The sequence below is a fragment of the Protomyctophum parallelum genome, assembly GCF_964188405.1.
Source record: "Protomyctophum parallelum genome assembly, chromosome: 14".
Taxonomy (NCBI): Eukaryota; Metazoa; Chordata; class Actinopteri; order Myctophiformes; family Myctophidae; genus Protomyctophum; species Protomyctophum parallelum.
In genome coordinates this window covers 24,193,168-24,265,256 of record NC_139709.1, presented here as the reverse complement: position 1 = coordinate 24,265,256, position 72,089 = coordinate 24,193,168, and the positions used below count along the sequence as shown (strand labels likewise).

Below are 72,089 nucleotides of genomic sequence, written 5' to 3'. Positions count from 1 at the left end.
CATTGCAATTTACACAGTACAATCTGAGTAGGCCTATGTGAAATGGGGCTGCTACTATTTATTTATTTTATTTCCTAATATATTCATTATTTAAAAAAGGAAAAAAATAAAATAATTAAAACATTTATTATTTTGTTAAATTATTTATTTATTATTATTTGTATAATCAACTAAATAGATTTGTTCTATTAATTGTTGCACGTCTCATGCATAACTGTGAATTCAATAGCATACATAACCCAAACGTGCACTGCTGCAGTATGAGGAAATCTCTTGCTGGTGAAATCTGTGCTTTTGAGTGTGAATCTACGTCAGTGTGTTGATGTATAAACACATTAAATCAATACATTTGTACACCCGTGTTTTATCTCTAGCATATCTGTTGACCATTGAGACTTTGTAAATACTCTCTACAATGTTTGCATTTGCATCTGCACACACACACACACACACACACACACACACACACACACACACACACACAATGCATGCACACTCGCACACGCACTATGCAATGCAATCAACTTTCAGCTCGCTAAGAGCTATCCAATTGTAACTTTGGTGTACAAATGTAACCAACTGGACCTGTTAAAATTAACACAGTGTAAAGGGTCATTCACACTGAACAATATAACTATACAAATATATTTTAAAAAGTCAATGGCAGAGTTCACACCAACTATAACGAATACATTGTTGAACTACATAGTTATAGTTACCGTTAAGTTCTCAAGTGTGAAAGGCCCTTAAGACGAGGACGTATGGGGACATTTTCTCCTATTGGCACCAACCAACCCAACTCAACTCAAAGTGTCTATAATCTGTTCTTTAGTTTTCCAAAAATGCCCAATGAAAAATGACACAAAAGATTTGTAGCTTAACTAAACTAAGATAAACTACTCCACTTCTAATAAAGGCATCATCCGATTAGGGTGAGGAAGAAGGAAAATACCATCAAAAATACTGATCTTTATCTCAACATTTTCTCATGCATTACAGTAGAAATGTCTTATGACCAGGGGCTGTTTTCGTGGCTGATTCGTGAACGTCAATCTAACAATGTTTAACTGGTTTTAGGTTATCCGAGTGGAATTCAACTCAACATACTTGACCAAGAGTAACCCCACCCACCATGCCCTTCAGTAGCCTCTCTTGTCCAGACACTGCGGAGTGCGTACGCTCTCCAGTAACCTCTCTAAAGAGCAGACACTACATGGCTCTGGATGGACACATCTAAGCATCATAGTCACACTACATGGCTATGGATGGACACATCTACTGTAAGCATCATAGTCACACTACATGGCTATGGATGGACACATCTAAGCATCATAGTCATTTAGGGTGCTAATTGCCCCAGTGGTGAATGGTGATAGGTGTAACTGATACTGTAGAAGTGACGATTTTAAGAGATTACCACTGCGTCCACGTGCGTGTTCTGTATACGTGTGGATTTGTGTTGATCTGCATGTGTTTGTCTACAGTATCCCAGACACTGTATATTCGTGTCCCAGATGCTAGAGAAAAGTTATGTGCATTTGTGCACATTGCGTGTAGAGCTGGTCTGGCCTATGTTTCCTTTTTGCCTTTATCGGTCCGTGAACTATAACATTAATAGTTTGACACCCCTGGTTTAAGTCACACCTTCTGTTGCTACAACACTAACATTACAAACAGTATAGGGTCATGGTCCAGTACAATTAAGCAATTAAGGTCTATCAAAATCTTGCTTTTATACTTTTATTTCATCATCATAGATTTCATCATCATAGATTTCATCATCATAGATTTTTGCAACTCCCTTTTCTCTGTCTGGAGCAAATTGTTGTGTCATTTGCAAAGGATTCATTCCCAAGAAGATATTTCGGTTGAATGAAATTCAATAATTCACTTACTGAAAAGTTTGAAGAAGCTGAGCTCTCAATTATTATTATTACTAGAATTCGACCGGCCTTTGGCCGGTCTCATTCTAGCGCCGAGCCACGCCATCCAGGTGGCCAGTGTTCTGTACCGTACCGTACTGTATTGTTCCATACTGTACTGTACTGTACCGTAATGTCCTATCACAGACTTACTGTACTGTACTGCACCATACTGTATTGTACCATACGGTACTGTACTGTACAATACTGTACCATACTTTTCCGTACTGTACCATACTTTTACGTACTGTATCATACTGTGCTGTACTGTACCATACTGTACTATGCTGTACTGTACAATACTATACCGCTCTGTACTGTACTGTGCCATACTGTGCTGTACTGTACAATACTATACTGCTGCGCCCTGTGTATGTGTGTGTGTGTGTGTGTGTGTGTGTATGTGTGTGCACAGTGGAATGGGGTGTGGCCTAAAATATGATGCATCACTGTGACATGTTGAGCAATAACATGGTTTTTCATACAAATGCAAACTGTACAGTAATTATGACAGTTGCATGGATGCAAAGTAGTGCGTGATGTCTGGACAGGCATGCCGGTGGTGTTGTGCATGGTGAGATGTGGGCAAACGGTGTGGTGTGGTAGGAGAAAGCGGACAAAGGCGGCCGGATAAACGGGGTGCGTGGGTTTTAATTAGGGTGGCAGGATTATTATTATTATTACCCTTATTATTATTATTTGGATTGGCTTAAGTCAAGAGATTGATTGCTTGATTGATTGATTGAGACGGTTCCTCTTTCCTCATTGGACTGAAATACTAGCCATTATTAGCAACCGTCTGTGCATTTAATTATTTTCAATAACTGTCTGATCAGCTTGCTGATGCACTTTGGTTACATGCTCCAAGTATTTTTATGTTATTGTCAATTTGGACACATGTGAGGGTACTGATTTTCCAGTGTTCCCAGTTCACCCCTCCTCAAACAAAATTGACACAAGGCATTAAACAAAACATATTTGATCATAGTCCAATTCCCCCCACTGCCGTGTGCATTTTCATACGCAAAAAAACATTGTCATTACATGCAACACACTCTATAGAAAGATGTAGAGTGTAGTAGCTCCCGTTGCACCCCAAGGTTTTACTAACGTTCAGAAGATGCCAGTACAGCGACAACTAGTCCATTATTTGTTGTGCCCATGCCCATTTATGAGCTGAATGAGTTTGCTGAATCAAAGGCAAACAGTGTCTTATCTAGCTAACTGTTCAGGTGCTGTTGACCAAGGACACAGAAGTTGATGCGTGCAAACACACATACATCTCTCACAGCATCGGACTACACTAACTCAAGCCATTCTTTGCCGTTCACTATACCTCTGATAAATGCACACCTCATCACGCATTGTGCACATTAAGGAAATCAGACTATTCCCCAGACAAGAAATAAAATAAATGCTTATCTGTGTTATGCTTACCCTGAAGATGTCCAGGGTCATCAGGATAAGATAACTTGCTAAACACAGTGTATTGCCATAAAGCTGCACTATGCAAGATTTTTACATATTCTTTTAGTTTTATGAAGAATATAAGGGATAGAACATTGATCAGCCCATCAAACATACAGTCAAATTTTGACTATGTTTGATGGGCTTATCTTATCAATGTTCTATCCATAGAGTTTGTTTGTGTCTACAGTAATAAGCCAACAGGCCCAACACTATCATCACTGAACGTGGTTCCAAGTCACAGAGTTCATGCCCTTTTGAAAAGACTTGGCCGTGCACCCTGTGTAGCTTTTGGTCTGCAGTGGTCAGGTCTGTCTGCATGTGTGCATCTGTGTATATTGATCAATTCAATTATAATCTCAAACTTAATTATATTTCTCACTTATTTTGATGTGGGGACCCCTTGGAATCCCTCAAGGACCCCCTTCCCTAGACTGAGAACCACTTTTTAATGTACAGTAGTGCACTGTTTCCCAAACAGAGGGTCATGGACTCATGTTTGGGACCAATTTGTATGCGTCTTGAGTAAACATCCCCTTCCATTAAAAGCATGTATATTTCAAAAAATGTCCATATAATCTTTTTTAAATAGTTAAAATAGCACATCTACAAGCTCATAACGTGGTGTGAAACAACACATTGTGAACTTGAAGATCTGCTATTTTCACTAGTTTATATTCCAGACAAACATCTAATGGTCAATGGTCATGAGCTAAAATGTTTGGGAACCACTGCAGTAGTGATCCGAGTTCCCAGAAGATTTCGCAGAAGATTACAAGCGGGAGGAGCGACTGCAGTAGGGACACGTGGCCATTGATTGATGTTTTTGAAACATATACCTCTACAAAGACATGCTTGCAGATAGCATGTTGAGGTCAAGGTTGTGGTGGGCCTAAAGGAAGAACTAACAAAGTTCACGTGAACCCATTCAATGGTTAATGAAAATAACTTCACGTTTCATACTTTGTCCCCTATGACGTACGCTGTAAAATCCTGAGTGTTCATTTAATTCTTCTCAAACATTACAAATGGATAAAATGACGACACTTTGACATTTTACTGTAGGCCTGTTTGTGTGTGTGTGTGTGTGGTTAAAGCTATCTTTATAAAATAAATTGGACATGGATCTATTGCACATTGATAGTTAGCCCTTTAATTTGGAAGGCAAAGGGGAGAGGCAAATATCCCTGGCAGCCACACAGGTTGCAGAGTGCAGACAGACAGTGCAGAGCAACGCAGCAGAGAAGCATGATCACACTGAGCCTGACAGGGTGACAGGGAAGGAAGAGCTCACGTTTGCAATGTTCAAACGTCACTCGATATAACCACGCACAGAACGTTGGAAACTAACGCAAACAACGGCCGCGAGGCGCAAGGTTGTGAACTTGTGACACAAACATGTACACGTTACTAAAATAATAATCTTTCATACTAATATGGGGGAGAGAACACAACGGAGACAAGAACACAACGGCGACAGCACTTCTTTCACCTGACAATTATCACTATGTGATCATTTCTTGTTTCCCCCCATCTACACCAAATCTGGATCTACAGTAGTGCAATTTTTGGTGAATTCTCCCACCAGAATATAGCCATGCTGGCCGTTCAAGTGGTTAAACTGTAGATCTACAATTCTCTCGCTTTCAGACTGCGCTGTCACCTGCTCTGTCTTAAAGGGTGGTCATATAATGACAGAGTTTATGTTGTTTGATTCAATATTTAGATATTTAATAAACCTATACTGTAATTTCAAAGTCTACTTTCCCATAGAGCACAATGTGAACTTGGGCATGTTAGAAATGTTGAGTATGGGTCCCCAGCATTTAGAAACTGCCGGATGCTAACTTGCATATGTTGAGCAATTTTCTGAATTAACATAATATGTGACCATACCATTAACGACCTATAAGGGGGATTTGTTTTGGATCATGCTTTAAGTAGCATATGTGACGTGTCAAACTAGGGGGTTTTCATTATGCTGAATCCATTCCAAGCATTAGCTTTGCACAAAAAAACACTCCTTGGGCTAAAAACTGCCATAGTTCTCATCGCAAATGTGATGAGGTCATAGTGGCTATGGCCGTTTATAGGCCAAGGAGTGTTTTTGTGCAAAACTAAGGCTTGGAATGGATGAATCATGAAACCCCCCTAGTTTGACACGTCACATAAATTAAGTCATGATGAAATGGGTGGGGATGGGTGTTTTCAATTAATCCATCATGGTTAAAATGGATTTTGATGTTACAATGGGTTTATAACTTTATATAGGAAGGGGGCGTCAGGTTAAATTAATTCAAAATATGTAAATACTGGAACAAGCAGCTTAGAAAACGGTTTGGGGTCCTCACAAAAGCCAGAGCCGACGTTAAAATGACTGCAAATATGTGTGAAAGTGAAATATCCCTTTAAGGTCAAGAGTAACATGACTTCATCCATGACACAGCGTTGTTCCAGTCTACTGATAATATTTATACAATGTTGAAAAGCTGTCTGTTAGTACAGACAAGGTTTCTTTAGGACACAGACATGCACTCACACAGAAATAAGAAAGGTTACTAAGGGTTAAACAGAATCCCTGCCAATTGAGTTCAGCAACTAACTATAGATCAAATAAAAAGACACTTTAGCACAAAGTGCATGTTCAATGTCATAATCATGAAGAAAGTGCAAGAACAGGTGCTTGATCCAGTTGAATTTGAATTGACAAACAAGCTACTGTAGGAAGCCCTTGTGTGTGAGAGAGTTCAGAATGAGGTGTGTGTGTGTGTGTGTGTGTGTGTGTGTGTGTGTGTGTGTGTGTGTGTGTGTGTGTGTGTGTGTGTGTGTGTGTGTGTGTGTGTGTGCCATCTGTAACAGTAATTCCATCCAACACTTTGTTAGTTTGGGATGGAATATTGTGTTAATTGTTTATACTACTATGTTGATGAATTGAATACATAGGACCACAATGGAAACAAGTCCCCAGGACCTTTTTTGTGTTATCCTTTTAGCCTTATTGTCTGACTGTACAAAACACACTATTCGCACCATAACTTTAACACACCATAGGTCAATGATTCCCATGCCTGCTGGATGGATTATCCCTTCCTGAAATACATTTTAATACTGATAAACATGACCACTGCCCCCTCCAGTGGAGAGAACAACACAGTACAGCTTTATTTAACGTTCTGTAAGCCTATATTAAAGGTATTATGACATGATTTATAACATAATTTTAACAACATTAAAAGTCTTGGCCATGGTCCTTCAAACGTGTCTAAAAAGTTTGAACACTCAACTCCACTCCAGTATTTCTTGACACGAGTTTTTGTGCATGTGTAAAGTTCATCCTGAGAAGCCATGGAAAAACACATTATTTTAGCCTGTAGATGTCGGTAATTCCCCCTTTCCTGTCAACCCAAGATGCGCTTCTTTGACAACGTGGTAGGAACGTCGTCAAAAATAAAAGAGTCATCTAGGCCAGTTGGTATCCAGTGTAAGTTGGTATCCACAGCCAACAACAGAGCAGATTGATTTTTCTCTAGAAGACATTATTAGTAAGTATTACAAAGAAACAAAGTCGCGGTTGACAATGAGGAAGCGGAGAAGAGAGGGTAGGCACTAGGCAGGGAGCAGAGTGGAGGGGGCGGAGGTTTAGCCGGGATCTACGTATATCCCTGCCGTCCAACCAGATGAGACATTTTTGCATAATTATTCACAAGAGTCCAGACAGCAGAGAATACACTGAATGTTCAAACTTCGTTTTTTTTTTGTGAAATTGATGTCAAGAAAAGCCAAAAAAGCCAAAAAATCTACAAAAATGTGTTTTAAATGTCACAATCCCTTTAACCTAATAACATAATAGTCTGTACTGTCTATATGTGCCAATAAATAAGAAACAAATATTTTTACTGCCCACGTCAAATCGCAACACGTTGTGAGCTATAATTTAATTTACAGTGGTTAAAATGATTTTGTTGGCCCCCACCCTACCCCCCAATCCATATCAAGAACCCCAAATTGATTTGTATAATAGCCAACCAAACAAACTGAAAATATTTTTAGCCAGAGATGTAATAGTTTGTGTTTGTAGCGAAGGCTGACTCACGTCACTCACATCACATTCTTCACGTATATAATATGATCACTTAATTGTCATATGTTTTCTGACATCACAATCTCCATATTCGGACCTGGCTGATAGAGCTCTATAAATGGAGACTCCAGAGACATATATATAGTGCTGAGATCACGCTAATGTAGAACTCCATAATATAGATATATGACTGACTGGCAGCATCATCCTGGAGGCCAATCTTTCCGGTGATAAAATTGCCACCAACGTAATCAAAAAAGTCAATCAAAGAACAAGATTCCTTTACAGGATCTCCTCACTGGTCAACAAAAACACCTTGAAGAACTTAACAGGAGCCCTCGTACAAGATTTCTTTGACTATGCATGCACCTCTTGGTACCACAGCACCTCAAAGGTCCTTAAAACAAGGCTCCAGACCTCCCAAAACAAACACTACCAATACCCATGTACCTGTCTATATACTTCCTTAATGTAAACGAAGTCCACACCCACAACACCAGAGGGAGTGCAACAAACCATGTACAACCCAGATTCGGCACAAACAAGGGACTAAATTATTTTCGCTCCTATGCCACCAAAATGTGGAACGCCCTACCAACAGTCATTAAGAGATGTGAATCCCTTGACTCCTTCAAAACCGCTCTCAAGGGCACCTACGGGCGGCTGCAATTCGAAACTGGCCCCCGTAAAATCTGAATCCCCCCCCCCACCCCCCCTTTTTCCCCTCACTGTATATGTTTCTTTTCCCTTTTTGCTTCCTTTATGATGAATTCCTGTTCTGTTCTTTAACTATATAGAAGTGTCTATTTGTACGTCTCTAAATGTTTTGATGAATTGAACATGGTGGACCCTGTTGTAAACAAGTCTAATGCTTAATTGGGTCGTCCACTCACAGTTAACAGTCTTTGTATTGAGTTAGTGCTTGAAATGTACTGTAATTCTGCAAACTGTTAATAAATATTTCAATCAATCAATCAAAAACAAGTGACTAGCATCAGAGATGTGCCAATGCAACCAGTGGAGGGCAGCAGAACAGTCCACATGCATCTTCTATACTGCACTGCTGCAGACGAACAAGACTAGGAGGAAGCACAAGATGGTATTCATTCAGCTCAGTTAGCTACAGCAGCTATAGTTTCTAACTGATTCACTGGTCAGGGTCGGGTCCGTGGTGTTCACCCCATAATGTTTGCACGGGGAGGACTGCGTCCTGTTCAGTCACTTTTTAGCAATAATAATGGAAGATCATATGTTGTTGCGTGTTGCAGAGGACTGTCAGAGAGCTCGTTCTGTCATGCTGCAGCTGTCAGAAGAAGGTCGATTCTCAACGTGACCAACAACAAGGCATTGACGTTATAACTCTTATTGAATTAGCTGAAGGTTGTTGTTTTTACGAGAGGATTGATTGATTGATTGAAATATTTATTTTTGTAGAATTACAGTACATTTCAAGCACAAACTCAATACAAAGACTGTTAACTGTGAGTGGACGACCCAATTAAGCATTACACTTGTTTACAACAGGGTCCACATTGTTCAATTCATCAAAACATTTAGAGACATACAAATAGACACTTCTATGTAGCTAAAGAACAGAACAGGAATTCATCATATAGGAAGCAAAAAGGGAAAAGATACATATACAGTGAGGGGAAATGGGGGGGGACTGTTGAATGCAGCTGCTGGTTTAACTTAGTTTAATTTAGCTTTAGCTGTCAATAGCCGTTGACAGGCCATGGCTATTGATTGTATATGCCTGATCAGTAGTAGCATTGATTGATTATCAATTACGAGTTAGTACATTTAAAACGTATCTCCAACTATTTAAAAAATACTAGTGAAAATAAATTTATACACTCAAATAAAAAAATGGTTCCATGACCTCAAAATGGAACCATTGTTTGGGAAACGGTACATTTTGATGCTGATTGTGACATTTTTGTGTGTACAGGTGCAGGCCAGCTCTGTGCAGCCCGTGTGTGTGCCCCCTGTGCGCTGTCTATCCACGTCCTCCTCTCACTGCTTCAGGAGGAAACCTGAAGGAAACCTAATTTACACAGGCAACATCGCCAGAACTGTACGCGGTACGTATGTTTGAAGTTGAACCACTCCATTTCATACTTTGTCATGTGTCAAAATATCCAATCTACAAGCCGTCAATGTGTGATGTGACTTGTTTACTTACAGTAAACAGTACAGTACAGTACCTATAGCAATGCCAGTGCAACTGTGCAACAGGTGGTAATACTACAATGCACGTTACTTTTCCACATTCCCACCTCTTATTTTATTCCATTTCTCTTGCTGTCTCTCTGCCTGTCTGTCACTCACTCAGGGGTGAAGCTGCTATGCTATGGCAGCAGCATGGTGAGCCTGTGTCTGATGCCTCAAATCATGATCAACAACCTGGCGCACCAGAGCCTGGCTATGCAGGCTTTGCCCTGCGGCATCGTGGGAATATTCTCCATCATGCTGCCCGTCCTTCTCCACGTCGTCACCAAGGGCTACGTGGTCCGACTCTTCCACGACGCCAAAACAGACACCTACACAGCCGTCACCTACGACATCCTCCTCATGGAGAAGAAGACCGTGTTCCACCAGAAACAGGTGAAGATTGTCACCGGCATGTTCACAAGCTTTTATGCAAACAAGATGGGACTCCTCGTCAACCCGGACCTTTTCCCCCTCCCCCGAGACTACAACCACCTCATGGGCTATGATCAGCCATTCAGCTTTGACGATGATGACTTGGATAAATAAGCCAAATAAATAAAGTTAAAATCTTTTGACTGAAAACTGTAGTTAATTACCTAAATAAATGTGGACATCCAAAGAATAGGTTTATTTCTTTAAGGTTTTACTGTAATTCACTTCAATTGTTTTTCTACTACTCAGTATTTTCTGTCAGTAGTTGATGTTCAAACATTTTATCTGTGGGAAAAGGATGCACGTTTGCACATGACCTGCAGGGTCGTCACATTATTCTATAGACAGTAGGCTATATGGATAATGAGCCAAATCATTACACTATATAATATTGGCGTACTGCATGAACAAAACCATTTAGTACAGTTACTACTCAATCTACTGTAATGTTTGAAGTGAAGTTTTGGAATAAAGTGGAAGTTACTAGTTTACTGGTCCTTAACTAGAATATCAAGTCACTCTGAAACAGTTATTAAAGAAACTATTTTCAGTTCTAACAATGTTGCTATGGTAAGTTGGTTTGAGATACCTTCATACTTGTTTTCATAGTGACATGCTAATTTTATATTTGTCCACCAGGGGGAGGCATGACCTCTGGGCTTACACTCTTACTCTATAATTTCCCACTACTGTATATCAGAAAATACTTTTAAAATGCTAGCTCAGATAATTATAATGTCCCCTCTCCAAAATGTACCAATTGGAGAACATACTGTACATGACTTTTTATACCAGACAGACCTACTGTAGCAATAATAGGAAGGTAAATCGTAATGCCATCTATAATGAAGAAGAAGTTGTGAAAATAGATCTTGAGGGAGATCATATTTCTGTTTTGGGTCTCAAGATAAAATGTTTGGGATCCTGCTCTAGTGCACTCAGTAACACGCAGAGGATTTAGTTGATTAACAAATAGATAAATATCAATTATGAAATTCGGACTCAACTGGATCAAAACTGATGCTTTTACATTACTTCATTTTCAAAACCCATAGAAGATGAAACAAGCAAACATTTTGAGTGGTTAGGCTCTTATTTGTAAGAGCCAGTATGCATAAGCTTGGAATCTGATTAGATTACCCAACCCTAATAATAGCTTCCCTGAATCCAGTAATTTGAATTCAATTAAAATGAAAATTATGGATATTATTCATAATGTTTGTGAATGACCCATTCACGAACATTATGCTATTTAAAATAGCATAATGTTCATGAATGGGCCACCAAGTTTGTAGAAATAGTTTGCCGTACAGTAAGCTGCAGACGGGTCCAGGCTGCGGTTACACAGTTCTCTATGTAATTCCATGCTTTTATAAAATAACCAAAAATACAATAAATCCAGTTGAAGCTTGCATGTACTGGACTCTGTCTCAATGCAAGACAGAATAGAAATAGACAAAACTAGAAAAAGTGCCCTTCTGGGCACAGGTCTCCACCAGGAGTATACAGTAGGAAGTGTGTGTGATGTTTGGCAAAATGTTCAGGAGTAATATAAAAATGTTTTTTTGTTTTTTGCAACAATTTTCTTCATTTTGTTGAGGAAATGCAGAATTATATACTCAGAGATGCTATGAGTGATCTCATAGCATCTCTGAGGATAGAATTCTGGATGAGGAGGACATGTGCAGCATTTTGTACAAAACGGGCCACTCCTGAAAACTTTGGAAGGCAATCTTAGCCAATCAGTGTAGAATCTGAGAAATCCAACAGACTCGTCTTGATCACATGACTACAGAGATCATGTGTACCGATTTGCGTGAGATTTGGATTAAATCTGTGCGACTAACATACAATGTGTTTTCCAGAAATCAGCCTCATGGTGGCGCTATAACCGGCAGATTTTTCCATGGCCTCTAGGGAGTGCGCATACATAAATTGTATAGACGAATCCAGGAGCGGGTCTCATGGTCGCAGCTTACGTATTTCCTGTAGGCGGACTCGACATAGCTGCGGGTTTAAACCCTCACCAGGTGCACCTCTTCTACTATAGTGAACGGCAGAGTAACTGCATAGGCGGAGCTTGAACTTGACGCCTGGGGGTGCGACTGCTTGGCCAACGACACCCGCGCGCACGCTTTATTTTTTAACCTTTATTTTATTATTTTAGCGTTTTTACAATGCCCTAACCCCTAAAAATGAGTTATTTAGGTAGTACAGCAGCTCACACACATACACACATGCACTACAGCCATATAGCGAGTCATCATATCATGATAAGAGAGATGATTACAAACTACAGTCAGAAGTTAAGTTAAAAAAAAAAAAAAAAAAAACTTTTTTTTTTGCCAGGGGGTGCAGTGCACCCCCTGAACCCCCTCAAGCTCCGCCCATGAGTAACTGATATGTTAGTCTGCCTCAAACGTTACTCTTTTACCTGCTTTTTACTAAACACTAACATTACAAAGATGCCCAGAACATCGGGATGAACCTGTGTAGTTTATGGCTGCTCCAACAGTAGTGGCAACATAAAAAATAAAAAAAACTGAATGTCAAAATATCCACCGCAGTGGCTGAGCCCAGAGCTATTGAGTAATGGTTGAGACGAAGCAGTGAAAGGTCCTGAAAGATACATAACGTCAGTCTTACCCAATACCCAATCTTTCAGTGTTTTATGAACACAATTGCTGCTGTATTTTATACCTCGTACTAAGCTCTTAGGAAAAGGCCGGGCAGAGGTGAACCACTATGCACCCTGTCACAACTCACAACCTTCAACCTCAACACATTAGTCTTCAAATTTGGATTTGATGGCTCTGTTAGGTCAGAGCCAAAAACCTCTACCGTGGACTTTAAAGAGTGGTGCTAATCTTTGGTCCAAAGTAGCCTACTAACAGTCCGACACGCAATAGTCCGACACCCTACCAGAAACCCTAACGGTACACGTTAGACATGGGTGAGTCTTAACCGGCCACGTATGTGTCTTAACCGGCAGCCCATGTCGGAGCCATGGGTGAGTCTTAACCGGCCACGTACGTGTCTTAACCGGCAACACATGTCGGAGCCAACAGGGGTGAGTCTTAACCGGCCAGGTATGTCGGACTATTGGTATATGTCAGACTAACGTATGTCGTGTGACCAAGACATACACATTGTAGTGTCAGATACAATCACAACTACAAACGATTCACATTAGCATTCCAGAGCCAAAACATGTTTCATTGCCAGTCATTGGGTTAACAGCTTACACACAACATACAACACAAGCAGCAGCCAACAAGGAAGAAGGAAAAAAGGGTTCCTACCATGTTCCTAGCTCCTCGGATGAGCCCTCCTGCAGCGGCGTCTCCAGTCATCTTTGATCCTCCATACATTTGGCTAGCTCGCAGGTACTTTCCCCCCTGCTGGGAGCTCCCAGTGTCAATGGCAGTGAGTGACTAGCTGTCCTTGGCCGCTGCAGCCCAGTGGCCATGCAGGGTGGACTTCTGGAGAGCAGACTTCAGCTTTCATAGTTGTATAGGAGAACAGAGTCTACAGGGCTGAGAAGAAGCTGAGCTTGATATTGTGGGGGCGATTTGGACTTCCACACACTGGCCATGCCTTTCAAAACGTACGCTCCATGCAAGCATAAGGGTGTCCCTCTGGGCCTGCAACACCCCTGTCAGGATGTCAAACTCCTCACTGTTAGTTTGGGTGGTGGGACACCATAAGTAAGTAAGTATAAGTAAGTCAATTAGCATCAACAGTAAGCAGACAAACAAAAACATACTAACTTGTATAATGTAACCTGTCACAACAACTCACTATAAAACAGCAGCCACAGCAGACATGTACAGCCTAGTATAAAGTTAGCTTTATATTGGATAATTGACAGATATTCAACCACAGCTGTCAACAAAGTACTCAACTTTATTTGTAATTTGTATTTTCAATTGCTTCTAAACCAAATGAGATATCAACAAACTCTAAATTGTGCAGGGGGATTTTCTTTTCTTTTACATTGATATCTAATTTTTACATTTTATGTTTTTATTACTGTAATTTGTGTAATGATTACTGCCATAATGGTAAAATAAATGACAACACAGCATACAGTAGGCCTACCTGTACAGATTTAACCACATAGGATACTTCCTTTTACCACAACTGAAATAGAAACATAAATAATGCTTTAGTCCACCATGCCTGCATGTTGCCAGCCTTTACAATGAAACACAGCTTCACATATTCACTTCACAGCACAGAAAAGTGCTTTAGCCTGTCCTAGTTTTTGTTTTACCAAGTAAAATAATAAAAGTGACTTTACACTCAGCTCTATTATTATGTTATGCTCCTAAGCAGCTAACTGTAGGTAGCTAACTCCTAACTCTCACTCACCTAAACACAGAAAGAAAACGACCAATGCAGTTGTATGAAGATTAACTCTGTGTGACTCAGCAGTTTTTTCAGTGAAGTAGTACTCTACTGTAGTTCCATCAGGAATTGTTATAAGTAGTTTATTTCACTATGTTACTTCCAAATATAAGGTGTCAAACAAACACACCTGTGTGTGTGTGTGTGTGTGTGTGTGTGTGTGTGTGTGTGTGTGTGTGTGTGTGTGTGTGTGTGTGGTGGGGGGGATGGTGCAGTGAAAACAGGATTTTATAGCCTAGCTTCCTGAAGCCTGCTTTTAGAGAGTGTGTACCAATAATATGCATTCACGGTGCACATAAATGTTTTAAACAGAATATATTCATGTTGTCATTTTTACATAATGTATGCATTATTAACCCGTTTGTGACATGTCTATGAGCTTTACATGGTGTATTTTGGCTATGCAATATTATGAACCTGAATTTCAATAGAGCTATATATTATGCATAATTATGTTATTTATTTATGTATGGACCTGAATGTGGCATGTATGCACTATATAAGTGCCATATTTGTTGCATATATGTACCTGAATATGACGTATATGTTGCATATATGTCCTACTTATAGACATATATGCACATATATGGACCTGAATGTGGCAAATATGCACTATATAAGTGCCATATATGTTGCATATATGTCATGTTTATATACATATATGCACATATATGTACCTGAATATGACATATATGTTGCATATATGCACATATATGAACATATAAGTTTCATATAAGTCCTTTCCGTGTGGGTGTGTCAACTTTCTTTGGAGCACAGCAAATTGACAGGGAGTATAATTATGACAATAACAACTTTTTGTCTCCACTAGCCGAAGGCATTAGGGAGAGTATGTTAGTTTTGCACTCCGTGTGTGTGTGTGTGTGTGTGTGTGTGTGTGTGTTACCAGTAGCAGCTAATCTCCGGCACCATTAACCTGGTTGATGCTAAACTTTGCACATACTCTCCCTGGATGCCAACGATGAACCTCTGCCCCAAATTTTATAGAGTGGCCTGTTATAGCGCCACCATGAGGCAGCTTTTCACCACTTTTACCTATAACTGCACCGATCTGCGTGAAACATTGCATGAACACTCCCTAGAGGCCAAGGACAAACTGTTGACATGTAAATGTAAGACACATTTTTTGATATTACTCCTCCAGATTTTGTCCAAAAATAACAAATCGTTACACAGTATCTCTATAATCATGTGCTCAAAACGGATTTGTCCGATATTTCCTATTCCATCCTAATTGGCTAACATTGGCTTTCAAAGTTTGCTGGATTGGCCTGGGCCATAATTTTCAACTCTAGTTTTCGCCAGCTGCCGGGCGAGGCTGCACAAATAACTTTGGGGCAGGCCCGTCTAGAGTTTAAATGGACAGGTATCAGTCAAAAGGGAGACATCGAAGAGGAAGGATGGATGGGGAAGGATCAAATATGGAAAGTCAGAACAGGTTCTGACATACAATTAAACCAAATGGACCCGTAATGGGGTCCATTTACCTCTCAAGAGTTAAAGATCTAATAAGGGTCCATTTGGTTACCAATTCTCCATCATTTAGCTGAATTGAATACATAGGACCACAATGGAAAGAAGTCCCCATGCAGGACCTTTTTTGTGTTATCCTTTTAGCCTTAATGTCTGACTGTAGGCTACCACGTGCTGTTTACATTTCTGACTAATAAAGTATAAATAAAAAACACGATCGCACCATAACTTTATCACACCATAGGTCAACTCTTGTCTTGAATGATTCCCATGCCTGCTGGATGGATTATCCCTTCCTGAAATACATTTTAATATTGATAAACATGACCACTGCCTCCTCCAGTGGAGAGAACAACACATTACAGCTTTATTTAACGTTCTGTAAGCATATTAACCTAATAACATAATAGTCTGTCTATCTGTACCAATAAATAAGAAACAAATATTTTGGGGGGTTTAACTCCACTGCCCACGTCAAATCGCAACACGTTGTGCGCTAAAATTTAATTTAAAAATATTTTTAGCCAGAGATGTAATAGCTTTGTGTTTGTAGCGAACGCTGACTCACGTCACTCACATCACATTCTTCACGTATAAAGACGTATACAATATGATCACTTAATTGTCATATGTTTTCTTACATCACAATCTCCATATTCGGACCTGGCTGATAGAGCTCTATAAATGGAGACTCCAGAGAAATATATATAATGCTGAGATCACGCTAATGACTGGCAGCATCATCATCGTCACAAGTGACCAGCATCAGAGATGTGCCAATGCAACCAGTGGAGGGCAGCAGAACCGTCCACATGCATCTATTCTATACTGAGCTGCAGACGAACAAGAACAAGACTAGGAGTAGGAGGAAGCACAAGATTGAATCGATTCATTCAGCTCGATCCATCAGTTAGCTACAGCAGCTAGAGGCGAGCTATAGTTTGTAACTCTGATTCACTCCATAATGTTTGCGCTTAGCATTGTACGGGGAGGACTGCGTCCTGTTACTCAGTCACTTTTTACCAATAACAATGGAAGATCATATGTTGTTGCGTGTTGCAGAGGACTGTCAGAGAGCCACCACAGACACTCGTTCTGTCATGCTGCAGCTGTCAGAAGAAGGTCGATTCTCAACGTGACCAACAACAAGGCATTGACGTTATAACTCTTATTGAATTAGCTGAAGGTTGTTGTTTTTACGAGAGGACTGTTATTATTCTGTGCAGGCTAGTACCCAGCATATTTGAATGCAGCTGCTGGTTTAACTTAGTTTAATTTAGCTTTAGCTGTCAATAGCTGTTGACAGGCCATCGGCTATGGATTGTATATGCCTGATCAGTAGTAGCATTGATTGATTACTTTATTAAGAGTTAGTACATTTAAAACGTATCTCCAACTATTTAAAAAATATTGAAAAGAAATGTATACACTTAAATTAAAAAATGGTTCCATGACCTCAAAATGGAACCATTGTTTGGGAAACAGTACATTTTGATGCTGATTGTGACATTTGTGTGTACAGGTGCAGGCCAGCTCTGTGCAGCCTGTGTGTGTGCCCCCTGTGCGCTGTCTATCCACGTCCTCCTCTCACTGCTCCAGTGAAGGAAACTTAGTTTACACAGGCAACATCGCCAGAGCTGTACGCGGTATGTATGTTTGAAGTTGAACCACTCCATTTCATACTTGTGGCAAAATATCCAATCTACAAGCCGTCAATGTGTGATGTGACCTGTTTACTTACAGTAAACAGTACAGTACCTATAGCAATGCCAGAGCAACAGGTGGTAATACTACAATGCACATTACTTTTCCCCATTCCCACCTCTTATTTTATTCCATTTCTCTTGCTATCTCTCTGCCTGTCTGTCACTCACTCAGGGGTGAAGCTGTTCAGCTATGGCAGCAGCATGGTGAGCCTGTGTCTGATGCCTCACATCTTGATCAACACCAACCTGGCGCACCAGAGCCTGGCCATACAGGCGTTGGCCTGCGGCGTCGTGGGAATATTCACCTTCATCACGCCCGTCCTTCTCCACGTCGTCACCAAGGGCTACGTGGTCCGACTCTCCCACGACGCCGACACAGACACCTACACAGCCGTCACCTACAACATCCTCCTCATGGAGAAGAAGACCGTGTTCCACCAGAAACAGGTGAAGGTGCCGAGTGTCACCGGCATGTTCACAAGCTTTTATGCTAACAAGATGGGACTCCTCGTCAACCCGGACCTTTTCCCCCTCCCCCGAGACTACAACCACCTCATGGGCTATGATCAGCCATTCAGCTTTGACGATGATGACTTGGATAAATAAGCCAAATAAATAAAAAGTTGAAAAAACTGTGTAGTTAATTACCTAAATAAATGTGGACCAAAGAATACGTTTATTTTTGTATAAGGTTTTACTGTAATTCACTTCAATTGTTTTTCTACTACTCAGTATTTTCTGTCTGTCAGTTCCAAGATGTTCAAACATTTTATCTGTGGGAAAAGGATGCACGTTTGAACATGACCTCATGTTTTATTCTATAGAGACAGTTATGGATAATGAGCCAAATCATTACACTATATAATATTGGCGTACTGCATGAACAAAACCATTTAGTACAGTTTGGAATGAAGTGGAAGTTACCGTACTAGTTTACTGGTCCTTAACTAGAATATCAAGTCACTCTGAAACAGTTATTAAAGAAACTATTTTCAGTTCTAACAATGTTGCTATGGTTTTTGTAAGTTGGTTTGAGATACCTTCATACTTGTTTTCATAGTAACATGCTAATTTTATATTTGTCCACCAGGGGGTGGCATGACCTCTGGGCTTACACTATAATTTCCCAGCTCAGATCATTATAATGTCTCCTCTTTAAAGCGTACCAATTGGAGAACATACTGTACATGACATTTAATACCAGACAGACCTAGCAATAATAGGAAGGTAAAGTCGTAATTCCCATCAGCAGCCAGCCATGCCATCTATAATGAAGAAGTTGTGAAAATAGATCTTGAGATCTATCTTGGGTCTCAAGATAAAATGTTTTGGAACCTGCTCTAGTGCACTCAGTAACACGCAGAGGATTTAGTTGAATAACAAATAGATATTTATTATCAAATTCGGACTCAACTGGATCAAAAATGATGCTTTTAGATTACTTCATTTTCAAAACCCATAGAAGATGTAATGAAACAAGCAAACATTTTGAGTGGTTAGGCTCTTATTTGTACTAGCCAGTATGCATAATCTTGGAATCTGATTAACAGAATACCCAACCCTAATAATAGCATCCCTGAATCAAGTAATTTGAATTCAATAAAAATAAAAATTATGGATATTATTCATAATGTTTGAATGACCCATTCACGAACATTATGCTATTTAAAATAGCATAATGTTCAATGGGCCACCAAGTTTGTAGAAATAGTTTGCCGTACAGTAAGCTGCAGATGGGTCCAGGCTGCGGTTACACAGTTCTCTCTCAGTTTTATTTTATAAAAGCATGGAAATGCTTTTATAAAATAACCAAAAATACAATAAATCCAGTTGAAGCTTGCATGTACTGTACTCTGTCTCAATGCAAGACAGAATAGAAATAGACAAAACTAGAAAAAGTGCCCTTCTGTGCACAGGTCTCCACCAGGAGGATAGGAGTGTGTGTGATGTTTGGCAAAATGTTCAGGAGTAATATAAACATGTGGGGTTTTTTTGTTCATTTTGTTGAGGAAATTCAGATCCAGATCACTCATAGGATAGAATTCTGGATGAGCAGGACATGTACAGCATTTTGTACAAAACGGGCCAATCCTGAAAACTTTGGAAGGCAATCTTAGCCAATCAGTGTAGAATCTGACAAATCCAACAGACTCGTCTTGATCACATACCAAGATCATGTGTACCGATTTGCGTGAGATTTGGATGAAATATGTGCGACTACCATAAACAATGTGTTTTCCAGAAATCGGCCTCATAGTGGCGCTATAACCGGCAGATGAGGGATGCAGGGGAAATGTTTTTCCATGGACTCTAGGGAGGGCGCATACATAAGTTGTATACAGATCGATGCAGTTATAGGTAAAAACAGGAATTGCCCTGTTATAGCGCCACCGTGAGGCTGATTTGGAAATAAAAATAGTGGCATCCTCGGCCTAGTGGAAATGTGAGTGCATAATTTCACGGAAATTGCACACTGCGTTTGTGATTTGTGGCATTTTGTTCGAAACGGACCAATCATGTGAGCTTTGGAAGCCAATCTTTGCCAATCAGGATGGAAGATGGGAAATGGTGCAGATCCGTGTTGATCACATGACTATGGAGATAGTGTATACCGAATTGTGTGATGTATGGATAAAATGTGTGCGAGTAATCTACAGAAATGTGTTTTGCCTAAATCGGCCTCATGGTGGCGCTATAACAGGTCGTTGAGGAATATTTGGGGCAGAAGTTCGTCGTTGACATCCAGGGAGTGTGTGTGCAAAGTTTGGCATGGATCGGGCCAACGGTGCCGGAGATTAGCTGGTAACGGACGGACGGAAGGAAGGACGGACACACGCACGCAGACACACGGAGTGCAAAACATACTCTCTCCCCATGCCTTCGGCCTGGTGGAGACAATTACAGCCTTTTGAAGGCTCACAGCCATTCAAGCCAAGAGATACAGGTGAGACACATCCATACAGATACAGGTGAGACACATCCATACAGATAAAGAGATACAGGTGAGACACATCCATACAGATAAAGAGATACAGGTGAGACACATCCATACAGATAAAGAGATACAGGTGAGACACATCCATACAGATAAAGAGATACAGGTGAGACACATCCAATAAAGAGATACAGGTGAGACACATCCATACAGATAAAGAGATACAGGTGAGATACATCCATACAGATAAAGAGATACAGGTGAGACACATCCATACAGATAAAGAGATACAGGTGAGACACATCCATACAGATAAAGAGATACAGGTGAGACACATCCATACAGATAAAGAGATACAGGTGAGACACATCCATACAGATAAAGAGATACAGGTGAGACACATCCATACAGATAAAGAGATACAGGTGAGATACATCCAATAAAGAGATACAGGTGAGACACATCCAATAAAGAGATACAGGTGAGACACATCCATACAGATAAAGAGATACAGGTGAGACACATCCATACAGATAAAGAGATACAGGTGAGACACATCCATACAGATAAAGAGATACAGGTGAGACACATCCATACAGATAAAGCACATGACGGCACAGCCATCAGTCCCAACCTATAGCTCTATGGTCCCAACCGGCCAAACGGGGCTATGCAAAGAAGGAAAGGAAATGTGTGTCAGCTGACAGATTCCTCACACTGATAGGCAAGCTGGACTACTGAAGCCCAACGTTCCATGGAATGCATCGAAATCAATGACAGCCGAACGGACATGCAGTCCATACTGCATACTCTGTATTGCTGGCCGATTACTGCCTGGTATGGGAACTGTACTGACCTCGATTTGAGCTTCCCTCCATTCAGGACTGTAGGACATTGTGCCAGCAGGTTTATCAAAGATTCTAGCCACCCAAAACAGACTGTTATGCTAGAGAGCCAGTTGCTAGCTTGTTCAACTTGGCAAAATAAATAAATAAATAAAGTTAGGAAATGCCACCTAGGGTAACTTGTATACTGTATGTTAACGACGATGATTGATGATGCTGCCGACACACACACACACACACACACACACACACACACACACACACACACACACACACACACACACACACACACACACACACACACACACACACACACACACACACACACACACACACACACACACACACACACACTTTACTTTGAATACAGTTGACAGCCTGCATCAACATCAGTTGACAGGGACATACATCACTTCACACCAGCCTATTTTATTATGATATTTTTGCATTTCAGTGTACACGCATTGTGTTTTCAGCTGAATTATATGCAAAGAAAGGATCATGTCCACATCATGTCTTATTTTCCTTTGTCATTGTTTGTCAAGTAATACTGAACAGCTCTGAACAGCTCTTAGGAAAAGGCCGGGCAGAGGTGAACCACTATCCACCCTGTCACAACTCACAACCTTCAACATCAACACATTAGTCTTCAATTTTGGATTTGATGGCTCTGTTAGGTCAGAGCCAAAAACCTCTACCTTGGACTTTAAAGAGTGGTGCTAATCTTTGGTCCAACGTAGCCTACTAACAGTCCGACACGCAATAGTCCGACACCCTACCCCAAACCCTAACAGGACACAGAAGACATGGGTGATGGGTGAGTCTTAACCGGCCTTCCGGCGCCCCCCCGATGCTCTTAACTGAGTGTCCTGCTTGGGGTCCGGAGCGTTTACTTTCCCCACCCCACCCCCCCCCCCCCTTTCCCCTCACTGTATATGTATCTTTTCCCTTTTTGCTTCCTATATGATGAATTCCTGTTCTGTTCTTTAGCTACATAGAAATGTCTATTTGTATGTCTCTAAATGTTTTGATGAATTGAACAATGTGGACCCTGTTGTAAACAAGTGTAATGCTTAATTGGGTCGTCCACTCACAGTTAACAGTCTTTGTATTGAGTTTGTGCTTGAAATGTACTGTAAATTCTGCAAACTGTTAATAAATATTTCAATCAATCAATCAAAGTATGTGTCTTAACCGGCAGCCCATGTCGGAGCCATGGGTGAGTCTTAACCGGCCACGTACGTGTCTTAACTGGCAACACATGTCGGAGCCAACAGGGGTGAGTCTTAACCGGCCATTGTATGTCGGACTAACGTATGTTGTGTGACCAAGACATACAAATTGTAGTGTCAGATACACTCACAACTACAAACAATTCACATTAGCATTCCAGAGCCAAAACATGTTTCATTGCCAGTCATTGGGTTAACAGCTTACACACAACATACAACACAAGCAGCAGCCAACAAGGAAGAAGGAAAAAAGGGTTCCTACCATGTTCCTAGCTCCTGGCCCTCCAGCGGCGTCTCCAGTCATCTTTGACCCTCCATACATTTGGCTAGCTTGCAGGTACTTTCCCCCCTGCTGGGAGCTCCCAGTGTCAATGGCAGTGAGTGACTATAGCTGTCCTTGGCCGCTGCAGCCCAGTGGCCATGCAGGGCGGACTTCTGGAGAGCAGACTTCAGCTTTCATAGTTGTATAGGAGAACAGAGTCTACAGGGCTGAGAAGAAGCTGAGCTTGATATTGTGGGGGCGATTTGGACTTCCACACACTGGCCATGCCTTCCAGAACGTACGCTCCATGCAAGCATAAGGGTGTCCCTCTGGGCCTGCAACACCCCTGTCAGGATGTCAAACTCCTCACTGTTCCCATCTGGGGTCATCACCATGGCTATTGTACTTGCATGGCTTCTATTGTCCGGAGTGTTTGGGTGGTGGGACACCATAAGTAAGTAAGTATAAGTAAGCATTTTATTTTATTAACAGTAAGCAGACAAACAAAAACATACTAACTTGTATAATGTAACCTGTCACAACAACTCACTATAAAACAGCAGCCATAGCCTAGTATAAAGTTAGCTTCATATTGGATAGTTGACAGATATTCAACCACAGCTGTCAACAAAGTAGGCTACTCAACTTTATTTGTAATTTGTATTTTCAATTGCTTCTAAACCAAATGAGATGTCAACAAACTCTAAATTGTGCAGGGGGATTTTCTTTTCTTTTACATTGATAACAAATTTTACATTTTATGTTTTTTTACACTGTAATTTGTGTAATGATTACTGCCATAATGGTAAAATAAATGATAACACAGCATACATTACAGCATACATGTACAATACCTGTACATATTCAACCACAATTCCTTTTACCACAACTGCAATACCGGTAGATATAATGCTTTAGTCTACCATGCCTGCATGTTGCCAGCCTTTACAATGAAACACAGCTCCACATATTCACTTCACAGCACACAAAAGCGCTTTAGCCTGACTAGTTTTTGTTTTACCAAGTAAAATAATAAAAGTGACTTTACACTCAGCTCTATTGCATGTAAATGTTAATGCTAAACAGCTAACTGTAGGTAGCACTGTAGGTAACTCCTAACTCACACTCACCTAAACACAGAAAGAAAACGACCAATGCAGTTGTATGAAGATGTGACTCAGCAGTTTTTTCAGTGAAGTAGTACTCTACTGTAGTTCCATCAGGAATTGTTATAAGTAGTTAATTTCACTATGTTACTTCCAACACACAGACACACACCTGTCTGTGTGTGTGTGTGTGTGTGTGTGTGGGGGGGGGGGGGGGGTGGTGCAGTGATTTTATAGCCTAGCTTCCTGAAGCATGCTATTAGAGAGTACATGTGTACCAATAATATGCAATCACGGTGTGTCAACTTTGACAGGGAGTATAATTATGACAATAACATATTTTTGTCTCCACCAGCCGAAGGCATTAGGGAGAGTATGTTTTGCACTCCGTGTGTGTGTTACCAGTACCAGCTAATCTCTGGCACCATTAACCTGTTTGAAAGCTAAACTTTGCACATACTCTCCCTGGATGCCCCACATTTTCCAGAGTGGCCTGGTATAGCGCCACCATGAGGCAGCCTTTCACCACTTTTACCTGTAACTGCACCGATATGCGTGAAACATTACATACATGCACACTCCCTAGAGGCCAAGGACAAACATTTGACATGTAAATGTAAAACATATTTTTTTATATTACTCCTCCAGATTTTGTCCAAAAATACCACAAATCGTTACTCACAGTAGCAGTAGGCCTATCACTATAATCATGTGCTCAAAACGGATTTGTCCGATATTTCCTATTCCATCCTAATTGGCTAACATTGGCTTTCAAAGTTTGCTGGATTGGCCTGCAGGGCCTTAATTTTCAACTCTAGTTTTCGCCGGCTGCCGGGCGAGGCTGCACAAATAACTTTGGGGCAGGCCCGTCTAGAGTTTAAATGGACAGGTATCAGTCAAAAGGGAGACATCGAAGAGGAAGGATGGATGGGGAAGGATCAAATATGGAAAGTCAGAACAGGTTCTGACATATACAGTATCCATATATATTGATGACATCAGGGATCTCCATTTATCCCTGATTATCCCCATCCCTGATTATGTCACATGATGTCATGGGCACCATATATGGGGGCTTTCATTGTTTCATTCTGCACAGACCACCATTTTTAGCCTCTCAGACCCAAAACTAAAGAATATTTAGTTGTTGTTGTTGGATAAGATTATGTCCACAATTCCATTATTCGTATGATGTGGTGAGATAACAGGCAAACATTGATCAAAATAACAATTCTTCTACATTCTCTAATTGTGTAGACTTCTTGTAAATGTCATAATGCAGATGTTTAACAATAATTTAACTCTTGAGAGCGCAAAATTAAACCAAATGGAACCGTAATGGGGTCCATTTTACGCTCTCAAGAGTTAAAGATCTAATAAGGGTCCATTTGGTTACCAATTCTCCATCATTTAGCTGGGGACCACGTGGAACGTCCTCAAGGACCACTGGTGGTCCCTGGACCACTGTTTGAAAACCACTGATCTACATACTCGCAGTTTCAATACATCTTAGATTTTCTCGACTTACAATTCACTCTTATTTCTGATAACTCATCATGGGGCCATAACTCATAGCATGACCGTAACTGATAGCAATATTTTCTTAACGCCGCAGAGTTTTCAAATTTTGTCTCTGATGCCCTGTCAGAATATGAGAACTATTTTGCATCTCCAGCCTTCAAAAGGTGGTACGTAATACATTGCATGTGTGGACACTACAGCAGATCACGGAGGCAAGAGGACTTCACAGGTCAAGGTCTGATTGCACATTTATATCTAACATTATGTGTGATTTAGGGCTGGGCAATATATTGATATTATATAAATATTGTGACTAGATATTATGTGGGATTTTGGATATTGTGTTATTATCATGATAAAGCATAAGTGTCGTCTTCAGGGGTGTCGGATTGGGGGGAAAAGTGATACACACTTACTAGGGCTCCAGGGTGTGTGGGGCCTCAAAAGCCTGGATTACACATAAAAACGCTAAGGAAATGTGTGTGGGCCCACAGTGATTGAAATGTGTGTGGGCCCACAGTGATTGAAATGTGTGTGGGCCCACAGTGATTGAAATGTGTGTGGGCCCACAGTGATTGAAATGTGTGTGGGCCCACAGTGATTGAAATGTGTGTGGGCCCACAGTGATTGAAATGTGTGTGGGCCCACAGTGATTGAAATGTGTGTGGGCCCACAGTGATTGAAATGTGTGTGGGCCCACAGTGATTGCTTTTCCGACGGCCCAGAATTTGGTGCTACACCCCTGGTCGTCTTATCGTGGTTTCAATTACTTAAGCAGTGCGATGCATTATGAGCTTGTAGATATTTTATTTTCATTTTATTTTAAATGTTTCCAAGAAGAAAAGACAAAATGTATATGATTTTCCACCTCTTCCTCTATCCTCTCTCTTTTCACGAAATACAAAAAAACAATGGAGCGCGCACAAGAAATTAATTTCACCCACTGCTTACACCTGTAAAATGGGACAAACAAAACACATTCTGATTCGTAATTATTTATTTTCACAGTAACAATGTTGAGGTATTTGGTAAAAAAATAATAATACTGCCCTAGTGTGTGTAATGGTGTTTTAATTTAGTATCATGTTGTACAGTATAGTCAAGTGTCTTTATCTCTGACTCTGTCTTTTACTCTCCTCTGTCTGTCATTTGTCCGTCCCACCCAAAGACTTTACTACATTGTGAAACTAGAAAGTGGAGTTCAAAGCTTCCAGGAAAATGAACGTGTCAAACGAGTCTTCCCTCAGCATCATGGAGATCTTACACATCACCAGCACAACAGTCAACATGGTCTTTGCGGTCCCCGGCAATGGCTGCATTCTGTGGCTGGTGTTGTCCGGAGCAGCTGGCACAATGGCCTCAGAGTTCTTCACACTCAATCTGAGCGTATGCGAGATCCTCTTCAGCTTGTGTTTTGTTCTTCTTTGGATCAAGGAATTACTGTACAGCCCCTTATTGTACTTCCTCGATGGCTTTCTGTATACTGGCCGACCCACCTTCCAGAGCTGCATCTGTGTAGAGCGATTCATGGCAGTGGTGCACCCAGTGCAATTCCTCAAGTACAAACCGCTCAGGTACAGGGTGGCTTGCACTGTGTTGGCCTGGTTGGTCATCATTGGAGCTTCGCTGTTATACATGCAGTTGGGTTATTGTGAATTCTCTTTTTATGTTCATTTGGGTGAATGCCTATTTTTCATGTCAGTGATGCTGTTCTGCAGCCTTTCTGTTCTCAGGGCTCTGAGACAGCCTGTGCCAGGCGAGACGGGGATCAAGAAGGACAACAACATGAAGAGGAGGGCATTCACCATCATCTGTGTGATCATGGTGTCATTTTTGGGAACTTATTTTGTGTACGACATTGCTATTGTAATTTTTGCCAGTCAAGGCCACTTGTTATCATATAAAATGAAGTTGGTTACAGCTATACATATGTTGATTGCTGAGGTCACTGGGTTAGTCCAGCCACTGTTGTACCTCCACCAAAAGGTTGATAAACTGCCCTGCGTTAAACCTATACAAAGTACTGTAGATACATAGATAACAACAAACCATGGAATGCATACCTCCACCAGGCCAGGTGGGCTACCCAGGACTGTGTAGGAGGCAGAATGCAGGGATGAGGTATGGGTGTATATGTCTTATTAGTATAGTTTAGGTAGGTGTTAGTTATGCGATTAGGGGGTTGACCTACCGAACCCGAATGACCTGTACGTCAACCTGGTGGGTTGTGGGTCAAAACACTCGCATTACAAGTAGATGTTGTAATATTGGAGCGCAAATCTGTCAACCTATGATAGAGGCACAGAAACTATATTATTGTATTTCAAATTGTTGTAATAATGGTTGCACTGATGCAGTAACATCAAACTGTGTCTCTCTACCTCTCTGTCTCTCTATGGCCATGTGTCACATGACTCCCAAGTGCATGTCTAACTAATTTGGTGAATATTGTTACTAAAAAAGAGGCCTCTCAATCAATATATGATTCAAGCCTGTCTGTGTACAAGCATTCTTTACTAGTTCTTTACATTCTTTATTAGTCTTTAGTAGGAGCGAGAGGCTTCTCTGTGAGAGGGGCAGCTATACTGCTTTTGTATATAAAACTTTCACCCACACACATATTTCTTGTAAATAGCTTGTTACCGTGTTGCATAATACTGTATGTACACTGCCCTTGCTATATTCTTTTACATTATGTAATGCATTAAGACTATTTTTAACTATGTGTTTTAATAGGCCTAACTACTAGATGCTCCACTGTACTGGCACAGTACAGGTCCATTTCATTACATTTGTACACTCTGTGGTAAATTGTATATACAGTACACACACATAATGTTGCCTAATGTTCTGAAATGCATAATTATGCTTTATGGAATAAACTGAAATCCATTCCAGCTTGTGTGTGGTTGTTGTCCACCCTGTGACATCTTCAACTGGTAATTCCATGTTGTAGTCTATACTCAGACGTCACAGGGGAACAGAACACATGTGCTGCCTGGCATCACGCAGACCTATTACAGATATGTGTGAAGACCATCTACGTGGATCATCTTCTAATCTACAGGACAAACAAGTACAATTGAAAGTAATGAAACAAACTAATGAATCTGGAACACTATAATATTGAAGTTATTGGATGAAATTGGTGTGCCAGTGCCACCTGAAAATGTATTTCCTGTTTAGTGTTTACTAAAGAGCTGGAGAGATGGGTAGACATCATGTTACTGAACAAACGCTCTAATAAATGATATAAGAATACAGAGCTTTAACCTTTTCACTTTGTTTTAACCAAAGAAATATCACTCACAGCACAATTAAATTAGCCTTGAATCCAGACGAGGTGCTAGTTCACTTTTCACTTCGTTTTTCAAGTGATAAAATACAATAAAACAAACAAACAAAAAAACACTGAATGACCGCCTCAGTCTGGATTCCAGGCTGCCTTTAACTATGATTAACTATCAAACATGTATTAACTATCAATCATTTATTAACTATCAATCATTTAGCTGGGAATCCGTTGTCAGCTAAATCGTTGTTTATCTTCAACAATATGTAGAGCATATCAAGAGGACTATCAAGTCATATCGTTGATCAGAGCAATGGTAACCGACTTAAACCGAGCTATGGTGATTTGAAGTGTTAGACACTGCTGTAACACTGCTGTTGTGCCCGGCCCATGAGTACAAATTACGTTTTTGGTACAAATTAGAGATACAGAGCGCCATTTGGTTCCAATCCACTAATTGCTTCCATTTGAACACTCTCAGAATTACAGTTCCAGGGTTCCATTTAGTTCCTAACTAGTATCAATCATTTTGCGGAGGATCCCCTGGATCAACAAAACATTGGTTCAGCTTGCCCCTGTCATGTACTCTGGTTAGGCGTGCAACACGTGGACATTATTTTCAGATTGGTGGGATCTGCCAAGGGAGAAAATACCAGTGCAATGTGTGTGACACACAGGCAGACGCACGCACACACACACACACACACAAGCACGCACGCACGCACGCAAGCACGCACACAGTTTCTGTGCCATGGGGGTCCTCGTTGCTGTTTTGAGTGACTGACTCATGGTGAATGATGGATGGATGGATGGATGGATGGATGGATGAGTGGATGGATGGATGGATGGGTGGGTGGGTGGGTGGGTGGATGGATGGATGGGTGGATGGATGGATGGGTGGGTGGGTGGATGGGTGGGTGGATGGAAGGAAGGATGAATAGTTGTGTAATGTATTTTTGGACAGCACTCTGTGGTGTCTGCTTGAAAAGAGCCATATATATATATATATATATATATATATATATATGTAAGTCAGGGGTTATTATTCAGGACGTGAGAATGGACGTCTTCAGCTGCTCAGTGTTGTCATTCATTAAGCGAACTGTGAGCAGTAGATCTGATTACTACTCTTCCTCAACTGGACAGGGATGCATGCGTGCAAAGGAAACATACTGTAATGTACATGCATTGCTCACATATCTATATCTCTAGCTCTCTCTTAACACAAATGTCAAAGTACTATACGGAGTCAAGAGAAAAGTATGAGAACTCTAGTCTATAGTGTCATACCAGTAAACCCTGAGGAAGACTATATAGACAAATTTGTTTTTCCTGTACCTTTTAATACATGTTTGCATCGTGGCTAAGAGCTGTGCGGGCCTCCTTTTGAACATTGTATGTACCAGTCCAGTAAGCATATTCCAGCAAGATAATGTTAAACAAAAAATGATCAATCTGGGTTTCATTAAATGGACAGCCCTGTACAGCTGTATACACAAACAGTGTTCTTTAGACATTTAATTCAAATGAACAATGTGAATGAAGCTCCCATTGTTAATAGTGACAAGTATACTTTTGAACATTAATGACATATAAACTAATACATATTCATATCAATGCTAGTTAGTGGATTAATTAAGATAATTCAGTTTTCAAGTGGTGAAAAGTCACACTTTTTATTCAACATGAATAGAGTCAACCTTTGTTGGCCTTCTAATTTTGATCCCTGTAATACAGCGTAGTCTATGGGTCATCACACTATATTTGGAGTGCACCTCTGTGTGTGTGTGTGTGTGTGTGTGTGCGTGTGTGTGTGTGTGTGTGTGTGTGTGTGTGTGTGTGCGTGTGCGTGTGTGTGTGTGCACTTGTGTGTGCGTGCCCGTGCGTGTGCAGTATGCAGAAGTTGCGTGCTGAAAATAGCCGATCTACAAGCACTGGGTGGCGAGCTTGTAGATCTGCTATTTTTGGCACTCTGTAAATTATCTGGTGCAGTGTTGCCGTCAGTGACGCAGGGCAGCAGGTGCCCCGGGTCACACTGACCTCAGAGCCCTGACCCAGAACAGCTATCCATCTTCATCTAATGACACACAAAGTGTGTGTGTGTGTGTGTGTGTGTGTGTGTGTGTGTGTGTGTGTGTGTCTATACTAGTTAGTAACGTAGCATCTGTGCTGGCGGGGGCACATGCTGGTGTGTGCATCATGCTTTTTGCATGTGTGTGTTACTGGATGAGCATGTTTGAGGAGAGGAGGGAGCCATGAAAGACAAACATGTGAGGGAGGAGAACTGAGAGAGAGAGAGAGAGGGGGGGGGGGGTATTGAGAGAAAGAGGAAGCAACAGAGATCTGCTATTTTCAAAAAATCACACTAGATTCACTGCCACTATACGTTACGAGACATGAATGCAGTGTGTTATTGTATAAAACGAAACCAGTCACAAGATGTATTTATTGGTATTCAAGACGTCTCACATTGTCATCTGGAAGGGCGTTATACACATGCAGAGGAAAGTTCCTCTCTCAAGCACCCTCGACCAACCTGTAGGAGTCACTAGTGCAACAGCAAAGATCCCCCCGGGGCCCCCATGGGGTTGTTTGGAATGCCCTGCCAAGCTGCAGGCACTGTGGAGGATTCAAACCCCAGGCCCCACAGTCTTGGGCAGGAACCCGGATGCCCTGACCGGCCGTGCACACTTCTCTGACCATAAAAAATAAGTCCTGCTTGGCCGCATTTTGCTCTGTGAAAACCGAATGAAAAGTAAATGCGTATGGTATGAAGTAGTGATGGCTGAAGAAGTGATGACTTGTGAAATAGGAGAGGGTGTGTGCATCAGGAGATGTTTGAGGTTTGACACTGTCTCTCGTTCACATGCCGACCGTAGCCTGAAACCAACGCCTGTTTGACCTTGGCAATTCTCACACTGAAATACCTCCCAAACTGTATAGTGTGGACTAAGTTTACCCTAATCCTCTCTTGACATGACAGACTGACTAGCAGAGTGACACTGTGATTGGATGGGGGCCGGGGAGTTACTGTACTATCCCAAACTGTGTTCAGAAATGTGCTGGTTGCCTATCATGGAACCTGCTGTGCTGGAGCTCTTCAGGGGCCAATCGAGTACTGTACTGTAGGTGTACTTGGTAGGTGTGAATGAGGGCTGATATGTATGCTAGCTTGCTATTATTACAGTAACATATCTTGTGCTGGAGAATCTGCCACGATGTACAATAGTGGGAAGCATGGGGTTGCAGATTTTCAACAGCAAGTGTTTCAACAAATCTGTCAGGAGCTTGAGGAGAGGAACCAAAAGTGGTGAGGAGTTTAGAGTCGTGATGGATTTTGACATGTTTTAGAAAGTGGAGGGGGGGGTGTATCAAATGAATCTTTCATACAGAACATTATTGTCAAACATTGTGACTAATAGAAATATTGCATAGTACAGCTTACATTTTTCACCAGATGGAGATTGTTGACTTGATTGCTTCTTTTTTCCTCTCTAATTTTAATGAAAGCAGCAGCACTAATATATATACTTGAATTTATACTACTTTAATGACAATTAATGCATACTGTATGTACAGAAACTACTATACACAGTTTGTTTTAGTATATACAATGCAAACAATTGAACATTGAACATCGATTTCTTTTGTTACCTTACTGTAGCTGTAATTGAGCCATGCTAGGTCTTTCTCCCTCTTTCGTTCGTCCATCCGTCCGTCTGTCCGTTCGTGTTCAACTAATCTCCTGTACCTTTGGAACGATTGGCGATAAGATAATGATAAACCACTTAAGATAGGTGTGATATCTTGTCACAGAAGTGATCAAGTTTGGCTAAATTGTGGATGAGTGTGAGAGAGTCTGGCATTGAAAATTGCATATTGTCGGTGTTGGGCAGAAAGAACCCTTGTATCTCCTTATTTCATTGCAGGTTCCTTTTTTATTTTTTTTACCAATTTCGAACAGTTTTGACCAAAGTATCCCATTCCCAACACAGTTTGAATTCCCTTTCTAGAGGGCAGATGGCCCTTTTCACCCTGTAAGTACACAGAGTGCTCTCCTTGAATACATTCCTAGAAACACCGAGCTACTATCATGTTCACATAGCTTCACATCAAGACAAGATAGGATGCCCTTTGAAGACAGCGCTAAGACCAACCCTACTTAAACAATCGCACTCTGTCCCCGGTCTAAAATAATCTGAGGTGCACTCTTTGTGCACGCGTCTGTGTGACCCTCCCAACCCCAAATGTCTGTGCACACAGTCCTACGCAGCAGTCTCCAAGCAAGCAGGGACAGCTGTCGGCCCACAGAACTATTTTGGTCGCAGGATAACACCAGCTATCCCAGAGGGCAGAGCCAACTTTCACACTTCAGACTTAGAGAGTCTCTAATGGAACAGTACGCCCCGCCACTGTGGGCAAGATCAACTTAAGCAAGGGGGAATTCCTCACTTTTCGTCTCCACCGTTGGATTGTGTGCACCTACGGCCCGGGAATGTGTTTTAAGACTATGATCTCAATGGATTTCAGGTGGTTTCCAGTGGAAGTGATACTATGTGTGTGTGTAGGTAGAAATTGCCTTTAACCCGAATTAGTCTGCGGATGATGATTATGAATTGAGAGAGAGGGGGGGGGGGGGGGGGGGGGGTACCCAACACAGACAGGAAACATAAAATGTAAACAAACTTTTTAATAATCTCCATGGAAACAACAGCGGGGGGAAAACTAAAACAAAAATATAATAACATTTACAACGAGCATTGTGGTCTGGTCTTAAAATAAATATCACACCACTGATGTGTTAATTGTCTTTATACCTTAACATTTCCCAATTCCAACCAATGAAATGATCAAGCTGTGTTTGGCACCAAGCTATAGCTATCCAAAATACAGATTAAGGAACTTTTATTTTATTCTAGAAAAATAGGCTATCCAAAGATATTCTGTAAAAAGGAGTTAAAAACCATACACATTGTTCGAGAAAAAAAAAAGAAAAAAAAAGAAATACAAAACAATACTACATGGGGCAGAAGGGGGGGGGGGCTACCATTCTCTCAGCAGTAGTCATAACAACTTGTCATTTTAGCACAGAACCAGATGATGGCACAATTTGATACCAGTAGAAAATAGCCATATACACAGCTGCACACATGCATTTTGGACAATAAAAATGAACTCTATGAGAGCCAGTTCCTAAGGCATACAGCAGCTTGAATCTTCAGCTTGACTGTATAAAATTATATATATAATAATACAAATAATAAATGAATAGGCCTACCAGTTGCACAGACATGAATTACCCACATAAGCCCTATACTTTGTTGTATTCATATAGCAAAGAAATAGCTGATGTACAAGCTCATAATGTGTGGGCTTGTAGATATGCTATTTCTCTATTTTTGGAAACGTGTTTTAAAAGAAATTCACAAAATGTATATTTGAACATTTGCCTAAAATAGGGAAGCCAGGGTTAATGTGGTTTATAATCCTGATCCTATTCTGAAAACTATCCTTCAGTGAAAGTCTGCCCTCAACACCAGCTTTTAGGTAAATAGCTACTGTCAGCGTTATCTGCATCTCTTCAACATTTACGGTATTCATTTCTGCTTTGTCCTCCTGTAGAAGATTTAAATGAGTGACTGCAGAATGAGTCCTAGCTTGTAACCTACCTCTAACCAAACGTTTATCATTACCCCAATCTCTTCTCAAAGCATTTCAAGATACAATCATTCATAAAAAATAAGAACATAATCAACATTAACTTGAAATCAAATGTCCATTGCTGTTTTCTCTCGAACATGCTGCACCTAACCTTAATGTATTTCTTCCTCATGCTTCCTCACATCCTGACATTTTCCTGACTAAACATCTTCAGGTTACCTGTCTAAGATTAGACCTTTCTAAGAATAGCTGTCCAAAAGATCATCTTTGCTGTATTGGCTAGAGTCAACCAAAACGATCTCATCCAATACAGGCCCTTTGGCTCTGATACAGTACATCTTACTGTCAGAGTGCAAGTAACTGTCTGACATATAAGATTTTAATTTGGAACTCAGAAAAAAAAAAACTCAAATCTAAACTTTCAAATAATTAATCTGATCAACGACTATGCCATGCGAAAGGGTAACACTAAATTGTGTTACTACCAAAACATAAATAAACATGTTCATGATCATGATTATTAATCCAAATAAATCTGTGGTATATTTTATGAAGGAAAACATTCTCACCAGTGTATATCAGATGTCACTACACTAACCTTGTTCAAATTTCACTTCAGGAAACGTGTGTTGTGTGGATGATAATACATTTCAATCAATACGGTCTTTGCAACACAATCTAAATCCTAACCCAATACTCTGCTATTTATTTTACTGTATCACATCCGTTTACAAGATCTCTTAAGTCCTTTCCCACTCCTTAGCTTTTGCTGTGCTTTATGCCATTAATCGGAAAGGTCACATCCAGAACTTGACAGCTTTACCATGAATGGAAACGTATAGACTAGTGTTGTGCTCATACTGTAGCACACCATGCACCTATACTGTAGAATGACAAATGCACCCAGACTGAGCAAAGAAAGGCCACATAATTGTAGGTAGAGTACAACATACAATTAATACGACTAGCTCAAGCAAGTGTGTAATGTTGATGTTGCCATTTTTTAAAAGGACACACAGGCCAATTTAAGGAATTACAGTATGTATACTGTAGTAGTTACAAGAGGGAGATGATGTTCAAAGTTTACCATTTTCCGTATCACTAGTGTAAACTGTAAGCACTGTATGGAATGACATTTAACAGTTAGCAATCCTAGCATTTGTCCAACAGAGTAGCCTACAGTGAATCCCAGTTCTTGCTCATAGTTCCCTGCCAAATATCAAAAGGATGAATTGAAAAGCATTGGGAAACTATCTCCAGGCAGAAAAGCAAGTTCTCAACGATGGAATGAAGAGGATGTCTGCTGATAGGGTTGGAACTTTGAAAGTGGTTAACTCTAATCATGTGCTGCATAGTTTGAACAGCCTAGGTCAGTCTGAAGCAATGGACAAATTATAGAAATGAGCCAAGAAATAAATAAGATGAAAAAGTTTAAACACTAGCATTTTCCTTCCACTAATAAACTGTCAATATAAATAAGATGGTTGATTACACAATCGCTATACAGTTCATAATTTAATCTGACATCCTAAATACAGGTTGACAACACAAAACTTCAACCAATATACGCATGCAAAACAAGACACTAAAAAGATATTACATGAAAGATAAATAAACTGTATTCTAGATCCAGCAAATAGGGTTAAAACGCATTTAAGACAATGATTTCTTTCTTCCTCTTAAGTAAACTATAATCCTCATTAAGTCTTCATATAATTTCTAAAAACATTCAGCCAAATACTTAAATAAAGTTAGTAGTGGGCAATTTCAAAAGCCAGTTCGTCATTTAAGTCGCCGGCTACCAACACTGGCTACTAAGAACATCTTAACAATTTCTCAAATCGAAACCATTCTTTTTGCACTGCAGTCACTCATGCAGGCACAACATAAGATTTCTGGCATCACAGGTCCTCAACCTCCTCATTGTTATCTTTGCTTTGATTAGTGATAGCATACTGTAGGCTATATGAGTATGCCAAATCTGCATTTTAACATGCAGTTAGCATGAAATACTTCATTCAGTGTGAGAGTTGGGGAAGGCATTTGTAAATACATTCATACTATCAGAAATATTTAATTATGTTCGACCAGTGAAGAGGAAAATTTGTCATTCTATTGACAAATAGCATGCATGATGTACAAAATGGCTTTGTAGTTTTTTGTATTCCTTCCTTGTAAAAACTAGGTTTGTTTTTCCTGGCCAATGAGTGTAAAATAACTGAACAAAGAAAAGCTAAATGACGCCCGAATCAAATTAAAAAAAAAAACAATGAAAGAAATATTTAAATGAAAACCCTGTATTCTTGCTTCAAACGTTAACAATATGTGAACAAAATAATCATGAAGGCAACAATTTATTCACATTGTAATGGAGGCATTGGCTCATTAATGACTATGAATTCCAATATGAACAGTATATCTCAAAATAAATAAATAGAAGTGTTGGCATCTTATTGACAATAATGAGAAATTAACCATTAGACCATTGTTATACATTACTGCTGTCATGTTTAAACTATTAAAATGTTCATGTCTTCTCATGAGAAGAGCTTTAAATAATAATTCTACTGCCGTCAATATTAAATAGCATTCATACATAAATATCTCAGTTAAACTTTCTAGCACAGCAAAATCTAACAAAATATAGCAAAATATTATAATAAATCAAGTATTGTGATTAGAACAGAATATTGTAAATACAGCAAAATATATATGGTGGCAAAAGTCATGTGTGATATATGATTGGAGCTACTTTGGCTTCTGTCAACAGGTGCCTGCAGTAGTTCGGAAAGCTGCACTATCAACCCGGCTTTGTTAAACAGAGGCTGCAACAAAGTGCAACATAAATGATCTGCAAGCTGTATCCAGATTGAGACTGCAACAGTAACCCATAGCTACATACAGTAGACATACAAAGAGGTTTCCTTGATGTGGCTGTTAATGCACAGCATTCAAGAATATACTTCAATGATTCAATCATAATGGCCCTTGCGTTGTGTTTCTGAATAGTCCCTCATATCCTTCCCTAAGATGGCTAGCACGGCTTAAAGAATGATTTACCGTTGGGACGTGTAGGACTTAGGTCAAATGACTACTTGAAATCTATTCAGAAGTACTCTTCTGTGATTGACTGAGTCTGATGGCACCAAGTGAATTGTCCCTCCAACAAAAACAGATACACATGTCAGTCAAATCCGGGCAAAACAGAGCAATTGCTAAACACTAATGAGGAGGTTCACGGCATTCACGTTGGTTGATGGCATTTCCGAGCTATTTTACCAAACGTTGCATATTTTGGTGCAAACCTCCGAGCAACAGCTATTTCATATCACACATTATTGCACACAATATGTCAAGCCAAAGGTAGGCATTGTGCTGTACTTACTGATTCACATGAGATTGCATAGTATCACATCATATTCTACAGAGGGAGAGTGCTACTATCCTTGTACAGTACAAACCGCTAACTTGAAGGGACAGTGGGTATTTCCACACTTGAATGGCCTTTGGAGGTTACATTTAAGATGTTACTCGGTCAGAGAAAAGATCATCCTCAAAGGCATTGCAAAGATTTTACACAATGTTTAGAGTATACTGTACTGTACAGTATATCTGACACTAAACAATGGAGACAATGCTGTAGCTCATTTGTTACTAGACAAGTTGTTACCATATGATCCATTACCTATACAGCTACTCTATTACTTGGCTGGAACACATCGTTCTGAAACTACTCATTGCAGTGTCTTAAGCTCAATTTAGACTTGCATCTCACGGCACCATTGCTTACTGAAAATAACAGATGTTTTTACAAAGCGAGTAAAAATGAGGTATTATAAATGTCCAGGAGGCCAAGGCACCTAAAAGGGTACAACGTTGTTATTTTGGTAAACATTTTAGCATCTAAAAGTCCTCTCTCTCTCTGTGTGTGTGTGTGTGTGTGTGTGTGTGTGTGTGTGTGTGTGTGTGTGTGTGTGTGTGTGTGTGTGTGTGTGAGATGTGTGTGTGTAAACATCCTGTCTAGTAGTGTCAAGTAGTATGTCATCAATGTGCTATCTTTCCTCTGTGTGTTAAGCATGTGCAGCAGTTGTATCTGGCTTGACCGTAATGTAACCTTCTTCTGATCAGTGTTTGGATCTAATGTATTGCGCCTCTTGTGCAGATCCAAATAAAATAATTCAAATACCACTTTAGCGTATCAAAGGAAAGCACTATGATATACCTGTAGTTGTCCAGTTCACTCACACTCTTTCTAAAAGTGACAGTTATGATGTAAAGTAAACCATCTCAACTTTGGAATATTTAGCTTTAAAACTTAAACGTTAAAACTGCATGCTGTATGTACTGTGTGCTATGGCATACAGTACTACAAAAACCAACATTTGAACCAGATGAGGTGTATAATGCTTTCATAATCCTTGGATGTAAGTTTATCCGACCGGTTGTTAACAGGATACGTAAACCAACTCAGGAAAAACAAACAGAATAATTAAGTGTGCCAAATAAAACCATGCTCCTGCTGTGTGTGCCAACGCACTGAATGTGGAACCAGTAAGCAAACTGAGCTGACAAATACAAAAATAAACTGTAATCAAGCATTTTAAAGATCATAGTTCATGCAAGCAGGGTCAAGTCAAACAGATTCTTCCATTCATTCATTACAAAAAAATTAGTTTGGTTCCAAAATGACAGGTGTGCCATTTGAAGAATTTACTCTTACAAAAATGATTGCTGTCATTAGCGTAATACTGACTATGGAATTTGCTTGCGTGAGCAGCAATATAATGAGCTATACACTACTGACACAAAATGTTGAGCATGTAATCATCTGTCATTTCCAAAATAATCAGCAACTAACGTCAATTCATGTTTCAGAAACAAACCAAAAAAATAAAATAGAGTCTGAACTGTAACTGGCATTGTCTAAATCTGCAACTGACAAGTGCTATGACCCACATACAGAGACAGGTAGATACAACATATATTGATAAACTGATAGACTGAGATAGAGGCACTCTCAGAGAACGAGAGAGACCACCCATATCACCTCGCATTCCTTCCTAGGCAGCCCCCCCCATTGGCCCTTCTGCCCGGGTACTACGTCAGTCAGTAAAAGAGTAAGGCAGCTGTCGGCTTCCATCAGCTAAAAGTGCATCTCCGAACATATCCAATCCACCACCAGTACCACAGACACACACACGCACACACACACACACATGAACATGCACGCACTCACACACACACACACAGACGTGTAGACGCAGACTAATGTGCACCTTACGAGTTGACGTAGATGCCATGACATTGGCACACATACACAAATATTATGTACTTTCCATCCCTTTGTTTTCTCCTTCCAGCCTCCCTCCTTCCTACCCACCCACCCAACTCCACACACACCTATGCTTTCTTTTCTTCTTCCTCTTTTTTTTTTAAGCTTGCCTCTTCCCACGACTTGCTTGCTTCAGCTTTCACAGCCCTCTGGAGTGGAGTCACAAATCATGGCCCGTCCAATCAGACTCGACCTCAGGCACCGAAAGTCAATCAGTCAGTCCATGCGCGGGGGAGGACTGGTGGTCTCATCTTTCTCTCTCTCTCTCTCTCTCTCTCTCTCTCTCCCTCTCTCTGCTTTCTTTTTCCTCTGTCACCCCCACCCCCCTCCCCCGTATGTGTTTTCCTCCTCTTCTTACCCCTCGTCCTCCTCCTCCTGTCTATTTTCAGTCCTCCATTTTTTGCCTGTGTCTGCCATTCTGACCGGCGCCATATTTAAAGGCCCCAGTGGTTGACGTAACTGCTAAGAGTTCGGGGCCTAGGCTGCTAGCTTGGATGAGTCCACTGCAGAGAGAAGAGACAGGAGCACAATTATATTTAGCAAATGTTAGGCAAGGTCTAACGATTGAAAATCTGTAACGGAATTAATGGGAATTAACGCGAATCAAATGGAAATATAATCATTATCAGAATATTGGGACCATCATATTTACCTATGCTGCTCAATGCCCATGCTCAAATATGTCAAATTGTTGTGAAGCTTATCTTTGAAGTGATATTTAGCATCACACTACTTACCATTTACTAGATAACTGAAATGTCAAGTAAAATATAATTCAACATAGTAATGTAATGAAATCAATATGAATGCACTGTGCGTGCAGAGGCCAGGGTGGTACTTTTACTGAATTCCTGTTAAATGCTAGCCTGGCTCCAGCCCTGAATCGCTACCCACACCCATTCAAAAATAAAAATGTATATGGTCTGAATAATGAAGTGAAACGACATGAAAATTCAGATTGCGTGTCAGGCTAGTTAAATGCTGGATGCTGGGAAATTATTTGCACAATGTACATACGGAACACTGTATGTACAGAGCATTGCATTTCCATTAATTTGGATTTCCTTACATATACTGTACGTGTATTTTGTATAAGCAAGCACACAACGCATCACTTGTAGTCGGCTAATCCAACAATGTGTATTCAACTAGCATTGACCTTTAGCAATAGTCAATGCTAGTCGAATATAAATTCATAAATCGATAAAATGATAATGAAACATTGAAATAGAAGTGAGACGATTATAGCTGACACATGCTATTATTTTAACTTTCAAACCACAAGAACGTTAGCATATGGCATCGTTACTCATACTGGATCAACGTTTGGGCCAGTAATCACTAATCAGTGAGAAGAGAAATGTACTAAATCAGAAATGACTGTAAAAGTCACTGTGTAAAAGTTTTATTTACATTATTTAAAGGTCACAACATCATAAAGACATCATGGATGTCCCTCTTATTATTATTACCAGTAAGACGCCTGAGGGCGACTAAAGCCGGCTGCCGGGTGCGGCTGCACTAATAACTTTGGGGCAGACTCGTCTAGAGGTATCAGTCAAAAGGGAGATATCGAAGAGGAAGGATGGATGGGGAACATATGCAATGTCAGAACAGGTTCTGGAGATCTAAGTGTTTGAGGTCAGATGTAGAGTTGCTGGCCAATAGTGATGACACCAGGGAACTAAAACTAAAAGGGTCTCCACATCTCCATCCCTGATGATGTCACATGATGTCACGAGACCTTGGCACCATATACAGTGTGCGACCTTTGGTCGCAATTATTATAATTATTATTATAATTATTAAAATACAAATGCATCTGTCTGCTTTTCACTACTGAAGAAAAAAAGACCCTTACCTTCATTCAGATTAGGTCAGGTGAGAAAATGGACAAAAATGATTGCTAGTCCAACATTCAGCAGCATGACAAGAGCCACCAGGATAGAGTTGGGACCCTGGAAGTAGGAGAATAGTTTAACATGATTAGGATTTTTCTTAGATTAGTGTGGATAATGCATACCGGTACATAGCCTACAGTAATGTCATCGTGGTCTCCCCAAGAAGCTTTCCAACTTACAAGACAATTTATCCCTCTGTCTGTACTTTTTAAATGACTTAATAGTATTGTTGTCTACATGTACCTGGTGAGCCATCAGCACTTTCATTAAAAATTACATTTGGATAGTCCGAGCTGCTGCGAGTGCAAAACATGACCGTCCTACAGTATAAGGGCCTATTTTAGTTCGGGTAAACACTGAGGATTTTGCTGTGCAGGCACTTGTGGTCAACATATAACACACTGGTAATGTTCCCACATTGACTATATAAAAATATGGTTGAGATGACACTCACTGACTCCTCCACCACAATATCGTTGGTGGTCATTTCCATGCTGGCTTTCTTGGTTTCCGCAAGGCTCTTTGGTTTGTGTGAATCTTGTTTTTTCAACGGCGCTTTGGCGCTCTCTTTAACCGGAGCCGGTGAAGGCGCCGGCACACGGGGCGGTGCAGGCGACGCGCTCGGCGCCAGGAGCTTCGCGGATGGCGGTAAGCGAGCGAGGCACGACGGGTGGAAGTCCTCCTCCACGCCGCTTGGCTCATCCGGCGGTGGTTGCTTGACAGTAGCAGTGTTGACATAGTAGCTGTGGGAGCTGTGGGAGTGAATTTGCCCATTGCTGGGGACACTACTGTTTGTTCTGGCGGCAGGGGCGGCTGGTTTGAGAGCTGGAGGAAGCTCTGGTTTTCGCCCTTCCTGTTTGAGAGACAGCTTCGATGGCACCCTGGGTAGGCCTGCAACATAGAGCAAAAATAAGGACAGAGGGTGAGGAGAGAAGGAAATTGAGAAAAGACGAAAGGACATATATAAACAACATAAAAAACAAATGTAAAAGAATAATTCTAATAATAATTTATTTTTAGCAGAAAAATATTGCCCAACTGATTTGTCAGGCTGTGTAAAGTGGGCAAAGAGACAAAGATTGTTTGTTGCTGATTAATTGATGTTTTTGTCATCAGGTCAATGACATTTAGGATCACTTTAAGAGTAGTTTTTCATTCCCCTCAGCAGATCATTTGACAGCAGACATCCCAGTTGAAGCCTACCTGCACTGTGGTTCTGGGCAGCAGGGGCCGCAGAGGGCTTAGGGGCCACAACAGCAGGAGGTTCCTCGACAATGATTTCCTTCTTGGCAGGGGGAGGTGATGAAGTGGGGGTCTGAGCTGGAGATGAGTCGGGTGTCGTGCCCTTGCGATAGAAATGGGGGCTCCCCGACGGAGATTTATCCTTCTCCACGGGAACCTCCTGCACCTCCAATGGCTCATTGTATTTCTGTCGTATGTAGTCGGGGCCTGGAATAACATGGAAGTACAGGCTTTCTCAAAGAAAATGTTTAGCTGGTGGCATTGTCATATATTGTCATGCACTGATGCTGTGCCCGTGTCAATCAGTATACACAACTTTGTGTGTGCGTGCAGTGATCAACCCCTCAGAGGGCCGTGGAGCTACACCAAATCAAAGGGCCCGCTGCTTGCGCGCGTAACACAATCAAGAGTGACACTTTTTGCCAGTGAATGAACGCGTGTGCGACTGTGCGTTCAGCGCACCGTCAGCACTATCGCCGCTGCTCCCACAGAGTTATATATAAGGCTGCTTATCAGACCGGATCTGCTATTTTCGAGTCTCCTCCCGCCGAGTGGTTGAGAAACTGTTGGACGACCAAAAACACTAGCAGGGGTTCCTGTGTTGCATTACATTGAAATCGGTGACCTATGAATACGGTTTCGACAGAAGCAACAGCTGTACCCGCCGGCTACATTGATTCTGAGACCATTAAGCCAGCTGGCCAAAAGTACGTTTATAACCCTGATAGTACACACGTTTACCATTCTTCCATCCATTCTTAGGTCATACTGTCATTACTGTCATACGGTCATTTAAGGCTAACTTTAATGTGATTAAACCTAACCCGTCCATAATACCTGATATCATGTTTGTCTACCTGTCACTTTTAGCCTGAACCATAATTCAAGGTTTTATCCACTGTCAGTTAGTTCATGGTTAGGATGCCGGTATCGGCCTCCATGATTTCACAGTGGAGGCATTTGCCCGACCTCGCTGAGCTTTCAAAGTGGCCCCTCGGCCCTCCCTCAGTTTATGAAACCTGTAAAAGGCTTCCAGGCATTCACTGCATGCTCTGGGTCACTGATGAGGCCCCGCAGCAGTGCTATCCTACCACCGGACACCAGAACTATAAGACCCCGCCAACATCACTGATATACCCCACAGTGCAGGGTTTCAACCCTCTTCATATCAAGGCCCATTATTTATTCTGCATTTGAGCCACGGACCACCATTTGATGAGATTTAGCCTTGCAGACCCAAAATTAAAGAATATGTCCACATTTCCATACTGTATTGATGTTTGTACCATAGGAGAGATATCAAACGTTGATCAAAATACCAATTCTTCTCCATTCTCTAATTGTGTAGACTTCTTGTAAATTAACTTAAGTAATACAGATGTTTAATAATTGAACTCTTGAGAGTGTAAAATGAAACCAAATGGACCCGTAAAGCAAAAAGAAACGTGGGTTGAGGAGGCTTTCAGTTCACAAATCACCAGAACTCAGAACTCACCAAAATCCGAACTTGGCTTACCGATAACAAACTCTCATTGCATCTTGGTAAAACAGAATCCATTCTTTTTGGGTCCAACCATTCCCTTAGTAGGGTAAATGTAATGATTTTAAGGTCAGAGTCGACGACATAGTAATCTCTTGCAAAGAAGAGGTTACATATCTAGGCTGTATCCTTGACAATAAACTGACAGGTGAAAGCATGGCAACAAGGGCAATCACAAGAGTAAATCAAATGACAAGATACTTGGGCAGAATTTCCTCTTTTGTTAACAAAAGGGCCCTCAAGACTTTAGCAGGAGCCCTTTTACTGCCCATTTTTTACTATGCTTGCACATCCTGGTTCTCTAACATCTCAATGGCACAGAAGACTAAGCTCCAAACATCATAAAACAAACTAACTCGACTTCTTCTAGGCCTGGGGCCCATGACCCACTTTTGTGCAGCGCATTTTGATAGCATAGGCTGGCTCCGGGTAGAAGATAGAGTCAAGCAATTGAAAATGGGTCTGACATGCAAAATTGTAAATACCGGTACAACTCATGCCTTCAATACCCATTAACTTGAATAATTACCTCAAAAAAGTGAGCAACATCCGCAGCCACAATATTAGAGGGAGCGTTAACAATGATCTGGTGCCACCCACTTTTAAAACAAATACTGTATGTGTAAATTCCTCTTCCACAACACTGCCACTCAAGTGTGGAATGCCCTGACCCCTTCCCCCAAAACAAGCAGATCACTGGCTTCCTTTAAAACAGGCCTGAAATTTCACCTGTCAGCAGGTCAAAGGGGGAGGAGGTGATGACCCCTACCTCTTTATCCCCCCTCCGACTTTCTTCTGCTCCAACCTGTATATAGATTCCATATTTTTGTGCATAGGACCCGAATGGTAACAAGACCGCAAGGTCTTTCTTCGGTGGCCCGGGTCACATGTTGGGCTCACTCCACTGTAGGGCCTGCTGGACAAATTTGGCTCTCCACAATGCAGAGTTCGTTTTGAGAAAATGTCTTTCCAAGATAACTTGACAAAACTCTTTATTAAACGTATGACGTAACGTAAATGTAATTTGTCAATTTGATCAATAAAATCTCAATTGCCATGTAAAAACAAATTGTAGGCCTATTTCAAAATGCTGTTTTAGGACACATTAAGGTTCATGTTAAAAACATTAAGATTATACTGATAGCATCCTTAGGATTACCATAAAGTCTGTGGAGTGAAGGCAGATTCCTTTCTGAAGGATTTGGCCCCATCTCCTTGACGTTGACTGGAGTCTCTATGCTATATATAGTGTATACTCTATACTCCCCCCGACCCCTTTCCCCCCTCTGAAGCAGCCAGCAGTCAAAAAGCAACCATCTACAATCTACAACAACAACTGATCTACAAGCTCACAAGACACTAGGGTTCCAAGTAGCCTTGGTCCCAGCTTTTCTCTTCTGCCTGGTCACGAGTCTCACGAGTGCCTATAGCCTAGCCAGAAGCGGGGCCTGGCCAGCGTTTGAACTTCCCCTGGAAGTTGTCACGTTTCCGCTTCCGCCAAATTCCAGCACTTCCGCTGAGGCACTCAACAGTGTAGGTCTTGCCCAGTGTGCGTTCCATGTGAGTAATTGTCACGTATTACAACAGTATTTGCCCAGAGCAAAGCTATATTCCACCACTTCCAACCCGGGTTTATGTGGAGCTACTGTACCAGGCAACATGCCAGGACCTCCATTGGAGCTCACACAGATCTGGTTGCAGTGGCTCTTGCTGAGATATCTATTTTGTATTACAGTGAAGTGACCTTTAACATCTCAGCCTCTTGTTTTGGTAAAGTTCTATTTACGCTATATATTTAGCCAGTGGCAGTTTTCTTTATATAGGCTATTTCAGGGCTATTCAACTGGCGGCCCAAGGCCCCCCTAGTGGCCCTTGGAATAATAAAAAATAATAAAAAAATATAAAGAGAGAAAGTTACACGTTTGATGTGTGCGATATATAAAGTCCAGATTATCATGACAGTAATCCTACATTATATTCTATCATATTCAAGGTATTTTGGAGAGAAATTAGACAGACTCCTGCAGTGTGTGTGTGTGTGTGTGTGTGTGTGTGTGTGTGTGTGTGTGTTTTCAGCTAGTGCTCGTTGACGCTCGTTCTGTCAAATAGGTCTATTCTAAGGTATAACATATACTTGTATAGACATATATCACCCTGTGCTCATACTGTGCACAAATGGATTAGCCTACATAATGTATTCTTACTATTCTATGCATGTACTGTATATGTTGTATGTACAGCATGCGTGTGTACATGCATGTACAGTAAGTGTACAGCAGAGATGTGCAGATGTGCTGATGTCGCCTGCCTGAATCTGCATGTACAAATAAGAAAGCTAGCTCAACAAGATAGCAGAAGAAAATGGGGAGATTATACAAAATGGAAAGAGTGGTCTACATATGGCATGTGTTACGTACCTGGCTGGTGGAAGCTTGGGGAGAGCTCCCTGGACACGGCTCTGGCGATGTCTGAGTCCTGACTAGCAGACCCGGCTGCCTGGTCTGCAGCATCCCCTTTGACACGAGCATGGGCCGTCCTGTGAAAGACACGCGCACACACACACGTCATGTCATGTCATGTCCAACAGTGGCTGCCATTTATCTAACTGCAGGTGTTATAGACTAAGAGACAACACAGCCATGAGACAGTATTTGTTTGGAAATGTATAGCAGAGTGGAAGCAGAAACTAAAAAGGTTTGTTATGTGCAATTTGTGCCAACATTAACCATTTCCTAAATGCAAATCCTGTCCAGCCCAGTTTATTTATTTACAAATGCATTTTTTACCTTTTTATGTCCTCTCCCGACAGAGAGAAGTAAGTGCAACTATTAACACCTGGGGTTCAAACCGAGATCTTCTATGTGGGAATTAACCCAAATATCTACCGCTCATTCTGAAGGGAATCCTTCCATTGCCAGGGGATATATTGGACTTATTAGCTTCTTCAGGCACCAGCATGTGTCCTACCAAACACCAGGGTTAAAGATTCGCAATGGAAAAGTAGGGAGGGAAAAAAACCTGACAGTGGGATACAGTGTGTGATGTAGACAGGTAGACAGACAGACAGACAGACAGACAGACAGACAGACAGACAGACAGACAGACAGACAGACAGACAGACAGACAGACAGACAGACAGACAGACAGACAGACAGACAGACAGACAGACAGACAGACAGACAGACAGACAGACAGACAGACAGACAGACAGACAGACAGACAGACAGACAGACAGACAGAAATGTAAGCAAACAACAAGTGAACGAGCTGTGTGTGGGTCACAGACAGACAGGCAATGGACCTTTTTGTTCACTAATCAATGCCAGTTGTGAAAGGAGTTTAATATGACAATGAGCTGCCGGAACTACATTGTCCTCTATAATTGAACAGGCCACCATCTACAGAAACACCTCCAACAGATGGACTGAAGAGCTGAATCATTGAGAGAAACAGGAAATGTGCTGCTTTACACCAAATTAAATGTAGTTCATGTAGTAATCTTCTCTGCAGACTCTCAGATTTGTGTCTGTGTATATTTGTCGGATCTTGCAACGCCAATTTATTTGTGCACGCTGACAGTAGGTCAAGGATAACAAATAACCAAATTATGTTTCTAACTTTCTATGTTATGACAACTATGTTATTTCATATTTGTTTGTGAATGAATGGTACGGGACATAATGTCTGTGAAGCTACAGCGTAGAGTGGAACAAGTCCACACACTCAGTGACCAACAAGTTAACAACAAACAAACAGACAAAAACACAGAGTTAACTATGATGTGCACGTGCACGCCTGTGCATGCACTCTTTCATGCAGCCCGCAACACAGACATAGAGACAATGAGGCACCAATGTGTGCACATGTGCATGGATCAGACAGTGGCGTAATGGGAGATGTTAACATGACAACATATTGCATGAGCATGCACACAAGTGACACGACAGCAGACACAAAGAGAGGGACAGAGGGACAAAGACACATTTTCCTATAGTGAGTTTGTTGAACTGCTATTTTCAGTGTCCAACACAGTATAAATTTACCTTGCTAGCTTTTTTGGCTACAAAAGAGAACTTTTGTCCCCAATTAAAGCAATCCACAGACAGACGATATGTATGACGCTATTATGCTTAAATCAATTCGTTTTTCATGAAGGTCAGTCAATTCGTCTTGGTCTGGTGGAATTAAAACTACATTTCTAAGAACCGGCAGCCAATTTTCTGCTATGCCTATGCATGTATCTTTACTAATCAGCCTACATTTACTGTGCTGCATGCATTATTAGCTGCGCATATATTGTGTGTGGTCAGTGGCAGTGCATAGAAATAGAACATAATAACATTGTCATATACTAATAGATCAGTGGTTCTCAAACGTTTTTGTTTCCCCTGAATTACACTGTTATGTCATACGGTATGTAAATATGTTTCAATTACGACCGATTGAAAATAACTTCATACTTGACATTTAATCACTTGAACCCCAGCATCACTATTCTGGGGGGAACATTCACCAATAATAGCAGATATACAAGCTCTCAACACTTCATGTTGTGATGTGTTGAGAGCTTGCAGATCTCCTATAAGGAGGTTTGGTGGTCCTACTAAGTATAGCAGGTTTAATTGGTTAAACTGAGGTGATATTGATAAATTCCAAATATTATCAAAGTATTCTGCGGCACCCCTGGACTCCACGCGTCACCTACCTCAAAATTGCACTTAAGTACAGTGCTTGAGTAAATGTACATGTAAATGAGCATGGAATCCTCTTTGCATTTGAGTAACTGGCCACGCCCCCCTCCTACTAGTAGTAGGGGATAAAGTACAGTTTAAGACAATGACAGTCACCGATCGCGGTAAAACACGCTGGTTGCCATGTCGAACGTTGCGAAGTTCGCTTAGCCGACTCAGCCCTGTGCGCGTTGCGACCCGATATGGACAAAATAGTAAATCATGTTCTGGCAAGAGAGTTTAATGCCCCGACTGCCACTCAAAGTGGCTACTGGCCAATCACAGCGCGTCCTTACTCAAACGCGAAGACGATTCCAAGCTCGCTACTTAGTTACTTTCCACCATTGCTGAACAGGACACCAGCCTGTACGAGTTGCTAATGCAGCGACAAAGCACGCCATTGCTTGCCAGGCTGGCTTTCCTCCACAGACACAGTTAATTAGATAGATTGCCCCTTATTGATCCCACAGGGGAAATGCAGCTGTGTGTTCAATTGTTTTTGTTGGAACGCCCAGCCAAGCCGGTGGCACAGGGGACTCAAGTCCCAGTCTCCATGGTGGTGGGCAGCCAGGTACGTTACACTCATGAGACACCTGGATGTTTCTCACAACAGGATCTGTATTTCATTTTCATATCCTGGACATTATATGGTTGTAGTTCATTTGTTGCCGTTTAGGAATAGCGTGATTAGCGTGATTTTTTTTGGATTGATTGATTGAAGTATTTATTAACAGTTTGCAGAATTACAGTACATTTCAAGCACAACTCTCACAAAACTGTTAACTGTGGACGACACCATAAAGCATTACACTCGTTTACAATAGGGTCCACCATTTTCAATTCATCATAACATTTAGGGATGTACAGATATAGATAGATAGAAGCCTGTCACAGATTCTGGCAACAAACAAACACTGCCATTTATATCTCTCTCTTAAGTGATAATCCAAACATGATGTACCACTGATTCCCAAATGGTGTGCCGAGAGACTAGTCCAGGATTGCCTTGGGATACTGTGTCAACCACACATTATTACTGCAATATACAGTGTACTATACAAAAGTACTTTTATTTACTACACTATCAGTATTTGTGTGCACTCATTTCCGAATAAGTTTTTACCACTTTTCAAGCTGGTGTGACTATTTTGGCAAATATTGCTTATAGGTGTTAAACAAAAAAGTTTGAAAACTACAGGCTTAAATGAGCAACCAACAGCGGCAACAATAGAAACCAAAAGACTTGAGACTGGACCACTGGCTTCTATGATTTAACCAGAGACATTGCAGTACCAGACCAAGCACCCAACTGAAGCAGTGTGTGTGTATGTGCGTGACAGTATTCCTGACAGCTGTTGATAAGCATAAGCCTCCTTCTGACTGGCCTTATTTAGGCAGACCCCACTTCTCAAACACACACACACACACACACACACACACACACACACACATGCGTTCCGTGCACAGTCATACGCATGCATAAACATACACGCCTCCACGTATACACACACACCCAGACACACTCAGACAAATAGTGCTGCTGTGGCAAGCCAACATAGTCACACGCATGCATGCATTCACAGACAGATGGACATTCACACACATGTACTCTAGCTATAGGACCTGCACACTCTCTCCCTCTCCCTCTCTCTCTCTCTCTCTGTGTCTCTGTCTCTCTCTCTTTCTGCCCCTCCACCCCTCCCCACCCCTCCCAGATGATGGGGAAAGTGACGCAAGCTGAAACCGTTCCACACGTTCCTAAGCTCTTACCAACACTTGTCAACTATGGACACACCGCAACCTTCAAAGACTCGCCCGACTCTCTGGGATGGATTAGTGTGCCTGTGTGTGCGCATGCACGCATGCATGTGTGCATGTGTGTGTGTGTGTGTTATGCCTGTAAAAGATAACTGAGAGACTGTTCTGTACACAGTCAAATCCTCAGTGTTCATTTACACATGGACAGGTCTATTTGGTGGCATATGTACACTCTCAGTAACAAATAACAAATGGATAATACAGAGAATTTTACTTCACTCATAGACTGTGAAGTGAAACGAAGTGTGTGTGTGTGTGTGTGTGTGTGTGTGTCACAGTGTGTGTGTGCGTGCGGTGCGTGCAGTGCGTGCGTGCATGCATGTGGAGAACGCGTCATTTACTTGATCCATGATTTATGTCTGCTGTCTCTGACAAGTATGTCAACTATACTGTATGTAACAATATATGCACTTTGAATTGTAACTATGGCTGTTCTCCTATTGTCTCGTTTTACTGGACTTAGGCAGTGTTTATGTCCTTTGTACAAGGCATCCTTGTACTGTTTATGTGGACATAAATAAACATTTCAAATGTGTGAGTTCTCTTTTTTCTAGCTCCCTAATGCTTTTGAAGTTTGAACTAGAACACACTTCAACACAGTACAAGTGATGTAAGCTGACACAAGTTTCATACATATCCCCACAACGTACACCAGATCATACAGGGTAGTGGTGAGAAACGTTGAAGATGGAGAGGGCCACTATTGCCCCACACTCACTGCAGAGGTCCACATTGCATATACTGTCGTATCTCAAATAGCAGATCTACAAGCACAAAGCTTGAAGATCTGCTATTTTTTATATATTTGAATTGAAATCCTTTTTTTTTATTGTAATCCTGAAAAGTAACATTTCTGTGTGTTCAAGCCGGATCTGTCCGATAACATTGGCTTTCAAAGTTGGCAGGATTGGCCCATTTTGAACAAAAAGCCTCAAATCATGAACGCAGCGTGCAATTTACGTTATATCTTTCACAGACTTTCCTACTAGGCTGAGGAATATATCCCACCCTTTTCACATTGGCCTGTTATAGCGCCACCAGGAGGCCACAACCTGACCTGCCCTGGTGGAGACCTGTGCACCGAGGGGCACTTTATTTAGTTCAGCTACTAATATAGACTGAAAGAATGAAAGCGGGTCATGTTTGCATGTTTGGAATTGCAGCTGAAATCAGTAATATATCAATATTCGGATATTAACCTGAGGGCCACATTAAGTGTAGGTGGGGGCCAAATGTGGCCACGGGGCGCCACATGTGGCCCCCGGGCGCCACATGTGGCCACCGGGCACCAGTTGCCCATGCATGCACCAGATCATACAGGTCATAGATGGATGTATTACCTTGATGTGGCGATCTCCACTTTGGTTTTGGCGATGGCCGCGGCCCTGATGGCTCCCTCCACGGCGCGGTCCACCTTCTGCTTGGTCTTGGTGTTCCTCAGTGGAATGAGGTGCTTCTTGATGCCTCGGGCCAGCACGTTGTTCTTGTACTTCCCTTCCTCCTTGCTGCCGTCGGGGAAGACGGTGCAGCCGTAGCCGTGGCGCTTGTTGTTCAGCCACTCACCCTCGTACTTCATGCCGTTGGAGCGCTCCGAGACGCCGAAGCCGCAGCGCTTGTCGTTCTTCCACTCGCCCATGTACGACTCCGTGGTGGTGGCGTCCACGTTGTCCTCCAGGGGCAGGAAGTCGTCGCCGCCGTCGAAGCTGATGGTGGAGTTGGCATCGCTGCTGCTGATGCGGCTCATGGCGTCGCTGCGCACCGAGCTGCGCTTGCTCGAGATGGACGAGCGCGAGTCCGACTTGCGCAGCCGCTGGAGGCTGCCGAAGAGCGAGCCACGGCGGAAGAGGCCCTTCTTCTGCGAGCCCTCGCCCTCCGAGTGGAAGTTGAGCACGAAGCCGCCGCGCGTGCCAGCCGGCGTGTCGGAGGACAGGGAGTCCTGGAGCGCGGTGCTGTTGCTCTGCTCGCTGCGGAGGGAGGCGAGGGAGGTGCGGAGGGGGGAGCGGATGACGGTCGCCATGCCATACGGGACGCTCTGACGTACGCCATAACCATGACGCATCCCACCGGTCCACTGGCCCTGATATGTACCTGCACCAGGACACAAGTTAGGCAATGAGTTGAATGGAGGAATAATGTGTAAGAATACATCAAGTAGCAGTGTAGCAGCCTATGGTAGAACAGACAGGGGCCAGAGAAGGCCAGGGCAGAACCACATGGCAGGAGGGGAGGGAGGACACTATGTGTTGTTGTCTATCATTGAAGGCTGGCAACTTCTTCTTGACAGGCAACGTTTGAGGATGAAAACCTTTTATTTTTTTCCCCTTATAAATACAAATAAAAGCGGTCCCAACCTTCCACCTGATTGAATAACCAAAAGAAAGGGAGTGAATTAATGAATGAATGAATCAGATACAGAAGCTAGAGAGCAAAGAGGTAAGAGTGCTGACCTGTACCCACTACCCCAATAGACTAAAATGTATACCCCCTCCCCCAACACACACACACACACACACACACACACACACACACACACACACACACACACACACACACACACACACACACACACACACACACACACACACACACACACACACACACACACACACACACACACACACACACACACACACACACACACACACACACACACACACACACACACACCAGAGCAGCTTAACACCACACATTTGCACTGATATTATGGCATGTCTTATATTGTCTGCATATGCTGTGAATCTTTGTATCTTTGCATCTGCCCACGTGAACTTCAGCAACAAAAATCAGTATTGAGACGTCAGGCATGGCCATATATGGATTGTGAGGCCATATGGACGTATTTGTGCTATGCACAGGCAGGTAACTGGAACTTTTTTCTAGAGAAGATAATTTAATCAGTTAGCAGAAGAATATATAGGCTTTTGGCCTAATATTCCTAATTTCCAGTGAATGCAATAAGCAGTTTTTCCCTCAACATTCATTCATGGTGATCTGTTTCCCTACACAGCCAAGACAATGGAAAATCGATGAAAATGAAAATACATCTGGTTAAATTTTGCAACTGAAACTGGAGCTACCCCTGTGCTATATAACTATTATTATTATTATTATTATTACTGAACTCCGTGACAGTCACATTGTCTGTGATTGATGATGATACACAATCCTCTTTCAAACCTGATAGAATCATGAGCACATGCAGGCACAGGCTTGGAAAGATGGTACAATGCCAGTGGTGGAGAAAGTACTACTCACATGTTTGAAGTAGCAATACTGCAATGTAGAAATAAAAGTCTGGAATTCAAAATAGACTTGAGCAAAAGTCCAAAAGTATTTCTATAAAAATATACTTAAAGAACCAAAAGTAGTACTCATTATTATACAGAATATCCCATTTCATTGGTTTTTCAAATGTGTGAAATGTACAGTATATAGGGCTGAAGTGTAGGTTTGTATAAATAATCACTTGCATCATTTCAGCGAATTGTAGTTTATGCCATCTATGTGGAATTAAAGATCCAGCTGATGATGTCAGTAAAAGGGCAATATTCAACTATCATATTACCTCATCCAATTTAAATGTAATGAATTAGTCTAACTTTTCTTGTGACCACCGCACTCTGACCCGTTCAAATCACATTATAGAAATAAAGGTAATGGGTCGCACACACCAAGACTGCGTTTTAGTTTGTATTCTTGCTATCCAGCCTTCTTCAGTGATGAAGGCTGGAGCCGAAACGTCTGTCATTGATCCATTACGCAAGAATAAAAACTAAAGCACAGTCTTGGTGTGTGCGACCCATTAACTTTATTTCTTGGTGTGTGCGACCCATTACCTTTATTTCTATAATGAATTAGTCTAAGACAGAGTGGCTGTGTGTAGAATATGTACTCTTTACATAATTAACCAATGGCCTTTTCAGCAGATTCAGCTTTGACCCTAGAACACTTCTATCCATCAATCATCCATGCGGTGAATGGTGCATTACAGTTCCACTTCCTTCCTCCAAAGCACTTATCAATGTGCATTACATTTACACGCACATTCACACTAACAGCGAAGACTACCATGCAAGCCAGTTAGGGGTTCAGGGGCTTCTCACAGGAACCTTGACATGCAGCCAGAAGGAGTATGGGATGTCGGATCAGGAACCTTATGATTCCAAGACAGCAACAGGGGTAGGCAACTCCCCCCCCCCCCCCCCCCCCCCTGTAGTATCTGGCCCGTGAGATAATTTGGAGAATACGATATTTTTTTCAATCAATCAGACAGACAGTCTCACATGTAAGCTATTATGTCCAAATTGAGAAACTATCCCCACATAAAAGAAGGATTATTATACTTATTATAACATACTGATACTCCATGTTGAGCCTGGCAGTACAGGGAGAGCAGCTGGCATGGGGGTGAAAACAGTCTTATGTTCATTTAAATTGAGATATTTCTCTAATTTGGCCGTTAAAAAAGGTCAACATTTCTCGCAACTCCGCCCTACGGGTGGCGCCGCAGTCCGGCCCCCCATATAAAGTACTGGACAGATATTGGTCCGAGCACAAACATAGTGGCTGACCCCTGGACTATAATATCTTAAATATTTTTGTTGATCTATTTTCTGAACACAAAGTGAGCTGATGAGTGAGACTTCAAGCCCAGGTTGGTTGAGAATATCAAGTTCCATCTTGCTGAGCATAGGAACTTTCCTAGGAATCAAAATCAGCACTCATCAAAGCTGGTGAAATTTGTCTACAAGTCCAGTACTAGCCACCGCTGTGGCAGGCAGTCAAATGTGATCACAGATCAACGAATGCCTTCTATTCTTATTTTGGCAACTAAGAAATAAAACTGTTGTGATCTTATGTTTATATCTACCAGCCGTTATGACCAGTTGAGGGCTTGTGCCTCTCAGTGTAGCCCTGATGCCTTCAGTTGGAGGGAGAGTGTGCTATTTTAAAAGATGGAAGTAACTTGAGATGCTGGGAAGCCTGCCTGCACAGCCAAACATAACTCCAACAACTATCTTGCTATGTCAAAGAAGTCTTCTGCATATGACTATGGAGAGGACGCTGGATAAATCCCTGGAAAATGTTTAACTTGGAAATGGAACACCCCTGAAATCACTTACCAAGCCTAAGCCTACTCTATTGTCTCATTGAATAAGAACAAGAAATCATATAGGCATACTGGAAATTATTTTACAACTTGAATTCATTAGCAGGCATTCCAAATCTATCACGCAATGTCTGGCTTCACAGTGAAACCAAATCAACAGATAAAAAAAAAAAAGGAGGACAGGAAAATAATTTAGCCCATATTATAGACTAAACTGCATACTAACCTTCTGTCTGTGCAGTGTACCGGCAGTAGACATTTGTCCACACAGAGAAATGTGTCAAAATGTGTCAAGTAAACTAACACAAATACACAATCAAATACTAAAAGACACAGTGACACCACAACAGAACAGTCCTTTGAATCTGTCTACAAATCCCCAACATACAGTACAGTGCAAGTGCACACACATACTAGTGTACACCAGTGGTTCTCAACCTGTGGGTCGGGACATCCAGGGGTTGATTTTGAGGGGGTCCCCACTGACAGTGAAGTGACATGTTAAGGACTATTAAGACCTTTTTAATGCTCAAAAAAGAAAGAAAGAAAGACCATGACTGCATCCAAAGTAATCAACAAACTAGATAAAAACTGGTCAAACAAAGAATATTAGAAAGAGGCTAAAATGGCAAAAAAATAGCAGATCTACAAGCTCTGCTATTTTCACAAATCTGTGGAACCGAGTCAAACTGAATGTATTGACTACAATTCCAAGAGCTTTAGGTGGCAGGTCCCCAGTTTAAATATGATTATTTTGGGGGGTTATGGCCTAAAAACGTTGACAACCACTGCTGTACACAGAGTTTTATGGTAATCGGACACGTGCCATGAATCATGCGTTCATGATTCATGGCATTTTGTGCAAAATGGGCAACTGGAAGATAGGCATATAGCCAATAGGAATGAAAATGTTTAAATCTGACAGATACGATACGACTTAATCAAATGATGGCAGACTGTATAAATTTGTGTTAGGTTTGGTCAAAATCTGAAGGAGCTAAGAGCCACTTAGCAAAAAGTGTGTTTTGCAAAAATCGTCTTGTTTATATCACCACCATGAGGCAAATTTGAAAAATAAAAAGGTTCTACAATGGGAGTGTGCATGCAGTTTCACGCCAATCGGTCCAGCAGTGCCCGTGATCTCTGCTCACAGACGGAGGGATAGACAGTGATAATTGGTACTCAGCTTGGCTAAAATGCATCTTGTTTATGTAGTACGCCCTTACACACCGGTTGCTTATAATATCATTTTACTTTTGAACTGGCAACTTCTCTCTTCTTGTATCTCTTCATGTCACCTTTCTTTTTGATAGATGCTAGTTTACTATATGCAGATCGTTTTTCTTTTTTTCTTGGCCACATGCAGGTTCATTATTAACCTGCTATCTTTCTTTCTTTAGAGGCACTACTCTGGATTCTACTATTTTTGCACCTTGTTTTTTGACTAGAGTTCATTCATACTTATTCATCAACCCTTATAGTAAGTAAGTTGGTTTGTGAGAGCAAATTACTAAATAATGGAACAAAGAATCTTTGCTTTTATGCTTTGCAAAGGAATCAATTGACACTTCTCTACACAGAAAATGAGTCCATTTATACTCTCAATGTTAAATTAGATTTACAGCATTTAAGTGAAAAAACTTGTGTACCAATTCGTGTGAGTTTTGGACAAGATCTGTAGCAGTAGTAGCAAAAACGGTGTTTTGAAGAAAACACATTATGGCTGTTGCCACGGATACGGTCAAAATCGTCATTACAATGGCAGTAATCTGGCATGAACAGGGCCTATACTGTATTTACGTTGTGTGATCCAAGGAGTTTAGGGAAAGAAATATGTTGATTGTGTGACCTACGGTTCAAGAGTTAAGCCCTAACCACAACAAAGGGTCAAGACGGTTTTAGCGTTGTCCCTGCGGTGTGATATGTCTTGTTGCACGTTGACCCTAGTGATTCAACACATGGAATTCAATGGCCCAAACCACACCAAAGGGTCGAGACGGTTTTAATGTTAACTCCTTGCAACTGTTTGGATCCAAGGAGTTGCATGGTGACCCTTTGGTGTGGTTAGGGATTTATAGGCCAAAACATGAAGTAGGCTGTTTTGGGTTGTAAGTTCTTCCTTGACTTAGTGGCAATGTGCGTGCAAAATTCCCAGCAATTGGGCACTGCATTCATGATGCGTGGCATTTTGTGCAAAAAAAAACAGCCACCCTCACAAACTTTGGAGACCAATCATAGCCAATCGGAATGGAATGTGAGAAATATGACAGATAAAAGTGTTGATCACATAACTAGGCTACAGAGATAAATTTGCACGAGGTTTGGACAAAATATTTGTTTTGCTAAAATCTGTCTCATGGTAGTGCTGGTCGATTTGAAAACTTCCTTGGTCTACTGGGAGTGTGCGTGCATGGTTTCCCACTGATCGGTCCAGCGGTGCTTGTAGCATGTCGTGCAAAACAGGCCCCTCCAGCAAAGTTTGAAATCGGAAATAGAATCAGATACATTTTGTTCACATGACTCCAGAGATAATGTGTACCACTTTGGTTGAGGTTTAGATAAAATCAGTAGGAGAAGTAGCAAAAACTGTGAAAAAACACAACATGGTGGAAACCTGTTGGCGTGGCTTATTTGGGGAGTTCTGTAATGATCTAAGCAATCCAAGACAAAGGGAATTTTGATTCTATGCCTTATGGTTCAAGTTATACTGTAGGCAAAAACGTGAATTGGTCTGTTATAGCGCCACCATGAGGCTGATTTGAAATTTGTAGTGTGGCATTTCCTCCTTGGCCTAGTGTGATTATGTGCGTGCAAAGTTTCACGGCAATCAAACGCTGTGTCAATGATTTGAGACACTTTGTTCAAAATGGGCCACTCCTGCAAACTTTGGATGCCAGTTTTAGCCAATCAGGATAAAATGTGTAACATCAGACAGATCCGTCTTGATCACATGACTAAGATAATGTGTAGTGATTTGTGTGATGTTTGCACAACATCAGCAAATGCTGATCGGAGCAATATGCAACCGCAAGAGGCGGGATCAACGTGAGACTGATGACGTCTTGAATCGCTGCAACGGCGCAAATGTACACACAAACTAACAAGACTACAACTCGAAATTATTATGGAGATATCAGATTTTTGTCCCGCTGCTTCTAGTTCATCGTTTCTGCTTGAGAGAGACCAGATGCAGGCAGGAGGAGGGAACTGGTGAACTAAATACTGCCGCAATCTGGCAGAGTCAGGTTAACTCAAAGTGGCTACTGGCCAATCACAGCAAGTCCTTAATCAAACACATAGACACATGGATGGACAGAGGCGAAAACAACTTCTCTGCCACGCCTTCGGCCTGGCGGAGTCAATAAATACTACATATTCTCTGACGTCATGATTCCCACTAGGCAAAGTAGGCATGGTACTGCATGGGGATAAGCTTTCTGACAGATCTCTTACACCTGTCTCCTTTCCTTCTAGAAGACTCTACAGGAGGTTGGACAGATCTACTGGCAAAATATGGACTGGAAACTATGAAGATGGTCGTTCCAAAATGAGGTAGCCACAATTTTAAAACAAAAAAGTGACACCTGGCATCAAATTCTGTGGCAGGCTTCACAGATTGGATCCATTTCATATTTTAGAATTGTTCAATGATCAACGTCGGGTAAGGAATAAAATATTAAAATATTAAATTGTTCCAGGGATCCCCCAGAAGCAAAGATTTGAAATGTTCACTTTAAATATATATATTCAAAGATTTGCAGAGATTTTCATGAGCATGGCAGTGATGCGATATGAGTTTGCACAGGTATATCTCAATTTTGAATAGCATATACCCGTAGCTCAAATCTAAAATGACACAGATGCTTTCCTGGTTATAGCTGTAGCTGTAAAGAGGCCAAAAAAACCCCCATTCAAACCAGGTTCATGAGGTTTCCAACACCGATAAGATGTTTATGCATCACGCCACATCCAACTAGAAAAGAATAAAGGGGATACTGATTGGAGGTAGGTGAGTGACAGGGACAGAAATGACATAATGTGTGACAGAGAGACAGCCCCCCCCCCCCTCCATAGTGAGAAAGCTCTGGCAGGTTGTGTTGTTGGGAAACTTTCGTCTAGCTACATACCATAGTCAATTATCAACACAAATTATTTCCTTAAAGGACCATTCTGGTATCTTGCATGTTTAGCTCTCGACTTGTCTTCAATTGACATATCCGGTAATCCTATATCGCATATTTTTAATTAACACTTCTCTTGAGGATGTGTGGGAATGGCAGTTTGCATTGATTAGATTGATGCACACAGGTGTCACGGTGTGTAGTCACTAACACACCCAACCCAGAGTCTAATTAGTTTGACAGAATACTTTTAGAGTTTAGTGCCATGGTTGAATATATATACATATATATATATATATATATATATATATATATATATATATATATATATAGCCTAACATTGTGGCAATTTTGAAAAATCATGAAAAATATTAAAGTAAACATTTTAAAATCTTTGCTTCTGCAAGTTTTCCTTAGGAGCTTATCCTAACCATATGTCCACGACAACATAATAACTGGTTATAATAGTTTGATACATGCTACTAAAGCAATTTACATTTTCATGTTTTTTTTGTAATACAATTTGAATTGAGTTGGCAAACATGTATACAGCATAGTAACCTGAAGAATAGTAATTTGATTACAAAACAATCCAGATCTACTTTATTATTCTTAGGCTACTGTTAGGATACTGTATAAAATACCAATAATTCAAACAAATGATTCTCCTGCTACACCTGATCAATGCTAATCAGTGTAAAATCCCTCTATGGCATTCTACAAAATAATTTGGTACTTTCTTTCTACCTAGCCATGTTCAGCGATGAGTCTTCTATTTTAAGCCATGACCTCTGTGCTCTCAACCAGTTCAGTTACAATCTTGCATGGAAACAAACTTAGCCTATAGGTTATAACTAGCTGGTGCAAGTGCAAGCTGTCTCAGTGTACACTCTGCAAAGCAAATACAACCCATGTGAAATGACATTAACTAATATGAAATGCAATTAATTTCATAATATATATATATATATATATATATATATATATATATAAAAGCGTGGGCTCCACATGCAGCTGAGCTGAGCCTGTGGGCGGCAGCAGCTGAGATGTTGCACTACTGTTGCTCTAGCTGTTCTCTCTCTCTCTCTCTCTCTCTCTCTCTCTCTCTCTCTCTCTCTCTCACCTCCATCCCCGTACGTTTCCACACCATATCCATCCTGCAGACCGTTACTCCACGTCCCCTCGTATCTGGCCGGCGTGTTCAGGCTCTGTCGGACTCCGTAGCGACCCTTAAATCCATGCGTCCACTCTCCTCGGTAAATCCACCGCCCCTTCGTCTCCACGCCGAGCCCGTGGCGTTTCCCCTGCGCCCAGTAGCCCTGGTACACGTTCCCACTGGGCCAGGTGTACACGCCGACCACCTCGAACCCGTTGGACCACGAGCCCGCGTACTCGCCCTGACCCTTGGGCCCGGTGCACAGGCCGTGTCCGTGGGCTTTGCCGTCCTCCCAGCCTCCACAGTATGTGCCACCATCGTCAAAATCGAACCGGCCGCCCGTCATTCAGAAAACGAGGATGTTCGAGGGGGAGCACTAGTTGCGCGGCGCCCGGGGGGATTCTGCAGGTTATAATACCTCCCGTGGTCCAAGTCGAAGTCCGAAGGTGGGAAAGTGCGGCGAGCGCAACGAAAGTGGGCTTCCGAGTGAGAGAGCGACCTCGGCGGGGGTCTGAGGCACCGACAAGCGATGAGTGATGGTCGCTGGGAGCATTGGTGGTTGGTTTGTTGGAGCGGGACGTGGGAGGGTGAGAGGCGGCCGCCACGGCTGCCAGAATCGCTCCACTGACGTGTGTTTTATGACTTCCCACACCCCCCTCTATGTCTGCCTGACAGAAGGAGGGAGGAGAGTCAGAGAGATGATGATGATGATGATGGTGGTGGTGGTGGTGGAGGAATCGGAAGCAATAAGCGAGCATTGACTGAGCAATGTGGGTCACACTCACATTATCCACAAAATATGATGATGATATTGATAATAAGATGATTTAGGCCTATGTATATATACAGACATTATAATTGCTTGCTTTATGAAACCCACAACCACCCACAACCCACTATTGTATCAATCAGCATAATACTGGTATGGATTTTTTTTTAAGAAGAAAGAAATAGGTTCGGAGAGGGGGGGGGGGTTAAAGGCTATTACTTTAACTACCCGCTGAGACAATCAAGTTAGAAATTATTTACAAGTAATGTAGCCTAGTAATAACATACAGTCAGTTCAACACTTGTATTGGATCAAACAGGTGTGCTGACTGCTGAAGACTCAATAGAATAAATTGCATATTAGCGACATCCTCTGGTACTGGGTGGGACTGCTCGCTCTCATTTCTAATCGACATGGTCAGGTTAGGAAACTTGAGACATACGCAAAATTAGTAGGCCTACTGCTTTGAATGCATGCCCATGTCATAGTCCAGATATTCTGGACAGACACCAGATGGAGCCTATAGTAGGGCCTACATTATGCTTATTGTCTCCACCAGGCCGAAGGCATGGGGGGAGAGTATGTTTTGCACTCCGTCCGTCCGTCCGTGTGTCCGTCCGTCCGTGTGTGTGTCCGTGAGCAGCTAATCTCCGGCACCGTTAACCCGGTCGATGCCAAATTTTGCACACAAACTCCCTGGATGCCAACGATGAACCTCTGCCCCAAAATTTCCAGAACGGCCTGTTATAGCGCCACCAGGAGGCCGCTTTGTGCAAAACAAGTTTTTGCACAGTACACCTACAGATTTTGTCCAAACATCGCGCAAATTGGTACACAGTCTCTCTAGTTTACTTTTGTTGCCCTTTTATCCAACCACCAGATGAAGGCAAGCTGCAATGTCCTACATTCCTATCCTGGTGGAGACCTGTGCCCAGAAGGGCACTTTTTCTAGTTCCTTTTGTGATGTTGAATTTAAAAACCAAGAAGCCAACATGTAATTTGTATAAATCCTGTTTAAATTAATACATATACACTGTGGCTAGCGGCCTAATAAATCAAAGCATAAAAAAACAATGCAATTTAATATACAATGTATAATGTGTATAGCCTAATCCTAATATAAAAAGACCTGACCTAATGAATGCTAGATCGCTGCAGAAACACACGTTTGAAACAGTTTTACAATATTGTAGAGAATGTAAACTTTGCTGCTAGAATGGTGCCCACATTCTGCAGAATTAGGAGGATCTTCCTAAATGGCCTCACGTATGAACTTATGTGGAAATCAGATCTGCTGACGACCACTGATATTCTTCACAAACTTAATAGGCATATTTGTTGCGACTGTAGGTCGCATTTAGTATGAAAACCTGCATCTCCCGTCCGTCTGCTTCATGACATTACGCCTCCATATATGGTCACACCTCGTGACATCACGCCTCCATATATGGTCACGCCTTGTGACATTACGCCTCCATGAGAAAGTCCAAATTTCATTCTGACCCCTCCACGAAAAGGCCTCGTTGTCCTGAACCCTTATCTATCATTTATACATTATGGATCAATAGTGTGGACTTAGTCTGTGGCATTCTGGTCACGCATCGTGACATCACGGCTTGTGACACGCCACTGTGGCTCAAGAGGTAGAGCAGGTCGTCCAATGATCCATGGGTCGGCGGTTCGAATCCCGGCTCCTCCTGTCTACATGTCGAAGTGTCCTTGGGCAAGACATTGAACCCCAAATTGCTCCCGATGTGCTGGTTGGTACCTTGCATGGCTTCCACCGCAATCGGTGTATGAATGTGTGTGTGAATGGGTGAATGTAATGCACAATCTATGTAAAGCACCTTGGATAAAGGCGCTATATAAATGCACCATTTACCATTTTGATCTGACCTCATCAAACCCTGTACACTGTCAAGACACACTACAGAATTCATTCCATATGTTGATCTTACCCCCATGCCAAAGCGCCAGCGCTCGCCCAGCAGTCTGCCGTCACCCAGGCGATGCCGCTTCTCGCCTTCAGGGCGTCTTACTAGTTTTTACTATACTTCAATAGATTTGAAGTATAACAAACATTATAGTTTATTTTGTGGTGTTATGATCATTAAGGTCTACTATTTGCACTATGATTCAACTTTTATATCTGCTGTGTGTGTATATATATATATATATATATATATATAGGCCTTATATGCAAAATTATAATTACCGGTATGCAATTACGTTACCACTGACCACATTCTGTGGTTGCAGGGCTTAAACATATGCTACTCGCACATAGTATAAGCCAAGAACAGAGGTGCCAGAGTACAAATTTATAGCTCTATAAATATATGTAACACCGCAAGGCGTCACTACATGGACTGTATTGGATTACTGTACTAAATCAAATGTAAAACTGTGTGTGTGTGTGTGTGTGTGTGTGTGTGTGTGTGTGTGTGTGTGTGTGTGTGTGTGTGTGTGTGTGTGTGTGTGTGTGTGTGTGTGTGTGTGTGTGTGTGTGTGTGTGTGTGTGTGTGTGTGTGCGTGCGTGCGTGCGTGCGTGCGTGTGTGTGTATGGACTAGCTGCCATTAGCTACCAGGGAGAGGGGAGAAAACATATCCTGTGTCTCGGCAGGGTGATTTGGTGATGTTTGAACTTGCACCACCTCCTAGTGTAAATAAGACATTGAATGTAGCCAATATTATAAGCAGTTAGGATATTGTTTCTGTCAACTTGTGATATTTATTTTCCTCACATGGATTAAGTCTGTCCATCCATCCTCTTACAATTGTTTAGGCCAATAACAGAATATATCTAATATAGCTATACCTGAGGCCCCAGTCTATGTGTTGAGGTGTCCTTATAAGCAAGACTTATAACCCCTAACTGCTCCCACTGCGCCACATGGTGCCCACTGCTCCTAAATAGCCAGGATGAGTTAAATGCAGGACAAATTTCACGTATGTACATGTACAGCGACAAAACAAATACACCTCCATAAATATAGCTGCTCCTGGGATCCATAACAGTTACTGTTGCCATTTTAAAAATAAAGGCAACACATTTACATTTTGACATTGTTGTAGGTATCTATTATGCCGATATTCTTATATAGAGCCTGTATTAGAGTTACTGACGCAGATGCAAGAATAGATTAACCTTCAGTTATTAGCTGGAGACCACTTCAAGATGCCATGGTATGGGTTCATGGGCTGTAGCAGCATTCATTCGCACAGAAGCACATATGGTGGTGATACAGTATTTAATTTGACCCCTTTCATTCAATGACCAATCAAGTCCTGCAGGTGGAGCCATTATCATGTTGGGAGAAACAATTTCCATGTGCCTTGTCTCACTGTGTGAGGATGAAAGTCATCAGTCAAAATATTTGAATTAATTGTCATTTACTTTCCAGGACAAAGTGGACATAAAGATTACTTCTATAATTGTACAGAGCCATATAACTCAATTCGGTAACACAGACAATTGTAGCCTATATTTACTAAGGCATTTCCCTATTGCCAGCAATCTGTAAATCAGCTAAACTATAGGCTTTTACCAATGTGTACTGGCGTATTATGCTATATTATTACCTATGCTGCTACAATGTCTGAAGGAAACTAAACAAATATACGTTATGTACCTGTAAGGAGAATCCTGAACCTTTGATGATGATGATCTTCTCCATAAACACTCTTTGTATTCATAATGCAACACCAACCTGTGAATGGGTGATCCCCAAAATGAACCATAACCTTGTCCTCCAACACTTTCAAAATAATTGACACAACGAACATGACATAACAAATCCCAACACATTCTCATGGTATAAGTAACAATAGAAATAAGCAATAAGCAAACAACCACAATTTGTGTGCCCGAGGCATGCTAGGGAATCCCTGTGCTGTATGCCATATTAATAGCTGGGACGTTACACTGTTGCTCATATCCGCTGGCTAAATAAAAGAACTAATCTACAATGACAGAAAATTGCAGCTCTATCAAGGTATTAATCTGGCTATAGTAGGCTACAGTTAAACCGGTCATTGTTTTGTAACCAATAGGGAGGTGATAATTATCTTCACTTTCACTTGGCGCAAGTTGGCGGCAGGGGCCACGCTAAGAATGGTAGGAAAATACTGTACAAGCTCAAGGGAAAAGAAAAACACACACATCAGTCACTGCATTTGTTGGAGAACAGTTCTGAGAAAGGAGCAGCTCGCACCCTTACATCTCTCTCTCTCTCTCTCTCTCTCCCTTATCAGACCTGGTGTGTGAGCTAGTGTAAACATTTGTGAGTTGCGTCATCTACTTTTATAGAAAGAGTGATTTCAGCAGTTCAGCAGGGCTTTTACCATTATGTCACATGTTGTTGTTGTTGCAGCAGCCTGCTATTGTTAAAGCTGAACACACACACACACACACACACACACACACACACACACACACACACACACACACACACACACACACACACACACACAGTCTTTTAAATGTGCTTCTCAAATATTTGCACGTCAGGATCTACAAATCAAATAATCAAGTAGTTGGAGCCCCAGACCCCATGTTAATAGATCTGGCAAGAGAAGTTTTGTCAGCACAAACGCCTTTTCAAAAACGACTTGCAGCGTGAGCTACACGCTACGACCTACAAGGTCGTAGCGCGGCACGAGCTTGTAAGTTGGGCAAATTAAGCTACATGTAAGTTACAGGTTTAAACTGTTCCTTGTTTTGTTGGGACTCCTGTAACCCCCTCAAGGACCCCTGACACCACTTTGAGAACCAATGTTTTAAATTCTACACTCCAACACTCTATTTTTGTGTCTCTCCCTCCCTTCATTCTCTCTTGGCCTGTCCGTAACAACCACTAACAGAAACACACCGATACCTATCTCTCTAAGAAAAAAAATCACACCCGTTTGAAGTGAGTGGTGCAAAAACACCACACACATAGCTCCGTAAGGGAGTGGTTGCACCACTCAAAAAAGTCCAGGCAGTGGTGAATGGAATCTCATCAGATGCCAGCTTAGAAAGTATAAGGTTAAGTATGAGCAGCCTGTGCAGATTGTTGTTTTAGCAGGTCATCCCAGTCTGTCTCCTGACTGATGCTCTGCCCTATAAATTCCCACTAGCTACAGCCATTACCCAGTCAAAAACGCATGCTGTACTGTACATTGCTGATGCTCGTATGTTTGTGCACCCACTCTATTACATCTGTAATTGTGTGTATGCATGTTCCGTATGTATGTAAATTGTGTGTGTGTGTGTGTGTGTGTGTGTGTGTGTGTGTGTGTGTGTGTGTGTGTATATTTTATCTTTATATGGTAGCAAAGAAACCTGGGTCTTCTAACACGCACGCACGCACGAATGCAGTCACGCACACACGCACACATGCACACGACCACACGTACACCGTACGTACGCACGCACACAGCAAATAATGTTTCTCTAAAATCAGACACTCCAAGAGGTTATGAACTCATGTGAGTAATGCATTTCTAGGGTTGGATACAGTTTGGCTTTTTAATTACTTTTTGGTCAAATATACCATTATTTTTTTGTGCACTTCTGCTGTCATTATTGTCATGAGAGAGGGCGTTCTGATTGTCATATTGAGTAAGTAAATGTGCTCGCAACAAAACCGGGAATGTTTTGCTTCTGAGATCACAGAATTATTATTGATAATATGATTTGACATATACAGTAAATAGCCTATTCGAACCTCCATCTGCATTCGCGGGCTTGATCAACAATGAATTATAGTTTATGATTCCAGGACCATTACAGAGAAGGACAAAAATAGTATTTTCTAATCAACAGAATATTTCAGGAGACTTCAAATAGAACGTGAGTAGCATTCAAATCATTAAATGAGTCCAGGAATAGAAAGTTACAGGCTGAGTTGTACACAATGAGTTTAGCTTTGGCCCGCCCTCCGCCACACCACAAAATAAAAAGTCAAGTTCATGACAGGTTGCTTTGTCAAATTGCCATACATTCACTCAGTAACTGTAACCATGGAAAGGAGAATTATCAATATTATTATCAAAAACATAACATTGGTATCTTGGTAATTACTTTCATTTTTTAATACATTAACATTCTGATTATTTCTACATTACAGTATATACACTCCTATTTGATTTTGTTAAAAATATATAAAGATATATAATAAAAAAGAAAGAAGAAACATGCATGTTCTATTTCAGTTACACATTGTTTCACGCACCCATGCACAGTCCCACACACATTTAGCTGTGCAGTACAAACTAAATTCTTCACATCTTTAACCATTTAGTAGATCCATTGTACTGACTGTGGGCCTTGTTTTATTGTTTAGAGGTATATTGGTGATATTGAGGATGGAGAATCTCCCCAGCCATGGTTACATGAACCAAATAAGCCATTGATTACCGTATGTGAAATGAAAATGAATGAAGCAAACACACATAAAAAAGACATATAATATAAGCTATACAAAGGGAAGAGGCACACAGCTAGCTCCATTAGGGCCTATTGCCCAATAGTTGCAAAGGCTGGCTCGTCAAAAATGCTGATTCGCATTCATCCCAAAACCGCAGAGAGATGGACAGCACTCAAGCTGGAATCCCATATTAAGATACGTGATTATACTGTAGTGTAGGATAACCACACATCATTCAAATTAGCTCAAATGAGGATTGCTGCCTTGGGTTAAGCAGGTCATTATTTGGGAGATGCATTACTTGAGACCAGAGTATTAATCTAACTATCTCTACACACAGACAGAGCCACATCTGTGTGTGTGTGTGTGTGTGTGTGTGTGTGTGTGTGTGTGTGTGTGTGTGTGTGTGTGTGTGTGTGTGTGTGTGTGTGTGTGTGTGTGTGTGTGTGTGTGTGTGTGCGTGTGTGTGTGCGTGTGTACGGTTGTAATTGTCAACCATCCCACCGACTTCAAATTTGACACACGTGTTCCACACCCCCACAGGGAATGTAGTGCTCGGCCTTGAGTCCGTGGCATACACCGTTGTCCAGAAACACCACAAAAGGCTCTGGTCAGGCTCTACATGCCAGTGGACCTAATGAGCCCAAGTCTGTGCAATTTCCAGCCTCTGCCTCAGCCAATTGATTGCCATGGCAACCCCACACCTGCCAATTGATTACACCAGACCAGAGAGATCTCCGTGTGGGACAGCTGCCAGTTAGTATTTGCACAAAGACTCTTACCTAGTTTACTTCAGATGTTACTTGCTTCAATCCATCACTGCACTGCGTCATGGTTTCATGTAAGGGTTGTATGAAAACATTGGCTTATTTTCAACAGAAAAAAGTGTTGACACAAAATGTAAGCCTTATTCTCTGTCAACAGCTCTGAATCAGCTCTGAAAGCATTTGCAGTACCAAGCCAAGGTATTGTTTCCTTTTGCAGTGCATGGACATAATTGAACTAGACACAGAGAGGATAATAGTGAAAACTGGTTGTCCTATATCATGATATCACGATATATGTGGACATTATTTCACTTCAGGATGTCTTCTATTCTATTCAGGAGCTAACTAAAGGGCACCTGGATTTTGCTGGAGAAACCGGATCTGAGTCCAACTAATATTCCACATTAGAGAAAAAAACAAGAAAGTGCTTTTCAGGTTTACTCATTTGAATGGAAAAGATTAATTGGCAATAAAAAACTGTATGCATCTTTTTGTGCATCACTTTTACGACCATTACGACTAATAGCATTTAAACTCAACAGACAATGTAGTCGGATAATTGCACTGTTGCTTCCCTTCACTGAGTTTGTGCCCTGTGCCAACTGCCAATATATGAAAAGGGCAAAGCAGGCTATGGACTAAAGACAAAGGGTGACACCATTGTCTTCATTCCCTGTTAGGCAAGTAAGGACGGCACATCAATGCCAACTTTCTTTGTCGAGAGCTGGATAGATCAAAAAGCTGATCGATTACAGATCAACAGAGGTCGTTCCGAGACAAAGCTGAGATGTAACTAAAATTGAGAAATTAGATTTAATTGAGATTATGTTGAGAGCTCTCTTTTATATCACTCTGAGCAAGTTTGAGATGCAACAATTCTGCTAAATTGAGCAACATTTGAGCCAGTATTGAGATCTCCTGTCTAGATCATCAGAGGTTTCATCTGAGGCATGTGTTTCAGCAGTAAACTATGAGAAACAGGAGCCATAGCTGGAATCTCCTTTTTGTATCACATTGATCTCATTTATGGCAGTAATAGACGAGCTCTTTCCTCAACCATGCATATTATATTTTCCATTCTTGTCCTTATTCTACGACTTCTGCTTAAGTTTTTGGATGTGTATAGACATAAAATCCATGTGATGTGTCACCTTTCATGGACAACATTTCAAAAACATGCCCCTTTGAAACAAATGCAACTAGCTAGCCAGCCAAAGAGCTGAGGCAGGTCTTGGGAATTGAAGCCAAATGGGTGAATCTGCCTCGCATGTCTGAGTCAATGGCCATTAGCCAGGAGGCAACAGTCCATAAATTAAATGAGGTCTATAAACAATTCGATTTCCCATAGACCCAGAACATCCAGATGAACTAATATGAAATAAATTAATAATGCAGATTTTAATCATACTTGGACAACAGTTTATGGTTATTTGCTTGTTTGTTATTTGGCTAATGTAGGTATTTACTATTGCCATAAATTGCTTGCTTATAGCAGCCATGTAACAATTTCAATGTCAATATTGTATACTATACGTATACGTTTTTTGGGGGCGATTGGCTCAATTTGTTTAATCATATTAACTGTCATTCCACCCCTCTTTCTCACACGCATGTATGCGCGCACACACACACACACACACACACACACACACACACACACACACACACACACACACACACACACACACACTAAATTGTATGCTTTTAATCGTGTAATGTTTTTTGCTTTTGACTATACTGTTTTATATTTGTCTGCTGTAGCAGAGGAATGTAAAGTGCATTATAAATAAAATCCATTATTATTATTATTGTTATCCTGCTACCCTAATAGACAGCACAGCCCCGTTTATCCGTCCGTGGTCTATCTCCGACCGAGCCACACTATTAGCACACATCTCTCCATGCAAAATAAAATCTGCACGCTCCCAGAATCAGTATAGGCTACTTTGCATCGACACAAATTTCTTATTTCAATGGTCTCGCACCTTCCTACCTACATGACTGCCTGCCTAAATATGTCCCAAACCGCCCGCTAAGGTCTTCCACTGCTGGCCTGCTCGCTTTGCCTAAAAAAATGGCAACTAAAAAATACGGGGAAGCAGCTTTTTGCTTCTACGGGCCGTCGGCATGGAACAAGCTCCCTCTGTACCTTCGTCAGGCAGCCTCTGTAGACATTTTTAAAGCTCAGCTCAAGACCCACTTCTACAACATTGCTTTTAATTGATCTTTTAGTTGTTTTTATTTTATTTTTTGTTATTCATGTCCTCACTGTATTGCATTACTGTCGTTGCCTTGCTTTTCTTTTATTCTCCATTGTTCTGTAAAGCACTTTGAGCTGCATTTCATGTCATGAAAGGTGCTATACAAATAAAGTTTTATTATTATTATTATTATTTACAGTACAAATATTACTTTTATTTTGTGAAACACGCTGTTGTTGCGCAAGCTCAACAGCCTACGTCAAAATCGTCATGTTGGTGCCAGACTGGCCAGTCCTTCACAGTGACACGCGTTACATGAACCACGTGACCGGGATGGTTTCTTCTTACCCCTCAATGTCGTGAACGCGCCCTTCTAAGGCAGCCTGTCCGAACGAAACCGTTGTGCAAACGA

General features: G+C 41.4%; 3 protein-coding genes across 3 annotated transcripts; 2 read left to right on the top strand and 1 right to left on the bottom strand.

Moving 5' to 3' along the window:
* Positions 1–8,550: 8,550 nt before the first annotated feature.
* LOC310870316 (transmembrane protein 70, mitochondrial-like) lies at positions 8,551–10,648 on the top strand. The gene is made up of 3 exons (XM_083781494.1): positions 8,551–8,814; positions 9,422–9,554; positions 9,806–10,648. Exons 1-3 carry the CDS (start codon positions 8,656–8,658, stop codon positions 10,228–10,230), a joined length of 717 nt encoding a protein of 238 aa, XP_083637620.1. The 5' UTR covers positions 8,551–8,655; the 3' UTR covers positions 10,231–10,648.
* A 6,225-nt stretch (positions 10,649–16,873) lies between these two features.
* On the top strand, positions 16,874–18,524 carry LOC310870237 (transmembrane protein 70, mitochondrial-like). The gene is made up of 3 exons (XM_083781337.1): positions 16,874–17,167; positions 17,540–17,663; positions 17,896–18,524. The coding sequence occupies exons 1-3, from the start codon at positions 16,982–16,984 to the stop codon at positions 18,327–18,329; spliced, it is 744 nt and encodes a 247-aa protein (XP_083637463.1). The 5' UTR covers positions 16,874–16,981; the 3' UTR covers positions 18,330–18,524.
* A 15,067-nt stretch (positions 18,525–33,591) lies between these two features.
* Positions 33,592–62,147, bottom strand: jph1b (junctophilin 1b). The gene is made up of 7 exons (XM_083782290.1): positions 61,495–62,147; positions 52,481–53,228; positions 47,010–47,128; positions 43,014–43,259; positions 42,265–42,701; positions 41,771–41,867; positions 33,592–40,412 (listed from the first exon to the last, which is right to left on the bottom strand). The coding sequence occupies exons 1-6, from the start codon at positions 61,871–61,873 to the stop codon at positions 41,787–41,789; spliced, it is 2,010 nt and encodes a 669-aa protein (XP_083638416.1). The 5' UTR covers positions 61,874–62,147; the 3' UTR covers positions 33,592–40,412; positions 41,771–41,786.
* Positions 62,148–72,089: the final 9,942 nt, after the last annotated feature.

Excerpts from the sequence above, each read along its gene's own strand:
- LOC310870316 (XM_083781494.1), top strand. The coding sequence starts at position 8,656 with ATGTTTGCACGGGGAGGACTGCGTCCTGTTCAGTCACTTTTTAGCAAT. Across the intron at positions 8,815-9,421 it reads TCAACGTGACCAACAACAAG|GTGCAGGCCAGCTCTGTGCA; the intron begins GCATTGACGTTA and ends TTGTGTGTACAG. Across the intron at positions 9,555-9,805 it reads CATCGCCAGAACTGTACGCG|GGGTGAAGCTGCTATGCTAT; the intron begins GTACGTATGTTT and ends TCACTCACTCAG.
- LOC310870237 (XM_083781337.1), top strand. The coding sequence starts at position 16,982 with ATGTTTGCGCTTAGCATTGTACGGGGAGGACTGCGTCCTGTTACTCAG. Across the intron at positions 17,168-17,539 it reads TCAACGTGACCAACAACAAG|GTGCAGGCCAGCTCTGTGCA; the intron begins GCATTGACGTTA and ends TTGTGTGTACAG. Across the intron at positions 17,664-17,895 it reads CATCGCCAGAGCTGTACGCG|GGGTGAAGCTGTTCAGCTAT; the intron begins GTATGTATGTTT and ends TCACTCACTCAG.
- jph1b (XM_083782290.1), bottom strand. The coding sequence starts at position 61,873 with ATGACGGGCGGCCGGTTCGATTTTGACGATGGTGGCACATACTGTGGA. Across the intron at positions 43,260-47,009 it reads CCCAAGCTTCCACCAGCCAG|GCCCCGACTACATACGACAG; the intron begins GTACGTAACACA and ends ATGTTATTCCAG. Across the intron at positions 41,868-42,264 it reads ATATTGTGGTGGAGGAGTCA|GGTCCCAACTCTATCCTGGT; the intron begins GTGAGTGTCATC and ends TCCTACTTCCAG.